Source organism: Chelonia mydas, chromosome 27, assembly GCF_015237465.2.
Source record: "Chelonia mydas isolate rCheMyd1 chromosome 27, rCheMyd1.pri.v2, whole genome shotgun sequence".
In the NCBI taxonomy this organism is placed as follows: domain Eukaryota; kingdom Metazoa; phylum Chordata; order Testudines; family Cheloniidae; genus Chelonia; species Chelonia mydas.
In genome coordinates, this window is record NC_057860.1 from 13,541,499 (window position 1) to 13,613,587 (window position 72,089).

The 72,089-nt window shown below is 40.3% G+C and overlaps 3 protein-coding genes across 3 annotated transcripts; all 3 read right to left on the reverse strand.

The window, feature by feature from the left end:
• Positions 1 to 4,807: 4,807 nt before the first annotated feature.
• Positions 4,808 to 16,321, reverse strand: LOC102931162 (keratin, type I cytoskeletal 10). Its single transcript, XM_037887227.2, is given in 7 exon segments — positions 4,808 to 5,029; positions 5,872 to 5,997; positions 6,101 to 6,262; positions 9,474 to 9,630; positions 10,217 to 10,299; positions 11,000 to 11,369; positions 16,287 to 16,321. Coding segments are annotated over 7 exon segments (1,155 nt in total).
• Positions 16,322 to 23,775: 7,454 nt separating this feature from the next.
• Positions 23,776 to 30,304, reverse strand: LOC102931919 (keratin, type I cytoskeletal 12). The gene is made up of 8 exons (XM_037886653.2): positions 29,733 to 30,304; positions 29,061 to 29,143; positions 28,623 to 28,779; positions 26,973 to 27,134; positions 26,748 to 26,873; positions 26,121 to 26,338; positions 25,203 to 25,294; positions 23,776 to 24,130 (listed from the first exon to the last, which is right to left on the reverse strand). The coding sequence occupies exons 1-8, from the start codon at positions 30,258 to 30,260 to the stop codon at positions 24,033 to 24,035; spliced, it is 1,464 nt and encodes a 487-aa protein (XP_037742581.1). The 5' UTR covers positions 30,261 to 30,304; the 3' UTR covers positions 23,776 to 24,032.
• Positions 30,305 to 39,229: 8,925 nt separating this feature from the next.
• Positions 39,230 to 49,383, reverse strand: LOC102931389 (keratin, type I cytoskeletal 19). Its single transcript, XM_007062056.2, has 8 exons — positions 48,884 to 49,383; positions 46,047 to 46,129; positions 45,444 to 45,600; positions 43,892 to 44,053; positions 43,657 to 43,782; positions 43,295 to 43,515; positions 41,882 to 41,925; positions 39,230 to 40,233 (listed from the first exon to the last, which is right to left on the reverse strand). The coding sequence occupies exons 1-8, from the start codon at positions 49,316 to 49,318 to the stop codon at positions 40,136 to 40,138; spliced, it is 1,326 nt and encodes a 441-aa protein (XP_007062118.1). The 5' UTR covers positions 49,319 to 49,383; the 3' UTR covers positions 39,230 to 40,135.
• Positions 49,384 to 72,089: the final 22,706 nt, after the last annotated feature.

Consider the following 72,089-nt stretch of genomic DNA (forward strand, 5'->3'; position numbering starts at 1 on the left):
ATGCTTACTCGCAGTAGATCGCATTGACCTAGCATGGGTATAAATAGCAATATTGCTGTGGTAGCATGGGTAGCGGCAACTTGAGGCACAACTCCTTCCAAAGCTGGAACCACCACTAAAGTCTAGCCCACTAGATGTTCTAAGAGGTCCACCACTACCACTCGTACTGATTGAGGAAAGGCATGAGAATAGAGACAGATATGGCATTAAAACAGAAGTGGGACCTGCCCCAGTATATCAGACGGTGTATCAGCCAGGCAGATTTTTAGCCTGTATATGTGTAATTAACAGAGGTTTTCATTCCCGAATTTTGTCTCCTCGTAGCAAAATGTAGTTTGACAAGTTAATGTCTATTATCTACAATTGGGCAATTTTTTTCTAATGTTTTTGCTAACTTTATTAAGTACACTTTCATAGAAATATGTTCTTAAGATATTTGTTATGCCAAGGATTGTTATGGCAGTAGGTAGAGTGGAGAAAAACTTATTTCACTATTCTTTTAATCTTTTATTTTGATGAGCAATCTTTTTCCCCTTTTAACTTTAGCTCTGCTACATTCTCTTCATCTTTCACACCTCATAATTTCAAAAGGAAACAGAACAAAACTTAGAATGACATATCTGAACAGCACTGCTACCTGGATTATTAGTTTTGCATTTTTTATTTTTAGCAAAGAAAGGAACATCAGATCCGTTGTCATTGTTTGACTCAAAGACATAATTTAGCCAATGCACAGATTTCTTCTTAAGTTATTTTTAAACAAATTTGGTACTAAAACCTGAGCTGTGCATTTGCTCCACAGAAGCCTGCCAGTGAAAGTCCTGGCATGGGGGGGCGGGGGGGGCGGAATTCACTAAAGCAAAAAGTTCTTTCTAATTTGGGATTTATAAGAGGCTGAGATATTGCCTGGTAAATTCATTTTATAATCTGAGCTCACTGGAATTCTTTAGCAAATATTGATTGTAAAAGAGGATTTCACTGGTTGTTGCAATAAATCATCTAGTTTATTTTGTGTTGCAGCTATCAATGCATTTAATAATAATAATAATTAATAAAATATGTATATAGTGATTTTGTGTAAGGGGCTGCTTCCTGACTTTGAACTTGTCTCAGGAAGGATTACTAGCATTGTAAGAAAAAATTGGTGCATAAAACAAATACCACAACTTTTGTCTACTTAACAGTTTTTCAAAGAGATTTACAATACCTGGTACAGTTTTTCATTTTTTCTACCACAAGCACAATAAACATTTTCCCAGCTAAAATTGTATGTTGGTTATGAAAATGAAACTTAAGATCACAGTGGAAGTTCAGTTTGGGAGAAATTCTCAAAGTAATATGGAACAGATGATCAAGTGTCCTCTTTTTAAAAAGAGTAAGTCATTGCAAATTGAAATGTGCTATTATAACCAGTGCATGAGTACAGTTACAGCAGGATTCCTGTTACTTGCACCTGGTATAGAAATGTCAGCACCCACACTATCCCTTATGGGGTTTGTGGTCGGACATATTTCTGGATGCAGCCCACAGGTTGGGGCTGCATACTATACAGTTCCTCTTTCAATAAAAATAGCAAAAGTGTTAGAAGTTAGGCCTCCAGATAGTGTCACTGAAATAATAGCAGCAGAAGATAAATTAGCAGCATTTCGTCTTCCATAATTCCAGTGCATTAAACTTAACTATGTGGGTATAAATTCTGCCCTTGACATAGACAGGAGGGTTACATTGTTAATCAAACCCAGTTACCAAATTGTTTGAGCTTTGCCCAACACTAGAATCAGACAGTACTTAATTCACATAAAAATAATCGGGGCAATGTATATAATTAGCAAAATTAAGAAAGTTTATTGACATACACCAGAACATAGATATATTTTTTTTGTTTTGTTTTGCATAATAGAACACTTCTGATTAAAGTGAAAAGAAAAAGCAGAGACCTTTCACTAGACTCTCCCTTTTTAAGGAAAGAAAATATTTCCATAACCACTCGGGATGATGCATTTACTCATTTGCATTCATTCTGGTCACTTTGTATTAGTATCTGTAAAAGGACCATATCTTGATGTTGTTTATCTTATTGGCTTCTCTTCAACTGCCTGGACATTAGATGATGTGATTCTACCATGCTGATCTAACTCTTCAATGATTGTTTTAATCACTCTGATTTTTGTAAGTTCTAAACATGAAATAGAAAATGTGAATGTCAAAACTTAAATATAAGATAAAAAGTAATGCTCAATTCACTGTCATTTTTTTTGCAAAGGATATGTTTCAGAGATACTATAGTACATCAATCAAACATTGATTGTAGGCAGACAGTGGCGTAAATTAATCTAAGATACTACAAGGACTTCTTCATTTCTTTCTTAACTCAGATGGAGGATGAAATTCCTCATTACCATTTTGGGATAAGAACTTGACTAAAATACTCCATTATATTTAAAGAAAGTCAATTAGATTAATAACAAACAACTAACACATACTGAGAGCATATTTTTTACTCATAAATAATAGCCAAAAACCCCAACATTCTTCTTCTACACCTGAATTGCCAAGATCTCTACAGCCTAATAACAAAAATCATAGGACAACAAACACAGAAACTGATTTCCTTTGCTGATATCGCCTGACTTAGAATCAGAGCTTGCAGATCCAGAACGTCTAGATCCCAACTCTGCACCAGAGCCAGAACCAGTAGATTCTGAAACTGTAGCAGATCCTGTACCTCTCAATTCCAAACCTGTGCCAGATCCTAGATTTCTAGATCCTGAATCCCCAGATATAGAACTTCTAAATCCAGGACCTCCATATCCGGAATCACTGTAATAAGTAATATTTTATTTTAATTATTATTTAACTATATTTTCAGCTCTCTCATTATACGCGGTGTGGAACAAAAGTAGAGAATGAGATTTTGTGCTTCGCCTCTAAAATTTGCAACGCAGAACTTGCAGCACAGGGAGATGAGGGATTAAGGTGGCTTTAAACCAGGGGTTCCCAAACTTTTTACTAAGGAAACCCACCAACTGCATTTTGTCTTTACTTTTGTGCCCTAGCCAGGGACCAAATTCGTGGGGTGGAGGGTGGGGAGGCAAAATCATAGGCCAGCATCCCCCTCTTCTCGTCCCACTGAGGGGGAACTGATCACCCACAGCAGTACCCTCTGCCCTGGCACTGCAGCCCTAATCCTGGCCTGGTGTGGAGGGGAGACCCCAAGAAAATGGGGTTGGAGAACAAGACTGTGCTGTGTTCACTCTGCAGCAGTAGGTCCTGTCCCACAGGATTGGGCCTGCCTCCCCGCTCTAGGCAGTCCATCCTGGTGCATGGTGTCACAGCCCCATCAGGTTTGGCTCAGCCACCCCTCCGTCATGATGGAGGGGTAGCCAGGCCAAACCTGGGTGGCGCAACCACCCCTTAGATTGGAATGCCTGGAGTGGGAAGCCCGGCCCTGCGGGACAGGAGCTATCGCTGCAGGGTGAGTGAATGGCAGGTTTATTCTCCAACCCCTCTGCACGAGGCCTGCGACCCATGGAGAACCTTCTGGCAACCCACTGGTGGGTTGGGGTCCACCATTTCGGAAACATCACTTTAAGCAACCTTCATATCCTCCTAGTCCTGAGCTGGACTAGGCTCTGCGACCAGAGCCCTATGGGCTGCAGTGCCACCTGGAATCTCCACATTGTTGCATGTTCCAGCCTTGGGCTTGACATGCTTTTCCTGCCTCCATCCCCCTCCCTGGCATGCCCATATTCCTTTGCTTGCAAGAGAATCTCTGGACAACAACTTTAGGGCTGTCTTTCACAGTTCCAACACTGGGGGAATTTTCTACCAGCTGGAACTGAGGCTTGTAGAGTCCCTTTACACTGGTCCTGCCCTTTTATCTCATTTAAAGAGGCTGGAGTATGAGTGACGATTTCATCTGCAGTCCCTGCCCAAGGAGCATGCATTTCAAACGAAACAATCCATTTCAGACACATTGTATATCAGATTATATGAAAGTCTGATATCAGAGTAGTACTGATGACCAGTTTCAATGAAAGGTTTTGTGGAAAAAGGTTTGTTTTAAGAATGGATTTGAATGAAGAAATGGTGACTCTTTTACACAAAGGAGGGAGATATTTACCATATAGTAATATTAAAATTTCAAGGAATACAGAGAGATTTCAAAAGGGAATCAGAATTTTGTGAGTCTATCAATATTTTAAAGGGTTGTAGAAAACATAAATGTTTAACATAAGAGTTTTTTCTTAGTAATTTTAATGCAATATCAAATTAGATCCCGCTAAACCGCACTAACGTGAAGTGGCAGTGGTCAGAGTACAGTGATACATGTAGAACCTAGACTAGACAGTGGATAATACATCCAGAGCTGGGTGAAATTTTTATGACACATAGTTTACTTGCTGAAACTGCTGTTTCTGGCTTGACCGAAACTATTTGTGAAATTGAGTCGAATTCGCTGAATCGTTTTGGACAAAAAAAAATTTCAAAAGTTGATGCATTTTGGTGTTTTGCTTAGAAATGTAGCTAGATATATTTAAAAAACAAAACCAAAAAGAGGTTAAAAGCACCTAAAACCAAAATGAAACGCTCCTCCTCCCCCCCCAAATTTTTGTTCTGGATCGAATAAAACATTTTGTTTGATCTGAAACAGAATTTTTTTTGTTTTTCGTTTTGGCAAGGAAAACTAAAAAAATTCCCTTTCTAGTCGACCCCAAAAGATGTAAAAAAAATTTTCACTTTCCTAAAAAATCAGTTATTTGTTCAGCTGTAAATACTTTGTTTCCTTCAGTACTCTTCCCTTTTCTTAACTTCCCTCTCCATCTAACAGGCGGTGGTAAACCTCAATCTCATTTTCCAGATGAATCTTGATGTCCAGGAGTAATTCATACTCTGAATTCTGGCATTCCATATCATCCCTTATCTGTTGCACTTGTGTCTCCATGCTGCTAATCACCACTTGTATTTCTGAAAGTTGTGCACAATAACGACCTTCTGTCTCTGTCAAGGTGGCTTCAAGAGATTGTTTCTGACATAGAATAAGAATGCACAATACTAATATGAGAGGGTGGAAGAAAAACCTTAATAACAATGAGATATGAGCACATGAAATTTAGGAGCCTAAGCCCCATCTTCAAAAGCAATGTAGGCACTTAGGAGCCAAAGTCCCATTAACATTTTACCTTAGATCTTTGGTTTAATAACATGGAATATAAAGATAAAGAAAGCAGGTTTTATTATTTAGTATAACAAACCACTCAACAGTTAGTAATGTACAATTTTAACTCTTTAAAATGGTCACATATTAGTTTTCTTTGTTGATATACTATTTGTGCTTCTAATAGCATTACAGAAAAATGGAGCCAAAAGGTGAAGAAAGCCGCTTTCATTTTTAGTATAACAAACTACATGACCATTAACAGAACATGATTTTATCCTTTGATTGCTATAGAATATTTGTTTCCTTTGTTAGTAGACCCTTATTGTGTCAGTTTGTGTCAATGTGCATGTATATCATTCCATTTTATTTTGAAGCACTGCAGTTCTTTTGCAATGCTACCCCATGTTTCATTTTTTTTATGCTTTAGTGCAGAAGTTGTTTGAAAGACAAAGTAAAAGGAGAAATTTATAATGTATCATATATCTCTTGCATGTAAAGTGCGACACCCTGACTTCATCAAAGCCAATGGCAAAGCTCCCATTCACTTCTATGAGGGCAGGATTTCACCCAAATGCTATTTTAGGGGTGCAGATTTCAAAAACGCATATAAGATTTAGGAGCTTAAGCCCCATCTTCAAAAGCAATGTAGGCACTTAGGAGCCAAAGTCCCATTAAAAATTTGACCTTAGATCTTTAGAAATTACTCATACCAGAACAAGTTGGGATTTCAGCTCTATCTCCAAGGCTTGAAGAGTGCGTTTCAGTTCAGTAATCTGCCTTTTGTTGGTACTGGTCTCCTCAGCACTAAAGTTGATCTGTACATTGAATTCTTTACTCTGAGGTATTGCAATAACAAAAAAAAAGTTATTTAGTGAAGCAAAATGTCCAAGTTTCATGGAATTGAGTCTGCTTTCAGAACACTTGTTAGCATTTAGTTACCTTTTCACTGAACCAGGCTTCAGCGTCTTTCCGATTTTGCTCAGTGAGGGCCTCATACTCTGCTCTCATTTTATTCAGAAGAGTAGTGACACCAATTCCTGGAGTAGCATTAATTTCTACATTAGCATCACCAGAGATTGTGCTTTGCAAACTTTTCATTTCCTAAATGAAGAGAAAAGAAGACTTGTGGCTTGATCCTGCAAGGAACTAAGTTCTCTAGCCTTCATGCTCAGTGTTCAGAGTACCTTAAGGAAATGTCTATGCTGCAGTGTAAGCCCAGGGTTCAAATTCAGGCTCAAACTGCATCTCACTTCCCTACAAATCATGCTAACCCAGGGTCCGAGGACCCCACAGATGTGGAGGGTCTGAACCTGAATCAGTCTGGGACTTAGGTTCAAGCCCTATTGCTTTGTAGTGTAGATGCAGCCCCACTAGACTTCTGGGAGTCAAGCAAAAGTATTCCACAATCCCATGAGCCGACTTGCTTTGTCCTTTGAACAGTCAAGTTTGGTGGACAGGACAGTTTTCCCATGCTTGCACCATAAACAAAGAGCTAGCATGGCCACATTTTGAGAGGGCAGTAGGAAGTCTGAGATGTGGATGGTTGGACTTGGCCCTGTATAATACAGTGTAGGCGCTTGAGCACCACGTTGGGACCCAGGGTTCCACAATTCCTAACCTGGAGTTACAAATGTGTGTAGACATACCCTAAGTGGCTTGTTCGTGGTCTGCCTAGTTCTATTGCTTTTTATGCCATGTGTAAGCAGAGTCAGGATGAGCTCCACCCTGACATCTGGTGGTGAGGTGTGGCAAGTTTTGGAAAAGAACTTCAGAGGCTGATCTCATTTGCATAGGCACACCCACCCCGCCTAGAATGAGGCCATAGCTGCCCAAATGGTCACTTTGGCTGCTGTGGGATCCCCAGTGTCTCTGTTATTGGGGCAGGAAGAATAAATTGTTATTACCCTGATTATGGGAATCAAGGACAGTGGAACTGTACTTGGCCTTTTGTTATGATGGAGGGACTCACCATCAACTAAGTAGCATTCGCTAGGCAAGGGACATGGGTTCCAAAACTCTGTGAATTGAGAGAGAGGCTGGAGACAGGTATTAGTACCTGGTGGTGTGGGCCCCTTTGTGAGGGCCTGAAACATCAATTGCACCTCTGTCTCTCTCCACTGTGGAACATCAGAGCTAATTTTGGGTCTATTAGGAGTCTAGCTACAGGTGCTGAGCTGAATTCACTTTGACCTTATGGTGCACCAGCACTGAGGCTCCCACTACTACAAGCTGAAATCACTAAAGAGCTAAAATCACTGAGCGCTGTGTCAAGTAGTGGGGAGCCTAAAGATCTGGAGCGGAGCAGAGCAGTTCGTGGACCGGCTGGTGGAGCAGTTCATGGGATGGTGGGAGCTGCTTGTGGGACGCGGAGCGGAGCAGTTCGTGGGACGGTTGGTGGAGCGGAGCGGCTCAGAGTGAAGTGCGCGCGCGCACACACACACATACGAAAAACACTCTGCAGATGAACTCTGGGGCTGGACTTTTGGGTTGTTGGACTTTGGGTGATTTCTGGATTGCTGGACTCAAGAGACGTTTGGGTTGTGGGACTCAAGAACCCGAGGGAAAGGACATGGCCCAATTTGCTGGGATGGGTCTTTGCTCATGGTTTGGTTGATGAACCCTAGTTGTGGTGTTTTCCCAATTTAATGCTGATGTCGTTTACCTCATGTTATTAAAGATTCTCTGTTACACCGAGACTCTGTGCTTGCGAGAGGGGCAGTATTGCCTCTTTGAGGCACCCAGGGGTGTGTGTAAGATTTTCCCAGGTCACTGGGTGGGGGCTCGAGCCAGTTTTGCATTTGCTTTGATGAGAGGGAACCCCTGTGTACTGAACCTGGCCCTTGCTGCTATCAACTCGGCCTGGCAGAAGGGTTACACATGTATACTTGTTTCAAGTACATGGGGATAAGATTTGCCTACTAACAAAGTATTCCATCTAACAGTAAGTAATAACAAAGTGTAAAAACCATTTTAAAAAGACTAGCTGCATAGCCCTTTATAAAAATACCTGTCAATTTATGATTAACATCCAGATTTAAAAGATTAAGCACTTAAATTTAAAAATCCAGTATTATGCTTTTAAATTTTGTTTTAAAGTACTGAGTTAATTATAATACACACGAGGAATTTTTTCCCCAAAGTCTCAGGATGTAAACTCAGAATTTTGTTTTCAATATATAGTTTAATTAATAAATCTGTTTGGAAAGATGAATCAGAGCCATTAAATGTATGTGAGCACTCTGTTTTGGCCAAGAATTCTCTAAATCATATAGTATTAAAATTTAAAATAGTTTAAAACTAAGATTGAGTGTCATTAAAATTTTGCCACATGAATTAATATGTGAAGGAATTTGCTTCCACATCTCTTTATTTATCAAGTGTATTGCTCTGTACATCCATAGAGGGGCAAAAAAGTACAACTTTATTTCATGTTCTTTTACCTAAAGAAATCATAAGGCAATCCTCTTGATTTGTAAAGATATATGAAAATGAATCCTTTTCTTTCAAATGTAAATCTTTGCAAAATTGCAACAAATCCCTCCCTTATTGCCAGTTATGAATTCTAACAAATGTCTGACTAGTATAAATGCTATAACTCACTAAATAATTGGCTAGATTGTGTCTTTGCCAGAAGTCATGAATGAGGATCAGTGTTGTTGTTGTACTGCACCATGAGAAGACCAGGGACCATATTGTGGCACCAGAGACTCAGTAAGGTTCCTGGTTTCCTGCTTATTCTGTGGGGAAGTAATCTGTGCCAGCCCCCTACCTGGTGCAGATTACTTCCTCCTCCATGCAGGCTCAGCTGTGCTGAGTGTGGAGCCAAATCTCTCTCCACTCCCGACTCTTGCCAGCCCACTTCCCACTAGCCATGTACTTGGAATGGGGAGTAGTGACACTGCAGAGACTGCTCTTTTCAGCACTGCTACCTGCAATATTGATACACTGCACAGAAGAGCAGGGGGGCACCAGACACAATCTTTCTCCTCTGCATGGTGTGCATAGTGAGTGAGAATCTTGCTCAATATCAAATTATCAAAATTTACAATTTATTTTGTCCTTAAATTTTTCTGAAAAGCAGTCTCTTTTATAATGTATACCCCCAAAGAATAAAAATATTATCTAATCCTTCAAAACAATACTTTACAAAGATAGTATGCAATGAATTATTAATAAACAAACATCTTGGGCCTGATTCTCAGCTGCTTAAAACAGCGTACCTTCATTGACTTCAGTGGAGCTACACCCGTTTATAATAACTGAGAAATTTGGTCCCTTGACTTCAGGAAGCTAGTTATAGATCCTACTTTACCTCCTCATGGTTCTTCTTGAGGTAAGCCTGCTCTTCATTCAGGTTTTCACTCTGCATCTCCAGGTCACTCTTGGCAAGAGTTATTTCATCCATGACTTTACGTAGACCATTGATGTCGGCTTCAACACTTTGGTGGAGGTATATCTCATTCTCATATCTAAAAAAAATTGTTAAAAAAAGTAGGGTCAAATTGTAATACCATAGCCATTGCTGCATGGTATCTTATTCCACAAACAGTACATTTAAATCAGTGGGCGTACTCACTGAATAAGGTACTTCTCAGTGTGAATAAGGTTGGCAGAATCTGGCCCTTAAATCTAGAAATCAATTTAGATCATTTGAGTAAAAATTATTTGTTTTCATCTCTTTTGCTAATTTGTAAGTTCTGGAAAATGCATGCAATCAAAATTTCCATTGACTGAAAGATTGGGTTGATGGCCATTGGACATTAGTTTTACAATCTAAATCCCTCTACAATTCTATTATTTTTATAAACCACCAAATGTGTGCTAAAATCTGAGTTATACATTGTATTACACAAAGAGTAATTGTAAAATATTTTCACAATATGAATTTTTTACAGAGATGTTAATCAGTGCTGGAATCTGTAAAAAGATTTAAGAATTATGCTTGGAACATAATGCAAAAGAGAGAATATTGAAAGATTCTAGTACAGTGGTCTAATAGTATTAACTTTTGCATGATTTTGGCAATACATGTCTAATATAATTAATTCAACTTACTTCGGTCTGAAGTCAGCAGCAGCCAGCCTGGCATTGTCAATTTGCAGAATGATCCTGGCATTGTCAACAGTTGCAGCAATGATCTAAAAAACAGCATGAGGTACTGAAAAATAAGTTATTTCTTGGACTCTTGTAAGTTTGACAGGTTTACTTGTGTCTCATGGATTGGATGAACTTAATCAAAGTCAATGGAGAAAAAATTTAAGTAGTTAAAAAACCAATATCTGATACTTACATGAATAACTAAAATGATAAAATATTTGCTTATCTTGGTTAGTTCAATATTTTAGAAATATTTGATCATTTGTCCACATTCTCCTTTTTGTTACTCCATTCATGCTTATTCTCATTTTTCTTTTTCCATATCCCTTTCCAATAGTTAACCTAACACCAGGTGTGCATCAACTTCATACCCCCTCTAAAATAAAGCCACATTAGGACAATGTTTGACACAATGATCTCTTTCTTGTAGTTTCCTTTAATTCTGGCAGTCTTTATAGCTCTCTACTTTTGGAGATTTGTGAATATCTCCTGGGTTATGTCAGTGAACTTCCGCTGATTTTCTTAAACTTGATCTTCATTATGAACCTATTGAGTACATTCAGGTCCCTGGAGCCCAATCCTGCTGCAAATGAAATTGTCAACTTATTTATAATGTAGGCTTGATATTTGACATTAATATTAGCCAGAGACATAGTTAACAATTTACTTTTCAGAATAAGACAATAATTAAATGCATTATTTAATCCCAATAACAAATTGTTTAAAAATATAACTTCTTACCTGATTTACAAGGTTTTCAATAATAGCACAGTATTTACTGTAGTTGTGAGGTGTTCCATCAGTATGTGGTCCAAATTTCTCTTACCAGTCCTTGATTTTGTGTTCAAGCTCTGTATTTGCCTCTTCCAGAGCATTTACTTTGCCCAGGTAGGAGGCCAAACGGTCATTAAGGTTCTGCAAGGTTTCCTTTTCGCTACCTGAGAGAAGTCCACCATCTCCGCCTGTAGCACCAACAGCACCATAACCGAAGTTATAGAAGGACCCACCTGCTCCACTTCCAATGCCACACCATCCAGAACCAGCACCCCAGCCTCCCCCAGACCCATACTTTCCCACTCCAGAACCTCCACCCAAGCAACACGCTCCACCACTAGGTATTGTTATAGATGCACCGCCACTCCAGCACCCTGTCTTGCTGAGCCAGACATGCCAGTCTGCTCCAGCACAGACCCAGGGTCTGAACCAGGTGCCCCAAAGCTGCAGACTTAACTGAAAGTAACTTAAGAAGAGTTCCTGTCTTTAACACTCAGATACCCAACTCCCATTGGGGTCCAAACCCCAAATAAATCCGTTTTACCGGTAAACTCATAAATTGTTCGCCCTCTATAACACTGATAGAGAGATATGCACAGCTGTTCTCCCCCCCCCCCCAAGTAAAAAGTGATTTTATTAAATTCAGAAAGTAGGATTTAAATGGTTCCAAGTAGTAACAGACAGAACAAAGTGAATTACCAAGTAAAATAAAATAAAACATGCAAGTCTAAGTCTAGTACAGTAATAAAACTGAATACAGATAAAATCTCACCCTCAGAGATGTTTCAATAAGTTTCTTTCACAGACTGGACTCCTTCCTAGTCTGGGCACAATCCTTTCCCCTGGTACAGCCCTTGTTCCAGCTCAGGTGGTAGCTAGGGGATTCCTCATGATTGCCACCCCCTTTGTTCTGCTCCACCCACTTATATATCTTTTGTATAAAGCAGGAATCCTTTGTCCCTCTGGGATCCCACCCATTCTTCTCAATGGAAAAGTACCATGTTAAAGATGAATTCCAGTTCAGGTGACATGATCACATGTCACTGTAAGACTTCATTACCCACTTGCAAGCCCACAGGTATACAGGAAGACTTACAAGTAAAACAGAGCCATATACAGGTAATTGTCCTTGGTAATGGGAGCCATTAAGATTCCAAACCACCCTTAATGGTCCACACTTTGCATAACTACAATAGGACCTCAGAGTTATATTTCATATTTCTAGTTTCAGATATAAGAGTGATACATTTATACAAATAGGATGACCACACTCAGTAGATTATAAGCTTTGTAATGATACTTTACAAGAGACCTTTTGCATGAAGCATATTCCAGTTACATTATATTCACACTCATTAGCGTATTTTTGTAAAATCATATAGAGTACAACTTCACACTCTCTGTAATGAGTTACATGTGTTTGCAATTTTTGAAGTTCCTTTTGCCTGAAGGCTGTGCAAATACTTCTGGGTTGATTTCATCTTATTTTGTTTCTTCAATCAGGATAGTGCTGAATAACTATGGGCTAAATTGTCACTTTACAATTTTCCCTGAGCAAGGGGATGCATGTAGTTGTGTTTCCCCAGAAGCAGCCTGGCAAGCCAGTTTTGACTCAGAGCTTTCTGGTCTCTTCACTGCAGTGGGTAGGTAATATACTATACTGGGTTTATGCCTGGCTCAGCATATATAATCTGGCACATCACACAGAGGGTCGGAGCCAAGGCTCTGTCTAGTCCCTGCCCCATCCTGCTCACCTGCAAAATGTGGAGGTGTGGGGAGGAAATAGTGGTTCTTTTTCGAGTGGCTCTGCATGTTCCCACTTATGGGTATTGTGCCACCTAGTGGTCCTTAAGAGCAGAACCTTTTCCAGCCAGTGTCTGTTAGAGTGCTTATGCGTCCTCTTCTGCCCCTCCGCTCAGCATCTCTGAACGTTCTGAGTGTAAGGCTATATAAAGGGGTGCAGAGCCCTCCACCACCTCAGTTCCTTCCAATTGCATGCCAAAGATGGAAGGGAACTGCTCTGGTCCATTTGGATCTGGGTATTTTTCCTCTGTTCTTAGTGTTCTGTTAATTGTTTAGTATTGTGACCCTGGTCGCTGGAGGGGCCTCACTGAGATTGCTCAATCAGGGCAAACTGCAAAGAATGGGCGAGACGATCCTCCAAACTGATGGTTTATTCTAATAATTAGCAAAAAGAAAAGGAGGACTTGTGGCACCTTAGAGACTAACCAATTTATTTGAGCATAAGCTTTCGTGAGCTACAGCTCACTTCATCGGATGCTGTAGCTCACGAAAGCTTATGCTCAAATAAATTGGTTAGTACCTCTAAGGTGCCATAAGTCCTCCTTTTCTTTTTGCGAATACAGACTAACACAGCTGTTACTCTGAAACCCATCAAATAATTAGGTTAATCAAGCCAGCAACAAAACAGCTTCTGCAATACCTTACTGGTTATCAAGAAGCGAAAATACAGCTCCCCTAAAGCAGTCCACCTGTGGTCTCCCACCCAGACAGCCCAGTCAAATATGGTGATGATTATTTCAGGTCTTATCCATATATAAAGTTCCACCAAGAGATTGGACACATTACCCACCAGGTCAATGAATATTTCAGATTTTACCCAAATGCACGCCTATAGCCAATTCTTATGAACTAATCTAAGATTTATTAAAAAAGAAAAGAGAGTACTGTGGTTAAAGATCATTACACATACATATATGGATAAAGTTCTTAGGTCAGTTTCATAGCAGAGATGGTGAGCTGCTAATTTGTAAAAAGTTTGTCCAGAATCAGTTCCATAGGTTATAGTCCAATAGGCAGTCCATGTGCAGCGTTTGTTTAAATTCTTCCATGAGAAACAGCAGAGTAATACAGAATTGAGCTGGAGGCCTCAGTCTTGTGACTTAAACTTCCCCTGACAAAGTTCAAGCGATTTGAGATGAACAGGATCAGGTCCCAAAGTTCTTTTATAGTTGAAGCGCGTCTGATAAACCTCTTGTCACAGCAAGCATTCCTTGATGAAGAATGTATATTGTTGCTTTGAAGTCAATTCCTATTTCCTATGTATACACAGGCAGTTAGTTGCATTGATTAGCATATGGCAATTAACCATTCAAATGTTCCCAGTAGGTAGTTTACTACAAACTTTACAGAGAAATAAAGACGATATTATTATAACACATGTTTCATCAAGAGTTCCTGTACCTGCTGTTGGTACCAGGGGGCTGCTACCCCTGAATGGATCTTGAATGGCTCCCAGTGGAGCAGATTACTGTCATACCAGTGAAAAAGGTCCACAGTAATTAGCTTGCATACACTGCAGTTTATTCAAGAAGGAATTACACAAGTGGTAAAGGGTTACATTAAGCACATAACTCCTGTGTTAGACATTAAAGAACTATACAGTAAGAGCTTGAAGGGTAAACCCCTTTAAAATCCCTCCTGGCCAGAGGAAAAATCCTCTCACCTGTAAAGGGTTAAGAAGCTAAAGGTAACCTCGCTGGCACCTGACCAAAATGACCAATGAGGAGACAAGATACTTTCAAAAGCTGGGAGGAGGGAGAAAAACAAAGGGTCTGGGTCTGTCTGTGTGATGTTTTTGCCGGAGACAGAACAGGAATGGAGTCTTAGAACTTAGTAAGTAATCTAGCTAAGTATGTGTTAGATTATGATTTCTTGAAATGGCTGAGAAAATAGCTGTGCTGAATAGAATGAATATTCCTGTCTGTGTGTCTTTTTTGTAACTTAAGGTTTTGCCTAGAGGGATTCTCTATGTTTTGAATCTAATTACCCTGTAAGGTATTCCCCATCCTGATTTTACAGAGGTGATTCTTTTTTTTACTTCTATTAAAAGTCTTCTTGTAAGGAAACTGAATGCTTTTTCATTGTTCTAAGATCCAAGGGTTTGTGTCTGTGGTCACCTATGCAAATTGGTGAGGATTTTTACCAAACCTTCCCCAGGAAGTGGGGTGCAAGGGATGGGAGGATTTTGGGGGGAAAGACGTGTCCAAACTCCATTTTTTCAGGAACCCAGATAAAGTTTGGTGGTGGCAGTGGAAATCCAAGGGCAAAGGGTAAAATAATTTGTACCTTGGGGAAGTTTTAACCTAAGCTGGTAAAAGTAAGCTTAGGAGGTTTTCATGCAGGTCCCCACATCTGTACCCTAGAGTTCAGAGTGGGGAAGGAACCTTGACAGAGCTATACATTCCTCTTAGTGAGCCTCTCTTTCACAAACATACACAAACAGACCCTGTGCTAGCCTCACACAGTTCCTGCTTGGCAAACGGAGAAGGTAGTTAATTCTATGGACAACGACTTCTCTCCAGGTCTGGTCTCCTCAGCCCTCTGGTCTGTCTCAGATTCCCTCAAGGCAAGGCTTTGGCTGCCTGGAAACCCCTCTGGTCACAGTCCTACTCGAGCCCACAGAGCAGAGTTTTGGCTACTCTGTCTAGCGCGCCGTGAAGCGTCAATTAAGGAATTCCCCCAACCGTAACTTAATTTGCTTGATTTTTATACTCTTTTTCCTCAGAGGAGTCACATGTCCTAAAAGCATGCCCAGTGGGCGTGTGGCTACTAATTTTTACTAATTAAAAATTTCTTAATTAATACTTTAGGAGGAGACTGCAGAGTGGTGCCAACTGAACATTATCCCACATTCACTCCCTTTTCAGTCATTCACTTCAGCCCCCTGTGTGATGTCCTTCAGCAGGGTTGAGATGCCCCGGTCAGCCCATGCTCCATTCAGGATGTTCTGCATATGTTGTTTGCTTTCAAGTGGACATATTTGCTGATCCAAAGATCAGTATTGATCATACACACAGAATGGAGCCAGTCAATTTCACCTCTGCCATCTGCCTGATGCTAAGAGAAGGATTCTGCTCCCAGAATCCTCTTTCGCAGTTCAGTCACGTCAAGCCATGTTCTCACCATTCATTCAGTATGGCCACACCAATTCAGCACCATCCCAACACTTGCGATGGTACAGTCTCATTGCACTAGAGTTGGGGCAATGTCTTTTGCTTGTCTTAAGCAAGCCCCTGAAATTTGCAGGGCTGCTATCTGCAATTCTGTATACACATTTACTATCACATTATGCTTTCTATTTGGCTTTAAGGGGTGATGCTAGATTTGGTACAGTGGTGCTTCAGTCTCTGTTCTGTTCAGTTTCCTCCAAGTTATTTTCAGCACTGCTTATTAAACAATCCGTAAGTGGGAATATGCAAAGCAACTCAAAGAAGAAATGAAGGTTACTTACTTGTAACCGGAATTCTTCAATATAGCACCCGCCATCCCCTCTTTCTCAGAGTCCTTTTATTCTGTGTCTGTGGGTTGGTGGTGGAAGGAACTGAGATGGTGGAGGGCTCTATGCCCCTTATACAGCCTTGCCCTCAGAATGTTCTGAGACACTGGGCAGAGAGGGAGGAAGGGGTAAATGAGTGCTCTGACAAACTGCTTGGAGAAGGTTTGGCTGTTAGGCATCAGTAGGTGGCACAATACCCATAAGTTTATATATGCAGAGCCACCTCGAAGAACTGTTTACAAGTAAGTAACCTTCATTTCTGTGGAGTCTGCTTCTTCTGCTGCACTGTGACCTTTGCAGTAGAAATATATTAATAAAGCCCTAGTTGTGACATTAGTTGGACAATAATACACTCATCCTGACGCTATATATTTTTATAACCTCTTAGAGGCCACTTTCACATGAATAAAAACATGAAAAGAGGCCATTTATGGAAAAAGAACATTACTGAACCACAACTGCTTTGTGTCCTGTTTTCTGTTATTGATAATATTTTACTTTAAATAATGTCTCTCCACATAGTTCAACTTTTTCTGCTACTTTTGTTAGAGACCACATTTCAGCAAAGCAGATAAGCACATGCTTAACTTTAAACATGAGTAGTTCCAATAACTTGGCTGTAAAGTTGTTTATGAACTCCCAGATTATTAACTAGAACCGACTAGGAATTTAAGTTAGATTGCTTGCTTACATAAGTAAGGTGAGTAGGATTTAGCTTAAATGGGTAAAAGGAAGTACTACTTTAAAGGTATATATATATATATCACAGCCATAAGATTTAATAGCTTAGTAAAATTAAAAACAAATAAGACATATAGCATCTGCACTTACACTAGATTAAGATAAAAATTTTAATGGCTATTCTTTTCTTCAGAGCATCATATGATCCTATGTTGTGGTCTTAAAGAAAATATCCTGCAATGTTGTTGAAGTGGGGGCGGAGGAGAGGGAGAGGGCTTACATCTTTCTTGGGAGCATATGCCATAGCAGAAAAGGATACCGGAGTAGGTAGACCATTGGTCTATTTTGGTATTGCAATTTCTAGGTTCACATAAGGGTAAAAGTGAATTAACCTCATTTTTCTTAGGTCCTGATGTCTATCCCCTGGACTTCATTTTTTTTATTTGAAAAATCATTAAAAAGAAATTCATCTCAACTGTGTCTGGCCCTAGCTAAATAAAAAATAAATTTGTACAGAACTTTACATTTACTGTGCATTTGCTAATGATCTTTGCAAGAAAATGTGAAGTTATTTTAACCAGTTACCCCAATCAAAAGCTACTGACTTGCTAAATCTCCTGTTTTGTTGAAATCATTTTCTGTATGTTGCAACACATACTCATTCCTAAACCTTGAAACACAAAACAGGTTTTTGGGCCATAAAAGCAAGCTTTGTTAAATGATTAGTCTTTCACATCAGCTATTCTTACCCTGTTAAGGAGTGAATACTTCTGTGATTTTGCTCTTCTCCAGCCAATGAAGGTTTGGCTAGTTCTTCACCATGCTTGACTAATAAAGGTTCACAAGGGTAAGTTGTGATGCTGTTAGTCAAATCTGTCTTTTAAATGATCCTAGAACAATGATTAACCAATTACAAATTATCATCCCCTGTGACATGTCTCAGAGTCTTTTTCCTAGTGACTCAGCAACGCGGAAATGGTAAGTCCCATTCCATCTCTTTTGTGCCATTCCTAAGGTGCAAAAGGAATGACATCTGGTCCGAACTCCCCTGATGGGGATACCCCAATTTTACATCATCTTCCCCATAGTTCCTGCAGGGGGTATATTCAGATTGGAGAAGGACAGTCGCCTTACTGCCTAGCACACTGGCTCTGCACAGCTGGTTGACAGTACATTAGGACCAGCTTTTCTAAGGTATTTAGGTGCCCAAAGATGCAGCTAGATGCCTGGTGAGATTTGTCAAAAGGACCTAAGGAGGTTAAGCACCTATGGGACATTGAAATCAATAGAATTAGGTACCTAACCTGAGTAGGTGCTTTTGAAAAATCTCACTGGGCACCAAAATATATTTGAAAATCTGGCCGTTACAGACTGTTGCCAGGGAGGTGCAAGTTGGAGCAGTTCCCGGTGGAAAATCAACTTAGCAGAAAATCTGGACTGATATCTCTGACATCTTGGTCAATGTATTCCTAAATACAGAGAAATGTTTTTAAAAAGACTAGTGTTTATTTCTGAGTTTGAGACTATGATGGGTTCGGTCACAGAGACCCCCTTGGAACTGTTACCTGATGTTCTAGAATTACCTCTGAGCCCATTTTCCGTGCCAGCTTGGGACTCCAGAACCCTGCCTTGTTGAGCCAGACACACTAGCCTTCTGCAACACAGACCCAGGTCTGGTCCATGCCCCCAAAGCTGCAGACTTTAACCAAAAACTTCTCAGCAGGTTTCCTATCACCAGCACCCAGACACCCAGCTCCCAGTGGGATCCAAACCCCAAATAAATCCGTTTTACTCTGTATAAATCTTATACAGGGTAAACTTATAAATTGTCCGCCCTCTCTAACACTGATAGAGAGATATGCACAGCTGTTTGCTCCCCTAGGTATTAATCACTTACTCTGGGTTTAATAATAAACAAAAGTGATTTTATTAAGAATAAAAAGTAGGATTTAAGTGGTTTCAAGTAATAGACACAACAAAGTAAGTTACCAAGCAAAATAAGACAAAACACGCAAGTCTAAGCCTAATACATTAAGAAACTGTTTACAGGTAAATCTCACCCTCAGAGATGTTCCAATAAGCTTCTTTCACAGACTAGACTTCTTCCTAGTCTAGGCCCAATCCTTTCCCCTGCTACAGTCCTTGTTACTTCCAGCCGGCATCTTAGGTGAAAAGCAGGGGCTTTCTCATGACTGGGACGCCTTTTGTTCTGTTCTACCGCCTTTATATCTTTGGCAAAAGGCGGGACTCTTTTGTCTCTCTGGGTTCCCACCCCTCCTACTAAAGGGAAAAGCACCAGGTTTAAGATGGATTCCAGTTCAGGTGACATGATCACACGTCACTGTAAGACCTCATTCTTCATTACCCAGGAGCTGGCCGACATGTACATAGGCAGGCTTGCAGGTGAACAAACCCATTCACAGGTCATTGATTCTGAAGCACCCTTCATGGCTTCCACTTAGCATGTTTATATCAGTAAGACAAGTTTATATCTTATTCTCCTAACTCTAGACAGAAATTATACATGAAAACAAATGGGATGAACACACTCCGTAGATCATAAACTTTGTAATGATATCTTACAAGAGACCTTTTGCATGAAGCATATTCCAGTTACATCATATTTACACTCAAAGCATATTTTAAAAAAAAAACCATTATGGAATGCAATGTCACAGACATATCTTAAGAAATGCTCTTTTCCTTGCAACATTGCATAGCCTAGTACTGCAATTTGTACAAGACTTCATTTGCCATCTGTGCAAGTTTTCTCAGATGCCTCGCAGCACATTTGTGAAATACATCATAAACTTAATATAAAAAACCTACCCATTTTTAATTAAATAAATAAAATTAGTACTGAATGTATTTTAAGCTGAATGCTAAGTTATGTTCTAGTAAAAAAGGCTTAAGCGTGAAATTCACCCCTGTGCAGAGTGCCAGCACAAGGCATATTAAACACTGAAATCTCACTTGAGCTCTGTTTTGAAGGCTTATAGTACCTTGTGATGACCTTGTGCACAGGGTTGAATTTCACAGTAAATTAACATCAGCTCTGTTATATACTAAGAATCATGAAAAAACATTTCCCTGCAGTTGTCATGAAATATCTGTCAGCTCACTGAGAAGTCAGACACCAAGAAGTATATTCTAGTAAATGAACACTGTCAGTTTTAATTGCTTTATCAAGAAGAAAGGTAGCAAGGATAATAGTTCTGTGAAGGTACCCAATAGAACACATGTAAAATCATTGAAGTCATGGCCGATTCCTCTCCCCTTGCATGCAAGTTTAAGATTTTTGTTCATTTTAAGACCAGATTGTGAACCCTTATCTGGATAGACTTATGCTTTTCAGATAGCCTCATTGAAATCAATGGGACTATTTGAGAAGTAAGATTCTGTTCCCTGGCTCACAATCTGTCTCATACCTTTGTTTCAGGTTAGATACTTCCTAATAGGTTTCAGAGTAGCAGCCGTGTTAGTCTGTATTCGCAGAAAGAAAAGGAGAACTAGTGGCACCTTAGAGACTAACCAATTTATTTGAGCATAAGCTTTCGTGAGCTACAGCTCACTTCATCGGATGTATTCAGTGGAAAATACGAGGAGATTTATATACACACAGAACATGAAAAAATGAGTGTTATCATACACACTGTAAGGAGAGTGATCACTTAAGATGAGCTATTACTAGAAGGAGAGCCGGGGGGAGAAAACCTTTTGAAATGATAATCAAGGTGGGCCATTTCCAGCAGTTAACAGGAACGTCCGAGGAGCAGTGCGGGGTGGGGGAAATAAACATGGGGAAATAGTTTTACTTTGTGTAATGACACATCCACTCCCAGTCTTTATTCAAGCCTAAGTTAATTGTATCCAGTTTGCAAATTAATTCCAATTCAGCAGTCTCTCGTTGGAGTCTGTTTTTGTAGTCTTTTTGTTCTAATATTGCAACCTTTAGGTCTGAAATCGAGTGATCAGAGAGATTGAAGTGTTCTCCGACTGGTTTATGAATGTTATAATTCTTGACATCTGATTTGTGTCCATTTATTCTTTTACGTAGAGACTGTCCAGTTTGACCAATGTACATGTACATGGCAGAGGGGCATTGCTGGCACATGATGCATATATCACATTGGTAAATGTGCAGGTGAACGAGCCTCTGATAGTGACAGAGCCAGAAGAGTACCCAGAAGTCACCTACTACAGGACAGGCCCAACAAAGATAATAACAGAACGCCTCTAGTCATCACCTTCAGCCCCCAACTAAAACCTCTCCAACGCATCATCAAGGATCTACAACCTATCCTGAAGGACAACCCATCACTCTCACAAATCTTGGGAGACAGGCCAGTCCTTGCCTACAGACAGCCCCCCAACCTGAAGCAAATACTCACCAGCAACCACACAACAGAACCACTAACCCAGGAACTTATCCTTGCAACAAAGCCCATTGCCAACTGTGTCCACATATCTATTCAGGGGACACCATCATAGGGCCTAATCACATCAGCCACACTATCAGAGGCTCGTTCACCTGCACATCTACCAATGTGATATATGCCATCATGTGCCCGCAATGCCCCTCTGCCAGGTAAATTGGTCAAGCTGGACAGTCTCTACGTAAAAGAATAAATGGACACAAATCAGATGTCAAGAATTATAACATTCATAAACCAGTCGGAGAACACTTCAATCTTTCTGGTTACTCGATTTCAGACCAAAAGTTTGCAATTCTTCAACAAAAAGATTTCAAAAACAGAATCCAACGAGAGACTGCTGAATTGGAATTAATTTGCAAACTGGATACAATTAACTTGGGCTTGAATAGAGACTGGGAGTGGATGTGTCATTACACAAAGTAAAACTATTTCCCCATGTTTATTTCCCCCACTCCCCCACTGCTCCTCGGACGTTCCTGTTAACTGCTGGAAATGGCCCACCTTGATTATCACTACAAAAGGTTTTCTCCCCCCGCTCTCCTGCTGGTAATAGCTCATCTTAAGTGATCACTCTCCTTACAGTGTGTATGATAACACCCATTTTTTCATGTTCTGTGTGTATATAAATCTCCTCACTGTATTTTCCACTGAATGCATCCAATGAAGTGAGCTGTAGCTCACGAAAGCTTATGCTCAAATAAATTGGTTAGTCTCTAAGGTGCCACTAGTACTCCTTTTCTTCATACTTTCTAATAGTTACTTAAGTGTTGTGGTTAAAAAGTCAAACATATTTGAAAAGTTTGTTTTGTGAACCCCCAACAGATGGCACCCCAGGATAAAATCTGGCTGATAATTGGTTATGATATTATACTTTGAAACATTGATAGAAAGACTGTCTGTCTAGCTACTCTCAAACACTCTTTTCATTTTCAGTAAGTGTACAAGCTTGGGCATTCTTGATTCTGCAGAAAGAATATTTATTTTAAATGTCTTTCTCCATTGTGGCAGTAACAATTTGGCTAATTTTGCTCTTCATGAGTCACTCATTTTCTGATTTCAGGGAGGGAGTGGGTTCTGCAAACATGAAACTCCATTGCTGGCAAATGGGGAATGCCATGTCATATACACTGGCTGTCCCCATCTCACGCCCCAGCGCTGGGGCAAGCTGTTTATGTCATGCTCAGCCTCCTTTAACACACCACACCATGACAAGTCACTGCTTTTAGAGAATGTTCCCTGTGATGGTATCTCGGTCACTATCATTTCATTCATTGCTAACTCGGGATCATACTTTTAGGCTGACACTATATGTAAATGCTCTATTATAGTTGCTTGTGTATTCATTAATGAAGGCACTTTTGCCACTGCTTCTCAGTTTTCTGTTGTGCTATGCAGGCTATTCAGTAAAGTTTACAGTTGTTCATGAAGTCTGACTGCTGTTATGGAGTCCCTTAGTGTAATGTGCCCTGTATTCTGGGGTATTGGAGCATCTGAGTGATATTAATAATAATTATAAAATAATAATTATTACTCATATCACCACAATAAATGTTCACGATGCTTTACAAAATACAGAATAAAACAGTTCCACTCCAGCAAACTTACAGTCTAAGTCATATGTGTTCTTCATTTGGAAGCATTATGTTGAAATAATTGTGACTGATTAATGGAATTTATTTTCCTAAATGTCCCTAGTGCCCCAGTAGTAAAATCATTAGTATGAGGCTTCCTTTATTACATTTATGTTAAGGTTTTAAAATAAAGTCTCATCTACAACATTGTGCTCTAGATTATATTGGGTGGTTCCAATTGGAAAAAAATTAGGCAACAAGAGAATGTACGTACATTTCATAACAAATGCATTTTGATACTCCGATTTGTTATAGAGTATGGGATTTAAATTGTGCACCATCAAATAGTGCTTTGATCACAAACTTAAACAGTGCTTGAATGTAATGTTCTTGTTTCAGGTACAAACACTCTTTCTTAAATGAGGATTAAAATTACAAATATACACACACAAATTGTATGCTAAAGCAAGGCGTATGTACAAAAAAAGTATATGTTCAGTAACTACAGTTCTAAAGTTATGATTGCACCTCTCAAAGAGCACTCATTTTAAAAGCTTGTTTATTCCCTTTTTATTGGTCAAAAACTGTGTATGGGGTTTAGAATAGCAGAGTAATTATATTTATTATTCACTTATCAAAATTACAGATAAGCCTACTGTATAATAATAAACTGAAAATTTAACATGTACACTAGAAATCTGTTTTGTTTTGTTTTTTCAGATATTTACTAATGACATAACAATAGCTGGTTTTGAATGGTGAATACATTTTGAAAGTAATAAAGACAAGTATAAATTGAAACAGAATGTTTATTGCATTACCAAACTTCAGAGATTCAGAAATGTATTTTAATTTTGTATAAAAGAATCCTGGTAAAATCAAAAGAAAAAGAAGGCAACATGGACTCATCACTTCAGACAAAAGAACAGAGATCCAAAGTTATGTCTCTTCATTGCGATGCTTGTCAAAGAAACAATCTAATGACTGGATCCTCTGCAGTTTCATGCTGTTGCTTACATCTTCTCTTCAACTTCCTTTACATGGGATGAGACAACTTTACCATCCACCACCTCCTCAATAATTGTTTTGATCTTTCTGGTTTTGGTTGGATCTAAACATTAATAAAAAAAGAGTTCGTTTATGTAGGATTAAGGTTATTAAAAAACCCCTCCAAATGCAGAATGGAATTTGGAATGCTGCCTAAGGAATGACAGGGATGTCAAAATAAGCTAAATGTCTTTTGAGCCGCTGTGCTTACAATGCTTCCGTATGCTTGGGAGACATGGACAACATATTGTCGCCACATTAAGAAACTTGATCAGTTACATGTGCTCTATCTTTGGCCTGTTTGCAGGGTCAAATGGTGTGACAGGATTCCCAATATCAAATTCCTTAATCATTGTTGGATGTCTGTCATTCAAAGCATGCTCGGTTCAGCTGCTTTGGACTAGGCATTTCGTTCATATCGCCAACTCGAGAAAAGCCAAAGCCATATTTTATAGTCAGCTAAAGCAAGGCACCCATTCTCATGGTGGCCAGTACAAACAATATAAGGACATACTGAAGTCAAACTTGAAATCATGTTGGCTTGACCCTAGCAACTAGGAAGCAACAGCCCATGCCAGAGCAAGATGGAGGCAGATTTGTCACGTCGCCATTCACCGCTTTGAAGCATTAACAGCAGATATGAAAAAGGTGGTCATCACAAAGCAAGGATATAACAGCCTACAATAGTTAAGAACAATCTTTTCTGTCACACATATAACTGTGTTTGTGAATCTCACATTGGTCTGACCTCGCATGTGTGTGTGTGTTTGCTGAATCTTTGTACATCAACATTGACATTAGACTTCATCAATTAAAGTTATAAAGCAGAATTATATACACAGATACTAGTTATGTCCTTAATCCTTTTAAAATTAAAGATTAAAGTTTCTTGCCATGATGAACTTTACAGTGTAGAGGAACAGAATGGCATTTACTAATTTAGTACAGCAATTGTTTTATAAAATCATTTTAACTGGGTATTTGCTCCCCCACACAAACATTAACGGCAATTTTACATCTACGGTTTACAGTACTTAGGAATATATACACACAAATCTAATAATCAGTTGAAGTTCAATGCTCAGGGTCAATGGACACTTGCAAAAATAAATGTTATCCCAGGAGACTCTACTCACCATTAGAAGAATCCAGTGATTGTGTTTGTGATTTGGAACCTGTCAAGGATGAACTTTCAAATGAACCTCCTTGTCCCCCAGCAAATTCACTTCTGTAAAGAAATCACAGATATACAATGCCACACAATAGTTGTCAGGATCAGGAGTATAGAGCAGCAAGTTTCTTGTTGATAATTTTTTAATCCTGGATGAGTCAGGAATAAGTTCTCTCTGATTTCTTCTTCTTTTTTAAAATACTGAAATCATCAGCATCATGGGTGAGAACTTTACTTTACTTTAAAAAAAATCATTATATTATCCTGCTTCGATCAGTCAGTACGATTGCAACCCTGCCAGGTCAGTTCTTACCAGGCCACCAAACGTATTCATTGAAAAGGACAATTTATTTAACCTCAAAAACATATATGACTACATCTACTTCAACATTTTCTTAAGTCATTGGTCTGGTAAATTTGCGGGAACTCCATGAAAAACAAAATTTCTGGCATGAAATAGCCCAAAATAAAATAATAATTTTTGAATGAAATTTTGTGTAAACAGTCTCATTACTTTTACACAGGTTTAATTCTGTCATATCTTAGTTAAGCCCTGAAATTCCATGTATCTCTAATTCAGGCTAACACACACTAACTCTAGTTCAGACATAAAGTGTCACATTCAAGGAGTGACTTAAATATAGGATAGAATTGCTGATTCTCCTTAAGTGGTTTCTATATATAAAAAGAGCTATAACTTTAATCATTACAGGATCTTTTACAACCAACGAATGTACTGTTGAAATCTGTGTGTGTCATAGGCCTTACTTTCTATTGGTTTGAGGACCACCAGTCTGCACCATGTCTACTTCCTTGGAATTCACATTGAATTCACCATGGGAATGAGTAAAAAGGGAGTTTTCAATTTCAGTTCTGTACTTACCCAAATTCCCCATCTAGCAGGCGACGGTAGGTCTCGATCTCCATTTCCAGCCGGGTCTTGATGTCCAGGAGTTGTTGATACTCTGCATTCTGGCGCTCCATATCAGCCCTGACCTGGAAAAGCTGGGACTCCAGATTCCCAATCTGAAGCTGCATTTGTGAGAGTTGAGCACAGTAACTTGCTTCTGTTTCTGCCAATGTGTCTTCAAGGGATTTTTTCTGCATAAAAAGATATGTTATTGATTAAATGTAGTCTGTGAATGGGGAGAAGAAAACAATGTAATAATTGGGAAGAAAAGTAGGCTAAAATGATGGAGAGAAGTGGTATTCTTTCTCTTTGGGTATAGTGAAACATTTACAAATTTTCCTCTTAGAATGAAATATTAATTTGTAGAATTCCTACTTTGGCTTCTTATTAAATATGTAATCCTGTTTTTTGCTGTACCCAGTCATAACAATGTATTTGTTTTATAATGCATTACTTGCAATTCAGGTATTCCAGATATTACTGGAGTTTATGGACTAAAAAGAATACAGAGTTCCCTGGGATAATTAAATGTTAATCTTAAACAGCAGTATATCTGAAATCGGAAAAGCTACTCTGAGTAGCAGCTGTCTCTCAGCATACCATGGCAAGTTGAGACTGTACTTCAATTTCCAAGCCCTGAAGAATGCGTCTTAGATCTGTGATTTCACTTTTTCCTGATTGAAGCTGTTCAGTGTTGGTGGATATTTCCCTTTTCAGTTCCAGGCTCTGAAATGTCAAGGAAAAATAGAATGTAATTCAGCTACTACAAATGTTTTTCCTATATTTAACTGTGTTTGGCTGAATTTGTTATCTCTAAGATTTTACTTTTTCATTGAACCATGCTTCAGCCTCTTTACGGTTCTGTTCAGCAATGACTTCATACTGTCCTCTCATATCATTCAGAAGCTTGGTCAGATCAATTCCTGGAGCAGCATCCATTTCAACACTGACTTGGCCAGTGGCATTACCTTGGAAACCTTGAAGTTCCTAGAAGGATAAAAGGAAGTAAAGGTGTTTCAGTATAATAATGAACAAAATGATCAGCTCTAAATTATGTATAAAGAAAAGTGTGTGATTCAAGATCCCTTTAAGTCAATATTAAACCTTCCTAGTCTAATCTAATCTAATCTACCACTACCTGTACCTGCATCCGATGAAGTGAGCTGTAGCTCACGAAAGCTTATGCTCAAATAAATTGGTTAGTCTCTAAGGTGCACAAGTACTCCTTTTCTTTTTGCGAATACAGACTAACACGGCTGTTACTCTGAAACCTTCCTGTACTGTAAAATTTACCCCGTTTTTAATATGAATTTCTTTTCACTGTATCACAGCAACCTCAGCAATTCATATCTACAATCTTGCCATTTCAATTTTTACACCTTTTTGGACATTTCTAAATTACAGAGAAGTCATCTCTTCCCCACATAGTGCCCTAGGCTATTAGTAAAGCTGAAGGGAAAGATAGGGTACTAGTTTAATTGACTTCACAGATTCCTCTGGTTCATTTTGGTATTAGCTTTCAACTTGAGAGAAAACTTATCCTTGGTGGGAAAAATATTTTTTCATACATTATTTTATATTTGATACAGTTTTGCCATGTCTGTTGAAAATACATGTAACCATCCATTGTATCAAAATAATACATCTGGCTGATTTTCATGGTACTTCGAAAAAGAATATGAAAAGATCTTGCAAACCAGTTTCATTTCATTCATCGCTGAATCGACTGACAAAAAACTAAGAAGAGCTGTTATGATGAAGTGATAGCAAGAGTTAAAAATGTGTTGCATACTAGTGGAAGCAAATATGCTTACAGTTCAGTGTCCTGTACATTTCCAGAATGAACCCAGAAACTCAGGAGCAGCTGAAAAGAAAACATGTTGCTGCCTACCCAAAGGCTAAAGGTAAATAACTGAACTTTGCAAAACCAAAACTAAAGAGAATGTAACATGCTGGTGCATTTTAAAGGGCTTTTGTACCTGATGTTTTTTAAAGCCCAGAAAAGTAGTCAAAAGGTGCAATCTGAAGCTTTTTCTATTCTTACATGGCAGATCTAAGCCTATTTAATCCTTTTTCAATAAAGTAGTTAGCTGTATCTTTGCCACACCCATCTTGGCCTATCCGTTGTATTTACATAGAGAGGCCTTACACAAAGCATATATTCTTGGGGAAATTGCTTATTAAATTACTGGAAGTGAATCTGAGAAAACCAGTAATACTAGAACCATTAGCGCTCACAGTTTGTCTCTTGGTCTGCCTCTTTCTGTGTCTCTCTCCCCCAGTTCCTTTATTGAACTGAAGACAAAAAAACAAAAACAAAAAACCCAACAACAGAAAGAGCTCTTTCTCAGGATAAAAAAATCAGAGAAAAGACTGACATTGCACATCTCATCTCCTTTTTTCTAGTACGTTTTGAGTTTTACTATTAATCAATTTATGAGAAAACTGCAATACTGAAGCAAAAAATCTGTTTACCTCCTCATGGTTCTTCTTGAGGTAAGCCAGCTCCTCATTCAGGCTTTCTATCTGCATCTCTAGATCAGCTCTGGTCAAAGTCAGCTCATCCAGAACTCTACGCAGACCATTGATATCAGCCTCCACACTCTGGTGAAGAGCTGCTTCATTCTCATATCTTTAAAAAAATCATAAACCAGGTTTTTGTACCATAAATGGGATCAGTGTAACCCATACAAATAAAAATACCATAACCGTTTTTTACTAAATGATTACATCTTTTACTACCACTTCAAAACCAATATATTATGATTATGATTGTTATTAAATTATACAATAATGTTCCATTTAAATTTTCTAAGAGAAATATCTGAAAATTGCTGAATCGATTTGGAATTTTTAAATAAAATATTTATAATGGGTTTCAAAACACATTTCATGATACTACTCTCTGCTTACTTCAGTCTGAAGTCATCAGCAGCCAGTCTGGCATTATCAATCTGCAAAACGATCCTGGCATTATCAATAGTGGCATTAATTATCTGGAAAGACAAGCAGGATGCCCAGAGAGTGATTCTATAACCTGATAGACTTACTGTTCAATGTATTTAGTAATATAATAATGCAAGGGACATTCATTAGACTGTTGTACAAGTATATCTAAAATATTTAGGACCAGATTCTCGGCTAATGTAAATAAGCAACACCAATTTATGCCAGTGACTATCTGGCTCATGGGCTCTAAAGTAGCTTTTCAGAAATTGAATTTGGGGTGCAAAAAGTAGGAAGGGTATTAACATGAAAACTTTTTTTTAACTATCAAGAAGAAAAGTAATAATCTGAGTTAGTATTAGTTAATTTTATCTCTACCTTCTCTTTAATTCAAATGAGGCCAGGTTAGTTCACATCATCAAAAAGGATTTAGCCACACAATTTCAATAAATTTGCTTTATCTGTACTACAACAAAAATGTTCTTAGTGTCAGCATAATATGATAGATGATCATTACAAATAATAATATCATAGAGAAAATTTGCTGTTAGTTTCTCAAAAGAATTATTGTAATTTTCACCTTGGAAAATATTAGGTGAATTTAGATTGTAAAAAGATGTAACAGGTGATTTTTTTTACCTTATTCCTAAGGTCTTCAATTATTGGGTAATATTTACTATAATCATGGCCAGCTCCAGGGCCACCAGCACCAGGACCATTTTTCTCATACCATTCACGGATTTTATGCTCCAGGTCAGTATTACTCTCCTCCAGAGAATGTACTTTGTTTAAGTAGGCAGCCAGACGGTCATTCAGGTTCTGCATAGTTTCCTTTTCCGTGCCAGAGAGAAGGCCACCATCACCACCACTGCCAGCACCAAAGCCACCTCCAAAACCAGCGCCTGAGCCACTACCAAAGCCACCTCCTAAACCTCCACCAAAGCTACCTCCAAAGCCACCACCCAAGCCTCCCCCAAAGCTACTACCAAAACCTCCACCAAAGCCAGAACTAGAGCTAAGCAGAGAAGCAACACCAAAGCCTCCACCAGATCCCCCACCAAAGCCTCCTCCACCACTGGAACTAGATATTCTTACAGATCCCCCACTAAGAGCACTCCGGGACGAAAATTGCCGAGATCCTCTCCCTGTACGCACAGAAAGAGCCATGATGTTCAAGGTGCCCTGATGTAGTGTAACAAGTAGATGAAACAGAGCAGCGTAGCTCAGAGAGCACTTTTAGCCTTTATATACAGAAAGGAATGGGTGTTTCAGTTGTACAGTCCACACCTCCTCAAGCAAAGCACTTCAATCCTTTTCTTTTTTTCCCAGCTTAACATCTCCTGACCGGACTAAATGATATGTGGAAATCCATATTGTCCATTCATGTGAAAATATATCACCCTCCAGATATTTGTTCTACTAATAGGAGATATGGGTGGAGTAGAGCTAAGCTTTCATTATAATGTTTCATCATGTGCAACTGAGCACAGAAAAGTCATCTTTCCTTTTAATCGCTCATACATATTTTTTTTCTCATTCTTATATTAAACTCCTTTATTATTTGTGGCTGTTCTTGTAGGAATACACCTGAGAGAACCAGTAGAAAAGTTCCTTTAATCTCATTATATTTCTCTTTCTGTCACTTGTCATGAAAGAAAAAGAAAGAAAAGAACATTATTTTCTATAGATCAGTAATGATTGAGCAGAAAGTAATACCAGCACTTAGACACCAATAATAAGTATGGATGGGGAAGAGAAATATTTGTGACATATCATACCATAATTTTATATTGGACTCTTTAAAGGTTTTTCCTTGTTTCTCTAAGTTGTTTGAAAATTATTCAAGACTGTACTGTGTTTGTACTTTGTCCCAATGAGAAAGGGATCTACAGCATACATGTTTTCTTGGGTATCTAACAGGCTTTGTATTTGAGTCTCCCTTGTACTACCATTCCAAAGTTATGTATTTATGAATAAAGAAGGAAATATTTTATTAGGTCCAAGAGTCACTTTTTAGGAGCACTAATTGTATTATTCACCTACATTAATACTGTCTTTCCTAATGAATTCGTAAATAGACTGTGCATAGACTGGTATATCCTTTTTGTTTTGTTTTTCTTTAAACCGTGTTTCCTTCACAATAAACAGACATCTTATGTAGTAAATCTCTGTAGTGATGGGAGGGAGAGTGGTTGAGTTGGTATACCTGAGCCTTTTTAATATGCAATAACTCCTCACTTAATCTTGTCCCAGTTAACGTTGTTACATTGCTGATCTATTAGGGAACAAGCCTGTTTAAAGTTGCATGATGCTCCCTCATAAGGTCATTTGGCAGCTGCCTGCTTTGTCCATTGCTTGCAGGATTCTCTGGAAGAGCAGCTCCTCCTTGTGGGGATTAGAACTGGGTGGGGGGGACGGCAAACCCTGCCCCCATCAGCTCCCCTAAATTCCCTATAAGGTATGTGGCTGGACAGCTGCCCAGCAGCAGTTCAGCTGTCCCTCCGCCAACTGCTGTGCTGCCCCTGCCCTCTCTGCCTTGGAGCTGCTCCCAGGAGCTTCCTGCTCGCTGGGGGAGGTGGGGAAAGGGGTGCCACAAAGTGGAGGAGGGGAACAGGGCTGGGAACAGAAAGGAGGGAGCTTGCTGGAAGCTGTTGCTTCCTGTCTGAACTGGCTGATCTGCTTAAAACGGCAACATACGAGAAGTGGTGTCAGTGTACTTAAAGGAGTAATGCATGTCTCTCTTTCTCACTGATGCGCACACCCCACAGCACTTTGGAAAGTCAGCACCTGTGCAGTCGTGCATGTGCTGTCAGGAGGAGGGAGTGATGCGCTCCAGCTGGATAGCGTGGGCTCATCATCGTGTTCAGTTTTTGCAGTTTTTGCAGCCACTGCCCTGCATCTGTTGTGTTTCCTCACTCCTGCCTCAGTCCATGCTGCCTTGTAGAGTGTGAGGCTACATTAGCAACAGCATATTAACCCTTGAGGGGTCAGCCGAATGCTAGTTCCATCATTTAGCAGCAGGGCATTCCCTGGGAAATATTCCACCCTCCTACTCCACCACCTCAACCAAGCTTTACAATCATTCATTGCTGTGTACAATATTAAGCTGTTTGTTTAAAATTGTTTAAAACTTATACTGTATATGTATATAATGTCTTTTGTCTGGCAAAAAAAATTTCCCTGGAACCTAACTCCTTCCCTTCCCCCCCCCCCCCACATTAATTCTTATGGGGAAATTGGATTCGCTTAACATGGTTTTGCGTAGTCGCATTTTTCAGGAACATAACTACAACGTTAAGTGAGGAGTTACTGTATCTGTAATTGGAAATATAATACATTACTATATCAATTTTATGTTTTAAAAGGAATATAGTTCTTGAAAATTTCTGTCATGCATGTGTTTTTAAATCTGGAATAAAAAATTGCAGCCTTCTCCAACCAGCATTTAAAATTAGGAAAAAAGGATATATAAAAAAAATCATACAGAAAGTTCAATAAGAGGTATTACAGTTGACATACACAAAGACTTTCTATTGTCAAACTGAAATCACCTTTGTTTCTTTTATATAATTTGTTAATATCTCAAAGTCAGGGCTCTAATCTCTGGGGTGGCTGATGGTTGTCTTCTGTTATGACTAGAGCTTGGTGAAAATTTTAGGCAGAAACTTTCTGACAGAAAATGCAGATTCAGTGACACCAAAACATTTTGTGAATTAATGTTAATTTTGCCTAATTGTTTCCATTAAAAATTTTCAAAAAATCAAAACAATTCACTGAAAATTTCATCAAATTTACTTTTTTGTTTGACCTGAAAATAATAATAATTTAATATTGTTTATTTTATTAAATATATTTTTTTAATTGCCGCTGAACTAAAATCCATTATTTTCCCAGCTCTACTTATGACAGTGGACTTAAAAGGGGAGGGGACACCCTAGGAACTGCTGTTTGGGGGGCCTTGGGGACTTTCAAACTTCATTAGTAATGACATTATCAGCCCATTTGTCATGGGGGCAGTTATTAGGTAGCACTGTCTCTTTCTTAGCCACTCCTGTTCCCTGTGAGATTGCCTGCAGAAATCACAAAGCCTAGTGGGTTATCTGAAAAATACCTCTTTTCCTGCTACGCAGCTCATAAGGTTCACAGAGAACCTTAAGTAAAATTGTATCATAATATAAATGCACAGAGTGGTAGATTGCACATTCATTTTTAATGTTGGCAATTTTTGATGTCTGGGTGTTTAACCATGCAATCCTAATGTGCTTTTAATATAGTTTTTGTGTGAAGTACTAGCACTGTAGCATTTTAGAAGATGATTTACAATCTCCTATCAAGAAAAAAGAAAAGGAGTACTTGTGGCACCTTAGAGTCTAACAAATTTATTTGAGCATAAGCTTTCATGAGCTACAGCTAGTAGTGTACATAAGTAGTGTACATAAGCTACAGCTCGCGAAAGCTTATGCTCAAATAAATTTGGTAGTCTCTAAGGTGCCACAAGTCCTCCTTTTCTTTTTGCGGATACAGACTAACACGGCTGCTACTCTGAATCCCCTATCAGTACATATTTTTTCTCTTTCTGCCATTTTCAAAAACTGTATCACCTTTGGTATGAATTGTACCAATGTTCATGAGACTCAGAAAATGCCAATTTTCTATATAGGTTCTCATAATTGCACTCATTATCATGCTATTTATTCCTTATTAAACTGTGGAACATGAAATAGATTGGAGTGCCCTCCAGTCAGTGTGTTTTGTAGATGTGGGAGGGCAGGAAGCACAGTCTGGAAACACCTTATGCTACACCTACAGAACTATATTGTGATATGCAACTAGCAGGATACTTTACACAAACACTAATTTGAATAATTGGAGGTACATACAATGTGAGACAGACAAAGTGATTGCATCTGTAATAATCCTCAAGGAAAAAGGGAGAGGGCAGACAATATTCTACATTTATTGGCCATAAAATCTCATTTTTAGGTGTAGATGTGTGTAAATCTTTAAAAATAGTTATTGGGACTGAAAGCTCTTAGTACAATATTTTTTTCTGACTTGTATCTAAAGATCATATATATGTTCTTGTTACAGGTTTAAACATGGGAATACTTGAAGTCAACACACTTTCCTTTTAAAGTTATTTCAGTAAACAGAAAACTTACTTTTCTTTGTAATGATTTAATTATATAGTTAGATATGTCATCTCAAGTTTATCACTTTTTAATTTATCCACACCCTGGAGCATGGGTATACATTTGACAGAAATATGATATGAGCTGTATTGTTCCCAGAGAACAAAGGAAAAGGTAGGTTCCATTAAAAGCATTTTTTGTTTAGAATAGAATCAGTCTGATGGTGTCTCATTCATGGTTGTGAAAGATAAAAAGTATTTTCTTTGACAGCTGTGTGTATGCCGTTCATAATAGAATGGGCAGGTGACTTTTCGAAAGGAAAATTTTTGTGTTTGTTTTGTCAAGAGGACAATATGTACTTACTAAACTGGTACTCTGTGGAAAGATAGTACGCATTTACTGCTGGAAAAAGGTATTAGTAAAACATTTAATAACTTTTACCCCAGTGATTCAGGTACTCACCTAGGATGTTAGTGACCCCCAGTTCAAGTCCCCTCTTGACATGATGGTAAAAGGAATTTGAACAGTAATCTGCTATCTCTCAGGAGAGTGCTGTAACCATTGGTATATAGGATATTCCGATGGGGGAAATCCTTCAGGCTCTCCCATGGAAGCTGTGGCACTGTGGATAATACAAATAATTAAAAAGCCATTCAAGCAGGGGGACTGGCTAGTGGGTCTCTCACATCCTGGGTGAGTATTCTAATCACCAGGCTATAGAGTCATTCTCATGCTTATGCTCTCTCATGGATGTAGTTGGGCCAATGACCTGGCCAACTCAAATAGGAAAGACATGTATATTAGTAGTAGTGTACTTTGCCACTAGATACTCAGAGACAGTTGCCTATTCTAATATAGAGGCTGAAACAGTGGGTAGGGCTCTGTTCACTGTGTTCAGGTGATTAGGTTTTCCAGAGGAGAGCTCAGATTGTGAGTCAAATTTCATGTCACAGTTATGTGGTGAATTATAGCAGATATGTGGCGTAAAACGTGTGGGGAGACAAACGATTTAGTTGAAAGGGTCAATGGGACTCTAAAATTTATGCTGAGAATGTATGCAACCAAGAGGTCAAATGACAGGCATGTAATGTTACCCTATAAATTATTCGCTCGTTTTTATTTGCAAAGATAAAAATGAGAGCCAACATAATCCAGAAACTAGCTGGTACAACCTGGGGTGCATCATTGTTGCAAACATCTGCAGTAGCACTTGTATATTCAGTAGCTGAATACTGTGCACTGGTATGGAGCAGAAGTAGCCACATGCCCCTTGTGGATACCCAGCTGAATACAGTGATGCGTTGCATCACGGTAACCCTTAAGTCGACTCCAACACCATGGATACCTGTTTTGTCTAACATCGCTCCTCTGCCGATAAGCCAAACTGCTGCGACATTCCACAAAGCTAAGCAAATCCAGGAAAACAGATGTCTTCCTATCCACCAAGACCTTGACAGCGCCCCCACACTGCAATGTCTTAAACCCGGAAGCCTTTCTGTGCACATTCATTTAGCCTCATGCAATCAGGCTACGATCAGGAGGAGGCTTGGAAGGCAGATTGGGCTAAACAAGGCTTAAAAAATAAGCACCTTGTGCCAGATCCCGTGCAGAAGGTTCTTGGGTTTGACCTTCCACCGTCATCTTGGTCAACTTTGAACTGAATCCAAACCAACCATGGTAGATGTGGACATCTAATGCACAAATGGAAAATCAAGGACTCCCCGATTTGGTGCCTCACAACAGGCCATTGAACATATCAGTACCTACTGCCCAATTTATAAATATGAAGGAGGCATTACTGCAATAAATTCTGCTACTCCTGTCGTAGCCATTTGGCTTGATCAACTTCAGGTGAAATTATAATTGCTGCTCTACACCAGCCATGCGGAAGAAGAAGAGAAATTATTCACTTACAGGGATGTACCTCAAGGGTCCACAGAGTATACCCCATGCGATGGGCCATTGGACCTCATCAGGAACTCCTGGGACGATGGCACTGAGGCAGAAGGGGAACCACTGGCTGAATATGTACAGAAATTTAGGAAAGATTTATAAACTATGATGGAAATTGTTTAGCAAAACCTCACTAAAAGCCATCTGCATGGAAACTCTGGTATGACCGCAATGCCTGTGAGCAATCGCTTGATACAGGGGGACTTGGTGCTGGTGTACTCCTGTAAAAAGGCACAAAATGCAGAATTCATGTGTAACCCTTCTGCCAGGTTGAGTCGGCAACAGCAAGGGCTTGGTTCAATGTTTAGGGGTTTCTCTTAACAACAGAAAACAGAACTGGCCTGAGCCCCCCCATAGTAATCTGGGAAAATGAAACACTACCCGTGAGTGCCTCTAAGAGGCAATGCTTCCCCTCTCTCAAGCACCAAGTGTGTGTAAAACAAAATCAAACTTTTATTAAAAGGGAAAAGAGGACAGAACATTAATTTGGGAAAACACTACAACCATAATCAAAAGCACATGACCATAGGCAAACACCCACCCCCCACAGTAGGTTGGGCAGTGTCCTTTGCCTCAGTTATTCATCTTGCAGCATGAAAGGCCAACAAACGAGTGTCCCTTAACACACCACTCCCCTTTCCCGCCATGGCACCACACTCACTTCTTGGTTAGTGAAGACCCAGAGTTCAGAGGTCTGTTCGTGCGCAGGGGGAGGGGCCTTGGACAATGCCTCTGCTGCTGCTGTCCCTCTGCTGCCACTGGCTGCCTCTTTCTGCTGTGACATCATATTGTGAGGTTCCACCACTAACCCAGCTCTCAGTGATTTCAGCAGATAGTGGGGAATCTCACTGCCAGTGCAGTTTCTGGGTTGCCTTTCTCTGTCCCTACACGAAGTCTAAGGCTTAGACTTGCTCAGCAATCAGGGCAGCTCTAGGAATCACCAGCTGGAAACAAGGGCTCTTAATTGAGTCTAATCAGCTCTGTCATTAAATGCTACAGAAGGATAGGCCAAATGGTATCTAGGACTCTCTAGGCAACAGCCACACCACCACTAGGAACAACTGTTCCCACTCAGTCTCATCTTCACTGGGATTTGGCATCCCTACCCCTACTTAGCAAGCGAGGTTCAGTTTAGGGTGACCCCCTCAATCAGGGCATGTTAAGCATAGTTCTGCTGCCCTTTATTTGTACAATAAGGATAACAACATTTCATTACTCCTGCATTCAAATACTAGAGTGATTTGTAACCCTGCTGCTGCTGCCTGACTCTGACTTCCTGGTATCCCGACTTTGCCCCTCATCTTGCCCCTGATCTGCCCCATGACCTGTCTCAGACTCTGATAACCTGAGTCTGCCTGCTTCCTGACACATGGCTTCGTCTGCCCTCTGGCTTGTCATGGACTCTGATCTCCTGTCAACTTGCCTCTCGGTCTGCCCTTGGGCCTATCGCACATTCTGGTCCACAGGTATCCAGATCTGGCCTGCCTCCTGGCTCCCAATTGCTGCTTTGACCACTAGGTCAGACCGCCTATGTCCTGGTCAATGACACTAAGCACTCTAGACCTAACAAAGGGCTATTGGTAAATCCCATTAAACATCAAAGCACTGACAAAATCCACCTTCATTACTGATTTAGGACTTTTTGAGTTTAAAGTGTTACCTTTTGGGTTAATTAATGCAGGAGCCATCTTTCAGAGGCTTGATAGTCAAGTGTTAGGTTACAAGACTTTGCATAAGTTTATATGGATGACATTGCAATATTTAGCAATTCTTTGTCAGATTATAAAAATATCTTGGGAATTGTGCTGACAAAATTCAGAGATGTACATCCCACTGTGAAAGTGTCAAAATGCAAAATAGGAGCAATCAAAGACCCTTATTTAGGACACTGGGAAGGAGGTGGCCAAGTTTCCCCAGATCCTTTGAAAGCAGAATCCATAGTTAACTGGCCTATAGCCAAGACTAAAAAACAAGACCAATCTTTCATAGGCTTGGCTAACTACTACTGCTGATTTGAAAATGGTTTCAGTGACGTGTCTGCTTATCACAGAGTTGTGCAAAAAGACAAGACTCAACAAAGTAATATAGATGGCAGCCTGTCAGAAAGATTTCAGTGAGGTAAAGAAAATCCTGTCCTGACCAGTCCAGATTTTGACAGAATGTTTGAACTGTCTATGCATCTATTTGTTTACATGTACATTTGAGTATTGTTGAGTATGATTGAGGGATGAACATAAGTAGCATAAATTTGATGCAGGGAAGGTTAATTAGAGGTGAAAAGAGATGTTCTTTTAAACTTGGCTTAACATATTTTGACTAGAGTATGGTGAATTGTTGGAACTACAAGGACCACATTAATCTTCACACTCAACAAAAGCAGGCACTGATGTGCTGTATAGTATAACACCAGATACACAGATACCATATGTTACATGTAAAGTTTATTGCCAGAAGTACAAAGGAAACAATTTTGATAGTTTAAGAAAGATTCAATAACATTAAACTACATGGCGCACGCATCATGCTAAGTCTTTTGTACTTGTATGATCACTACAGTTTTATTAAGCTTTTTCATAAATATATAGCTACATAGTAATTGCATGTTGCTGAAAATTTGTTGTTAATTACTCTTAGAAGATCCATAGTAATTGCTATAATCATATGTACCATGGTTAAGATAAACTGAAATAATAATGGATTTATAACAGCACGGCATTCACACAATATTCTCGCACTGAATGGCCCTCATTTTGTAATCAACTTGCCAGTCACCATGTAAGTAAGGAGCTTTTAAAGGATATTTGTGCCTTGTAACTTAGTGATGCAAAGCAATTTTTGATTAATGGACAAAAAATGAGGATATAGCATGTTGTTTCTCAGTAGATAACATTGGCAGTTTTCTTTCAGCTTGATCCAAATACCATTGCAGTAAATAGCCTCCCACTGTACTTATGTGGCTGTGTCTAAACTGCAGAATTTTGTTGCCAAAAAGCAGCTTTTGGTGACGAAACAGAGGAGATGTACGCACTGCAATGCCACTTTTTTCAGCAAAACTCTTCAGTTTCGACAACAAAAGGAAACCACTTCAACGAGAGGCATAAAGCTTTTTGTGGCAAACTTAAAGCGACAAAGCGTCAGTGCAGCTGCTGCCATTTGTTATATTGCCTTACTGGCCTCTCCCAGTATCCCACAATGCCTGCTGTGACCACTCTACTCACCGTTTTGAACTCAGCTGCCCTGCAGGCATGCACCCTCTCCCCTTTCAAAGCTCCGGGAAGTTCTGACAGCACCACAAATACAGAGGCAGGCAGGCAGAGGCATGTGTGTGTGTGTGTCTGTGTGAGAGAGAGACTGCTGTGCTATGCAGCGCCAGGGTGGGGGCGGATGTCAGGGATGTCCCTCTCCCCCTGCCTCAGGACTGGTTCCTTCTGGTGGCTGTCTGAATTTAGAAGTTGGGGGAGTTTTGTTCACTCTCCCCCAACGCACACACTCCCGCAACACACATTGTCTCTGTCTCCCCACACACACACACGCTCCCTGTCACACATACTCCCCCCTCCCCTCACACACTTTAGTTGAAAAGCAGCTGGCAGTCTAGTAGGATGTCCACGGGCCCACGGAACGATGGGATTGAGAAACCTGCAACATATGACACTGTATCTGCCCCATGAGGCATTGCAAACCCTTCCCAAAGCACCCTATGGCCAGTTGCACAGTGGATAGCTACCCACAGTGCACTGCTCTTTGTGTCGATGCAAGAGCTGCTAATGTGGATGCACTCTGCAGACACAAGGAGCATACTGTGGAAATGCAACAGCAGTTTAATCAAAGCACTTTAATTAAAGCAGCATAACTTTTGGCGACAAAACAGTCCAATCCAACTCCCATTGAAGTTTAATCAAGTAATTTTTGCTATTAACTCTAAAAAGTTGAGAGACATCTCCCTGCTGATGCTGCTTATATTGTCTCTTCAATCTCTTTGGTCTGGGAGGAGACAACTTTGCCATCAATCAGCTCCTCAACAACTGTCTTGATCTTCCTAATTTTATTTATTTCTGGAAATAAAATTGCACAGAGTGTTAATTAAAACATTTATATTAAAAGAGTAATACGTTTTTAATGTTTACTTCAGTAACTAGCTCTATACTTTTAGTTTTCCAGCCTGTTGAGCAAACATATTTGGAAGAAAAGGAGTACTTGTGGCACCTTAGAGACTAACCAGTTTATTTGAGCATAAGCTTTCCTGAAACCTGTCATATTTGGAAGCACTGCCTTAATCCCACATTGGCATAATCAAGTGGAACATCAGAAAATTTGAAACACATATGAAAAATAAAAGTTAAATTACTGATCATGTATAATTTTGCTCTTCAGTTTAACAGTGGGTTTGAGAATGAAAGTGCCATTTATTGTAAAATAGATATTGAGCTTCTTCTTAAGTGTAAATGATATGCTAATTTCAGTCTGAAGTCAAAATTCTGGGTTTTCAGGTGTCATATTAGTAGAGTGCCTGCTGGTCATAGCTGGGGCAAATGGAAGGATACACTTCCAAGTGTTCGGAAAAAATCCCTCATTATGGAAAAGAATAAACAAAATAGTACTGTCCAATTCATGTGTGGGCTGAGGCCAGTTCTAGGGTGGACGTGGGGGAATACCTATGTAAAAGGGAAGCATCAAGGACAATGCATGTCATCTTTTGAAGAATATACAGCTGAACACAAGGAGGCGCCAGTCCCGTAAGTGTGAATATGCAAAGGTGACACTAGTAGCTGTTTTGTGATAGTAAGTAAACTTTCTTTCTTGGTGTACAGAATATGGTTTCTCCAATTACTGAACATCCTGTACATCACCCTGAACTTTTTACAGACCATTGTTTTGAGTGAATCTTTTATTCCTCCTGAGCATTTTGGTGGTTGGGTTTTGTACAAACTGAATAGTTCTAAAAGGAGGACTTGTGGCACCTTAGAGACTAACCAATTTATTTGAGCATGAGCTTTCGTGAGCTACAGCTCACTTCATCGGATGCATACTGTGGAAATTGCAGAAGACATTATATACACAGACACCATGAAACAATACCTCCTCCCACCCCACTCTCCTGCTGGTAATAGCTTATCTAAAGTGATCATCAAAAAGGGCCATTTCCAGCACAAATCCAGGTTTTCTCACCCTCCGCCCCCCCCACAGACAAACTCACTCTCTTGCTGGTAATAGCCCATCCAAAGTGACCACTCTCTTCACAATGTGTATGATAATCAAGGTGGGCCATTTCCTGCAGAAATCCAGGTTCTCTCACCCCCTCACCCCCCTCCAAAAACCACACACACAAACTCACTCTCCTGCTGGTAATAGCCTATCCAAAGTGACCACTCTCCTTACAACCTGCATGAAAATCAAAGTGGGCCATTTCCAGCACAAATCCAGGTTTTCATGCACATTGTAGGGGGAGTGGTCACTTCGGATGAGCTATTACCAGCAGGAGAGTGAGTTTGTGTGTGTATGGGGGTGGGGGAGTGAGAAAACCTGGATTTAGTCAGACAATTGAATTGGCAATTTTGCCATAAGATTTCACTGATTTAATATTTGCATCTGAAAGACTTATAGCACCTCAATTTGTTTTATATCAGCTTAATTAATTTTAATGCAGCCAAATTAGTAGCAACCAAATATAAAAATGTGAAAACAAAAATTTAAGTGACATACCTCTCTCAGACTCTTCAATAGTAGATATCTCTGACTGTAAAGGTCTGTTAAATATATGAATAAAACATACTTTGTAAATAAAGGTGCTTATTAAATTTAAGAAATGTTGAGATCACTGATCTTTGTACATTTAATTTGTTCACTTAAACCCCAATACAGCAAGGTACTTAAACATGTGCTAAACATTGTTTTTCTTGTTAAATTCCTTGGATTAATCTCACTCAGTTCTACAAACAGTTATCTCTGGGGGGAATGGAACAAAGCCTAAGTAAATGAACTTTGTGTCAGGTACTATGAGGAGGCTTGGTGGATACTGAACCAACCAACTTCTTTAGCAGCCTCTAGAATGTCCTCTCTGCAGCTGAATGTGGTGACTGACTGTCAGCAGGAAAAAGAGAGCAGAGCTCCTTGAAAAGTCCCTACCACATTTGGGTTATATGGAATGGGAAAGGAGGACAGACTTACCTGAGAGTAGCCAACGAGTCAACAGGAAGTAGCAAGACCAGTTGGGGGCACTGACCCACCATGTGCACCAGGGGGAAGGGGAGGGTATTTTTAACCTGTACATTCCAGAACACACACTCTCTCTGTCTTTCAGTCACTGATCAGCAATAGTTTCTGCAAGGAGGTGTGACAATGCAGTAATGCCTGCAGCCTGCTTTACTAAAGAGTGCCACATTGTTTTCAGACCCACTGGCCAAGTCCCAGATTGTCCACATCTTCTCTCCCCATGCTGCTTTGCAGAGATATCCATGGTGCAAAGGATAATGAAGAGCGCCCTTGTGCTACCAATCAGGTTGCCCCAGAAGCTGAACAGTTCAGTGCCATAGTTTAGAAAAGACATTACCATATGCAACAAGGGTACTTGTAATTGGTCATTTCACTGTTACTTTTTGTGGGGGAAGCATTTGTACTCATTTTTTAAAATACAAATATTTTTCTATTTTAGAGCATAATTACCTTCTCACTTTGCTTGTTTGTCTTTGACTTTCATTCTCTTTAGTTTCAGCCAGACTGGACACCACCAGTAGAGTAACCAGTGTTGGCAGGAACAAATTTTAATATGCAGAAGTATCCTTTATCCATTCATTTTATTGAATGCAAGTGTAATTCAACATCTGTCCTCTTTTTACCCCTAGGCAGCCTTTATAAAGAGTATTTAGAATAATTGCTGACTTTGGGGGGGAGGGATAGTTCAGTGGTTTGAGCATTGGCCTGTTAAACCCAGGGTTTTGAGTTCAATCCTTGAGGGGGCCATTTAGGGATCTGGGGCAAAAATTGGGGATTGGTCCTGCTTTGAGCAGGGGGTTGGACTAGATGACCTCCTGAGGTCCCTTCAAACCCTGATATTCTATGATTCTATGATAGAAAACTGAACTAAACAGCAGACTTCACTGATACTCAGTTCCTTACCTACTATCCTCTCCCTCCAGTAGGCGTCGGTAAGTGGCAATCTCCATTTCCAACCGTATCTTTATGTTCAGCAGAGAACTGTACTCAGAACTCTGGCTCTCCATGTCAGCTCGAAGCTGCATCAGCTGTGCCTCTACATTGCCAATTGCAGCCTGTATTTGGGCAAGTCGTGAACCATAAAGTGCTTCAGTCTCAGCCAGTGTGTCTTCTAACGCCTTTTTCTACAGAAGGTGAAATAATAGAGGACTTACTTATTTGTGTTTTTAAATTATGTTTACATTGAAAGGCCTTGTAGTTCCTTGTTTATCCAAACAACTATCTGTTAAAGATATTCCCTATGTTAAATTTTAGATATGCTTTACTGTAATAAGCTGGGACTGCAGCTCTATCTCCAGGCCCTGGAAAGTGCGTCTCAGATCTGTGATCTCAGTTTTTTTGGTTTGCAGTTGTTCAATGTTAATAGCGACTTCCTGGTTCACTTCTTCTGTCTGAAATACAAAGAATGGAAAAGAAGGTGTAAAGTCAGTGAAGTTCAATTTTAAATCTTGACTGAACTCTTTGTGAGGTGCTGCTGCTATATGATCAGTGAGACTTTACCTGTTTATCAAAGTGGTCTTTGGCCTCTTGACGATTCTTTTCTGCCATGCTATCATATTGCTGTCTCATGTTTTCCATAATCTTGGCAAGATCAGTGCTCGGAGCAGCATCCACCTCTACATTAACTGTGCCCCCCAGCTGTTTACGCAGTTCACCAACTTCCTACAAACAATAATGATTATAGATAATTCTATATTTATGAACATTAGTTAAGCTTTTAAATAGGAAGAGAAACGTGCAGTCATCTTAAGACAGAAAGACAGAAACAAATTCAAAATGCATAGAAATAGAGCTATAAAAAGTAATTCCTAGGCCTGAGTTAGCACCTTTCTTCAGAGACTCTCAGTCACTTTACAAATATTAATTAAAGCCTTACAACCCACCCCCTCTGATGTACTGTTTTCCCCATTTTATGGCAAGGAAAACTGAGATACTGAGGTGAAATGTTTCAGAGTAGCAGCTGTGTTAGTCTGTATTCGCAAAAAGAAAAGGAGTACTTGTGGCACCGTAGAGACTAACAAATTTATTTAAGCGTAAGCTTTTGTGAGCTACAGCTCACTTCATTGGCTGCATGCAGTGGAAAATACAGTGGGGAGATTTATATACATAGAGAACATGAAACAATGGGTGTTACCATATACACTGTAATAAGAGTGATCACTTAAGGTGAGCTATTACCAGCAGGAGAGTGGGGGGGGGCGGGGAGCTTTTGTAGTGATAATCAAGGTGGGCCATTTCCAGCAGTTGCCAAGAACGTCTGAGGAACAGTGCGGGGTGGCGTGGGGGGAATAAACATGGGGAAATAGTTTTACTTTGTGTAATGACACATCCACTCCCAGTCTCTATTGATGCCTAAATTAATTGTATCCAGTTTGCAAATTAATTCCAATTCAGCAGTCTCTCGTTGGAGTCTGTTTTTGAAGTTTTTTTGTTGAAGAATTGCAACTTTTAGGTCTGTAATCGAGTGACCAGAGAGATTGAAGTGTTCTGATTTCCCCAAGGTCATAGTGAGCAGTGTCAGAACTGTGACTAGAGTGCAGGAGTCTTGGCTCTCAGTTATCTGGTTTTGCATTTAGTGGTGGCCCATAGAACCAAAGGATATTCTTTAAACTACAGGAAGACCATCACACCTTAATTTTCAGAGCCTCTAAAATGTCATATTTTTCTACACAGTTAGAAAGAAAGTAGGTATGAAAAAGTTAATACTATGACTTATGATTGCTAAGAGGAATCATTTTGTGTTACGGATTTTAACAAAGGAAGCCTAACCTATGACACAATTCAGGCTTTCTGTTAGCAACTAATAGAGTAGCAGGTTAATTCCAGATTTCAGTTATGTGACCCTACTTCTTGAAAAGAACGGGAGAACCAAGATTGGTTAACATTCTTAGTTTTATCTTTTCACTTTATGTCTCCAATTATAAAGTTTATGTTTTTTCAGATTAACCATGGAATTTTCAGTATTCTTAACAAGATTTGCATGTGTCAAATGTTTTCTGTGTGTCATTGAGAAAATGTGTGAATTCTGAATGAGTTTCTCTGCTGCTCTCACCTCTTCATGGTTTTTCTTAAGGAAAGTCAGCTCTTCATTCAGACCTTCAATCTGTAGCTCTAAGTCTGCCTTTGACAAGGTCAAGTCATCAAGGACTCTGAGTAGTCCAGCAAGATCATTTTCCACATTCTGTTTGATTGCTAGCTCATTCTCATACCTAGAAAATAAATGTTCATTCCAGCATCATTAATATATAATTACTAATGTGCAATTAATATGTAATTAATTACTGATATGCTTTACCATGATAAGCTAGGACTGTAGTTCTGTCTCAGAGAATCACAAACTATTACTGTCTCACTCTGCAAATTGCCTTTTTACTGACTCTTTAGGGACAAACAGTTTAATTCTCAATTTTAACTCCAATAACTTTATTACCAAGACAAGATATACAAGTGTATATGTAGGGTTTCTCTATGGGAATAGGGCAGGTGGGATTGATGTAATGTATCCATTTTGTATTACTATTCAATTTCAGTGATCTGAAGGCGTTCAGTTCTCTCCTAAAAACACACATTTGCCAGAAGATCCCACTGGCTTTTAAAGAGATCACTTGACTGACATTTGGGGAGAACATCACATTAATTCATCATAGAAACTTACTTCATTCTAAAGTCATCAGAAGCCAGCTTGGCATTGTCGATCTGCAGGATGAGCCGGGCATTTTCCAGATGTGCAGCACCAATCTGGAAAAGAAGATGATAGATTGTAAAGTAATCTAGAGTCAGCAAATCAAACCAATATTTACAAGTTATAAAAATAACTTTGGATGACGTTTTAAAATATGGAATCTGTGCCAGCAATCAGATTGTTCTGTTTTCAGAAAATCTTGATATATAGGCAGATACATTCCTCTCTAATTTATAGTGTTAAGGGAAGGCAAATCTAAGGTTACCTGTACTCTCCAGAGACTACACTATATGCTGTCAGCATAGTCCCTTAGGGACAAAGCAAATGAAGATTAAATAAAACATTGAAGCACAGATTAAGTTATGGAAAAAGAGATGTCCTATACATTGAACTTCTAGTTGTTTGTGATTTGTGTCCCAATCTTAACTTAAAGATTGATTTGTGTTATTACAGACTATAACCCTGTCTCTACAAAGAATGGTAAGTGATATTGTTGACATTTTGCCATTGTTTCAAGCTTCTCATTTCCAGAACCGGAGGAAGAAGGAAAGAAAACTACAGACTTTGAAAGACAAGGGAAGAGATATGAGACATAAAATAGAAGGAAAAATGTAAATAATGTTAGTGCATGTACCCACACATGCATTATGTTTCAGTTTGTGTGTGTGTGCACGCACATGCATGCATATTTCCCTGCTTCTGATGGATTTCATTCCCATCTCTAGATACGACTAAAGTGTTCCTGCCATGGTTTATTTTTATTCTAGATCTTAGCTATGTCTGAAGACCAATTAATTTTTTTTGCCTTTGGAATGCACCAGATTGCACCACAGAGTGGGTGTTTTTTGTAAAAATTCCTGGAGCAGAATATGCTTGGACTCTGTCACAAAGAATTTAGGGTAATTTGTAAAATATATTTTATAGGCTGGCCAAAAGGTATGGTCCAGACCACTTGATGCTGTAAACAAGAAAAAATCTCAAGTCCATAGAAAAATTAAAACACAAACTGGGCAATGTTGAAGAGAGGCCTATCAAAATCTCAAGGCTCACATCTCCAGCAGGAAAAAAAAAAATGAAATGGGCTGGGGAGCCCATTTTTATTAAAATTAAGAAGAGTGTTTAACAGGGGAGGCCACTTTTTGAAGAAGCTTTTGAAAAAGCTTCAGGAACATCAAAAACCATGATGTAAATGTTACATTAAGTATGGTGTCATATATGTGAACTGATTCTTTCCACAGTTTCCTCCCTCATCATGTCATAATCTTAGGAGCCACGCATTTTGTCAGTCATGATATTTTGACAAGGGAGATTTTTTTGCAGGTATAAAGATGGATGCTCATGAATAATGCCCATAGGTCAGATATTGGAAAGACACGGGTTTCCTGTAAATGAAAGCTGCACCTAGTTTGCTCAGCATAGTAGTCAGAAAGTGACTTCCCTCTAGATCTACAATGAACTGGATTTTAAAATAAAGTTTAAAACCTTAATCCACATTGCTGAATATCTTGCTGTTAGAGACCTTCTCTTTGGAATGTAATATTTGTGACACTGGCAACACGGGGGCCGATATGTAAAATGATGAGACATTTTCCTTTACTGCTACTTGAACAGTTGAAAAAAGATTAAGTATTAATGTTTTTGTGTAAATAGTCAACAGAATGTTTAAATAAATAATAAAAAATGACAACTGAAATTACTTGGGGAAATTAGTTAATTATGAAACTGCAAAGAGAACTTTGGATTTTTAGATTTCCTCAATAAACAGCACCTCCCAGGTAACAATCTGTTTATTTACTGTTGTCCAGGTGTAAGAGATTAGATTAAACACACACACACAAAAGAAGAAAAACAAAGTCTAAAAGTCTGATGTGAAGCCCACAAATACACAGCAATCCACAGAGATAACCAAAATGCTGTCTTTAATACTCACTATTATACATAGATAAATAAAATTAATGGATGCTGAGAGACCTTTTTAATAAACAATTTAAGATGAGCTAAGAAAGGAATTTTACCATTTACTCTAAATTTCCTGCCTTTTGTAGGTATAAATCTGATCTTTAATGTCACTTTATCTTGGGTTTTTTTTATTCCATGATATTAAGAAATATGTTACTTGTCATTGAGTGTTTGGTGATCCATTCATACGTTGATTATGACTAACTGTAACAGCACTTTCAAAGCCTTTAAAGCCTTCTATGAACTTAGAACTTCTGAAATAATTTACATTAATATGAAGGTAAGTGTCTAAACTTAGAGTGTGTGACCTTCTACAACATTGAGGAAAGAATTAAAGTTTTATATTCTCACACTCCAGTTGTGAGTGTGGTTAATTGGACAGGGCAATATAACGAGAGGCAGGAAACATTAGTTCTGTCCTCACCCCTGCTCTTGATCTGGTGTATTACCTTGGGCAAGTGACTTCACTTCTTTGTGCCTCAGCTTCCTCAGCTGTAAAATAGGGATAATTATATCTTCTCTGCAAAGCCCCACTTTGAAATCTACAGTTGAAAAACCCTATATTATGTAATTATAGAAGAATTAATTCAGCCTTTATGATAGATTTTGAACTGTTAGGTTACACATATCCATAGACATTTTTATAGCAGTATAAAATGTGATGTGATAAACTGACTTTGCACAATTTAACCTGCATCTTGCCAAAGTTAAATGGTTAATGTACCTACAGTGAGGCCACAGTGAATTGAAAAAAAAATATTCACAGCTAGCTGACTCTCTTCATTCTCTAATAATTGGAGTACAGAAGCATATAAAGTTACAAAATAATGGATACTTTTATGATTTCTTACCTTGTTTTGGAGGTCTTCAATGGTTTTAAAATATTGACTGTGGTCATGCGTTGTAGTTGAGGATCTATTCCCATAGTACTCCCTGATCTGCTTTTCAAGCTGGGAGTTGGCTTTTTCTAGAAAATGCACTTTCTCCAGATAGGAAGCCAAACGGTCATTCAGATTTTGCATGGTCAGTTTCTCATTTCCAGCAAGCAGGATGTCACTACTGCTGGTGTTGAGTTGAAATCCACTGCCAAAGCCACTACCAAAGCCTCCTCCATAGTTAGTGCTGGTGGAAATGCGGGTGCCATAGCCACCAGCTCCCCCATAGACACTCGGTGCCTGATACTTTCGGATAGCTGTTTTCCGGTAGGTTGAACCACTTAGACTGGGTCCAGTAGGCTGGAAAGTGGAGCTTGTACCAGTAAGGTAGCTTCGGCTGGAGAGTGACATTGGTGGTGTTTTTGTTTTTAAAAAATAGCTAAAGCACCACAAGATTGAGAGCAGCTAGAGTGGAGAGCACTGTATGCTTCTTGATCTTTTATACTTTATCTGAAAAAGAGGCATGACAGTTGTAAACTCCACCTCTGCTGACACACAGTTTAATTGGGGTCGGCACCACCAACTCTCAGCATCTTGCTCAGAGTAATGTAACAGAACTTTAATTTGTTCATGTGTGCGCCAGGAAAAGTCCCCAGGTAGTGGGGGCATCTTTGTGATTTTTTTAGAGAAAAGGTAAAACACTATTGAAAAATGTATTGCATTTTATCTGAGGCCACAGTCTCGATATCCCTTTTGAAAAAAACAAAGGAAATATTTTACTCCCTATTTGTAGATTATGGTATAAAAAAAGCAGAGGTGTGTGTAGGTAACCAGGGGCATAAAACTTGGTTAGAGTCAATAATATATTTCTACTGACAAGACAATAGTCACTGCCCGAGAGACTATTTAGAATAATAGTAGTATGTTTGTATAATCTAATTAGGCAGATGATTAGAAAGATTACTTTTGTATTTACCATGGTCATTTATTTTATGGTAAATGGAAAACAGCATTAACATTTAAAACAGACATTAAGCATTTGTGACATTAGCAAAGGTAAGGTATGTTACATATAAATATAATATGGGTTTTAAACAAGAAATCCTTACTATAATTTAAAATGAACAGACTTTCAATACACTTGAAAATAAAAAGAATATTACTTTGTCATATGATGTAAGTAAATGCAACTTAAACAACAGGACAAGAGCATTTGAAATCTCATTGCTCACCTTCATTTCCATAGCAGCAACTGCATCAATGGAGCTATACCAGGGATTAAGTTTAGCCAAGTTAATTTATCGTAGACATACTTACCTGCCCAGTGTAGCTGGTCTCGAGCACTTTTTGCACTCTCGTGTGGCTGAAGTTAAAGTGAAACAAACAAGCTTTCATTATATATTCTTTTCTTGTTTTATATGCTCAACAGATAAAAGTATATGTATTAATTTGAGCTGTATTTTGGCAACTACAAATAGGTTGTACTCTGTGTATTAATGATTAACATTAACTGATTATGTTGGCATGTTAGTAAAAAACCATTCTACTTTTCCAGTACACTATTTTTTTTTTAATTTTTAATAGAGGAAACAATTTTGCTTAAAAAACACAACATTTCTTTCCTCCAACCCACCCATGCACACGTACACACACACTGTGTCCACTTGGCTATTTTCTAAAGAAATTTGAAGATTTTAGACTGTTCCCTGTCATCTGACAGAAGGGTTTAGTTTCCAAATGTTGGTGATACTACAGTTCTCCTCTACACAGAATTGTTATATCTCAAAGAAACAATTAACCCTTAAAGAAAGATAATATATCTTTGTATCATTCAGGACCAATAAAAAGGTAGGTTAGAGTTCGCAGATTACTTAGGTATCTGGCATCATATGCACACTTTTACTTTCTTTGTTATAGATATATGATAAAAACAAAAGGGTTGTGTGCCAGTGACAAATATTTTCTAATTTGAAAAATGTATTTTTACTTGCACAGTTCCATTTTTGTTTATTTGAACTAGAAGACCTACTAATGCTGTTGCTGTTGATAAAGGAAGGAGGGGAAGAAAGGAATGTGGCTAGTAGGTTCAGGATTATTCGGATCCACTGACAACCTCATTTAGGGCAAGTATGGAGACAGTAGCAATGCTGTAATAGAAGCTGTGTAGAAATTGCTGCTGTGGTCATGGCTTAGGAGGGAAGAAAGATTCTTTTGCCCCAGTCCTGATGGAGTTCCCCTTTGTAAGGCCTGTTTTCTCTGGTGCTGTGCTAGGAACAGGGATGAAATGCTGGCTCATTGAAGTTAATGGCAAAACTCTCATGAACTTCAGTGAGGCCAGGATTTCACACCAGGATTTCTGCTTAAGTGTCCCACTTACACTCATAGGTGAGTGATTCCGCAATGAGGTTATAGGGTCTGTGACAGGGTCGGGCCAGATGGCTATAGGAGAGTAATAGAAGGCAGATATATTAGCCCCAGGCTAAGTAGGACCCTTTTCCCTGGGTAAGGTAACAGGGAAGGTTCCAGAAAAATCAGGAAGCTTCTGGACACAATTAAGGCAGGCTGATTAGAACACCTGCAGCCAATCAAGAAGCTGCTAGAATCAATTAAGGAAGGCTAATCAGGGCACCTGGCTTTTAAAAAGGAGCTCACTTCAGTTTGTGGTGTGCGTGTGAGGAGCTGGGAGCAAGAGGCACTAGGAGCTGAGAGTGAGAACGCGGACTGTTGGAGGACTGAGGTGTACAAGCATTATCAGACATCAGGAGGAAGGTCCTGTGGTGAGGATAAAGAAGGTGTTGGGAGGACGCCATGGGGAAGTAGCCCAGGGAGTTGTAGCTGTCGCACAGCTGTTCCAGGAGGCACTCTAGACAGCTGCATTCCACAGGGCCCTGGGCTGGAACCCGGAGTAGAGGGCGGGCCCGGGTTCCCCCCCAGATCCTCCCAACTCCTGGTCAGACACAGAAGGAGTCAACCTGGACTCTGGGTTCAGAAAAACGGCCAATCTGAGGGCTGCCGTGAAGCTCCAAGGCGAGCAAATCCGCCAATAAGCGCAAGACCCACCAAGGTAGAGCAGGAACTTTATCACAGGTCTGTTTTCTGCTTTCTCTGCAATGTGTACACAGAACTATCAGGTTTCTATAGCAGGAGGCTGACTGTCTTTTACATCCCATGATTAACCAATTACCAAAATCAGTGGGGCTCAATGATCTTACTAGGTAAACTATTCTGTAAGCTGAACATTGGGCACAGGTGTTTATGTGCCAAATACAGGGAGATAAAGCTAGGGAAGAAATGGGTTATTGAATGAATTTTTCAGAACATGAATGGCATAGGTGTTCACAGAACAGACAATAGCTCTAGAACCTCAGGGCATTGCAGTTAATTTACATTATTAAGTAGAACAGCAGAACAGTCAAAAAAGCGCACAGGGCTTTCATAGTTTAAAGTAGCTATACCAGATGCTGGTGTTCAAAGTTTGGGTCAGAGAAATTGTTGGAGCTTGTTATTCAAAAGCAGTCTCCTTGTTTTCCTTTGGTTCCCTGGTGTGGGGGAAAATGGGTATGGCAGCTTCTTGGAGTTTGTAGAAAGGTTTAGGAAATTGAGATAATCATGCAATAAATTGTGGTGGAATTAATTTTGCAATAATTACATGGTCATGCATTAATCGTGACTAACAGTTCAGGATGACAAGGGTTAACACCACACCTTTGTGCAGTTGTGCATATATCAAGAAAGTGTCATGTGAAAAATTAGCTAATACCTAGAGAATGCTATATAGGTTTTAGTGAGTTACAAGGACATTATTCTATCAATTGGTTCTGGTGACAACATAAACCACAAGAGTGAAGCCTAAGATGGATGAAGTCATCATTAATTTGTTTGAGGAAGGGAAGAGAAACTTTTCTTCTGTCAAATGGCAAATTTAGCATCAAAAAAGAAAAAAGCAAAGGAATCACCATTTTCTGTCTTTTTAAATTAACTTTGATAAACTAGTTGGAAAGTAAAACAATAACTACAACCAAAGACTTATTTGCTGCAGACCACAACAAGAAGTGTGAAGTGTTCTGCCTCAGACGGGGGTCCAGTCAGGGTTACCTGTCAGATGTCTTTCTTATCCTTTGGGCACTGGGACTGCTGTAGGCCTTCCCCTTGGTCCCTGTGATACTGACAGTCCTGAGGAACCTGAGGCAAGATCTAGGATTGATTATTATGACCGTCCCTGCATAGGCAAAGCAGTTCTGGTGTTTGGATTTGGTGACTCTCTCACTGCAATCCCCGATCACTTTGCCTGTTCTGTCTGACATAGTCTCACAGAACCATGGTCAGATCATACACCCAGACCCAATATTATTACATCTGGCAGCCAGGATGCTGGCTGGATGACATCCACTGAAAGAAGAAGTTCAGATGAAGTTTGGAACATTCTACTCCAAAGCAGGAAAGCCTCAACCAGACTTATAAACCTAAGTGGAAGAGGTTTTCTATTTGTCTGTCTCAGCAGCATCTCTCTCCTTTGACATGACCCATTTCACCAATATTGGACCATGTGCTAGCCCAGAAACAATTGGGACTTTCTTATCAGTTCTATAAGGGGCCATTTAGCAGCAATATCTGCACATTGCTCTGCTATCCAGGGCCATACTGTATTTTCTCACCCTCTTTATTCATGTTTTCCCCCAGTTCGGGAGCTCCCTCCCCCTTGGGACCTCAACATTGTAATAACTGGGTTGATGGGTCCCTAATTTGAGCACTTAGGTGGCATAGGGAGCAGGTTTCTGTCAGTGAAGACTGCCTTTTTATAGCTATTACATAAGCTGGAAGGGTAGGGGAGATTCAGGTCTTCAAGGGAGGTCCCTCTTCTACAGTGCTTCATAAGGACAGGGTTACTGTTAGGCTTTATCTTAAGTTTCTGGCCAGAGTTGTTTCAGAGTTTCATATGAACCAGTTCATTCATCTCCCAGTTTTCTTCCCCAAACCTCAATCAGCCTTGGCAGAAGCTAAATTTCAGACACTTGATACAGTAAGGGAATTATTATACCACCAACAGGAAAAAAATCATTCAGGAACACATCTACCCCCAGTTTGTGGCCTTTGTTGAAAGGGTTGAGGGTCAGGCCATATCTTCACAGACAATTTCAGAATGGGTCTCCTCATTTTTAAGAACATGTTATAAATTAGCCAGGTAAGATCCACCTAGCCGTATTAGGGTTCATTCCTCTAGAGCTCAGGCACCCTTTGCTGCTGCCTGTTTGAAGAATATCGCTCTTTATGAAACTGTAAGTTAGCTATGTGAAGCTCAGTCCACACCGTTACAGGACACTTCTGTTTTGCAGAGATTCTCAGATCAGATACCTGCTTTGGTAGGACTACCTTGCAATCATTGTTTAAGTAGGTCTCCTACTGTCCACCTCCAAGCAAACAGATAACTGGTTGTTAGTCACAAAGAATGGAATCCATGTGGACAATCACTAGAAGAGGAAAGAACAGTTACTTACAGTACAGTAACTGTGGTTTTTTGAGATGTGTTGTCCACATGGATTCCACAACCTGCCCTTCTTCCCTTCTACTACAGAGACCTACTCCTCTGGGATTCTGTATTGTGTGACAGATTCAGAACAGAAGAATATAAGGGAGTGCTGGAAGGCAGGTATATCAGCCTGGATAGCCAAACAAAGGCTACTGTAGGCCAATTAAGACACCTGACGCCAATTAACCAGTTAAGGCCGTTAGGCTAATGGAGACAGCTGAAACCAATCAAGGTCCCACTTATACTGTTTAAAAGCTCTCCTTCCAGTGCCCTCCAGGGGGCTGAGGTGAAAGGAGCTGGAGGAGAGGAAGCATTGCTGAATCCTGAGGTGAGGGTGAAGCTAGGAAAAGGGGACCATGGGGGAAGTGGCCCGGGGAATCAAAGCGGTGTCAGTGGTGAAGGGAAAGCCACCAATAGCTGCTACGATTAGGGTCCCTGGGCTGGAACCTGGAGTAGAGGGCGGTCCTGAGTCCCCACCCCACCCATACTCTTCCCTGGAGAAGGAAAGCAGGACTTGGTCCAGGCAGGATGCCAAACTGTGCTTACTGGGCTCAATGGAGCAACAGAGACTGTGGGGTATTCCCCCTTCCCATTTCCCATACTGGTCGGTGATGAAAGTAAGCCACGAAAGCTTGTGCTCCAATATGTCTATTAGTCTATAAGGTGCCACAGGACTCTTTGCTGCTTTTACAGATCCAGACTAACACAGCTACCCCTACTCAATAGGCTGTGACTCTTGCCTCTACACTGAGAAAGGTAGGTCACACTGGGGCCTTATCAAGTTTCTGAGGCCACTGAAACTTCCCAGAAGTGCAGTATGCAGTAATTACTCAGAGAAGCCGGCAAGATGTAAGCCTCAGTGGGCTCACCCCAGGCGAACTCCCAGGCAAACTCCTGCTGTTTGCTGCTCTGCTGTCCCCCGCTGCTCAGCTGGTTCCCCGCCGCTCAGCTGACACAAGGAAGAAAGGAAAGCAGCAGAATACGGACCCTGGACTTCAGAAAAGCAGACTTTGACTCCCTCCGGGAACTGATGGGCAGGATCCCCTGGGAGAATAACATGAGGGGGAAAGGAGTCCAGGAGAGCTGGCTGTATTTTAAAGAATCCTTATTGTGGTTACAGGGACAAACCATCCCGATGTGTAGAAAGAATAGTAAATATGGCAGGCGACCAGCTTGGCTTAACTGTGAAATCCTTGCTGATCTTCAACACAAAAAAGAGGCTTACAAGAAGTGGAAGATTGGACAAATGACCAGGGATGAGTATATAAATATTGCTCGGGCATGTAGGAATGAAATCAGGAAAGCTAAATCACACTTGGAGTTGCAGCTAGCGAGGGATGTTAAGAGTAACAAGAAGGGTTTCTTCAGGTATGTTGGCAACAAGAAGAAAGCCAAGGAAAGTGTGGGCCCCTTACTGAATGAGGGAGGCAAGCTAGTGACAGAGGATGTGGAAAAAGCTAATGTACTCAATGCTTTTTTTGTCTCTGTCTTCACGAACAAGGTCAGCTCCCAGACTGCTGCACTGGGCAGCACAGCATGGGGAGGAGGTGGCCAGCCCTCTGTAAAGGAAGAAGTGGTTCGGGACTATTTAGAAAAGCTTGACGTGCACAAGTCCATGGGGCCAGATGTGTTGCATCCGAGAGTGCTAAAGGAATTGGCGGATGTGATTGCAGAGCCATTGGCCATTATCTTTGAAAACTCATGGCGATCTGGGGAAGTCCCGGACGATTGGAAAAAGGCTAATGTAGTGCCAATCTTTAAAAAAGGGAAGAAGGAGGATCCTGGGAACTACAGGCCGGTCAGCCTCACCTCAGTCCCCGGAAAAATCATGGAGCATGTCCTCAAGGAATCAATTCTGAAGCACTTAGACGAGAGGAAAGTGACCAGGAACAGTCAGCATGGATTCACCAAGGGCAAGTCATGCCTGACTAATCTAATTGCCTTCTATGATGAGATAACTGGTTCTGTGGTTGAAGGGAAAGCAGTGGACGCGTTATTCCTCGACTTTAGCAAAGCTTTTGACACGGTCTCCCACAGTATTCTTGTCAGCAAGTTAAAGAAGTATGGGCTGGATGGATGCACTACAAGGTGGGTAGAAAGTTGGCTAGATTGTCGGGCCCAACGGGTAGTGATCAATGGCTCCATGTCTAGTTGGCAGCTGGTATCTAGCGGAGTGCCCCAAGGGTCGGTCCTGGGGCCGGTTTTGTTCAATATCTTCATTAATGATCTGGAGGATGATGTGGATTGCACCCTCAGCAAGTTTGCGGATGACACTAAACTGGGAGGAGTGGTAGATACGCTGGAGGGTAGGGATAGGATACAGAAGGACCTAGACAAATTGGAGGATTGGGCCAAAAGAAATCTGATGAGGTTCAACAAGGACAAGTGCAGAGTCCTGCACTTAGGACGGAAGAATCCAATGCACCGCTACAGACTAGGGACCGAATGGGTAGGCAGCAGTTCTGCAGAGAAGGACCTAGGGGTTACAGTGGACGAGAAGCTGGATATGAGTCAACAGTGTGCCCTTGTTGCCAAGAAGGCCAATGGCATTTTGGGGTGTATAAGTAGGGGTATTGCCAGAAGATCGAGGGACGTGATCGTTCCCCTCTATTCGACATTGGTGAGGCCTCATCTGGAGTACTGTGTCCAGTTTTGGGCCCCACACTACAAGAAGGATGTGGAGAAATTGGAAAGAGTCCAGCGAAGGGCAACAAAAATGATTAGGGGTCTGGAACACATGACTTATGAGGAGAGGCTGAGGGAACTGGGATTGTTTAGTCTACGGAAGAGAAGAATGAGGGGGGATTTGATAGCTGCTTTTAACTACCTGAAAGGTGGATCCAAAGAGGATGGATCTAGACTATTCTCAGTGATAGCAGATGACAAGACAAGGAGTAATGGTCTCAAGTTGCAGTGGGGGAAATTTAGGTTGTATATTAGGAAAAACTTTTTCACCAGGAGGGTGGTGAAACACTGGAATGCGTTACCTAGGGAGGTGGTGGAATCCCCTTCCTTGGAAGTTTTTAAGGTCAGGCTTGACCAAGCCGTGGCTGGGATGATTTAGTTGGGATTGGTCCTGCTCTGGGCAGGGGGTTGGACTAGATGACCTCCAGAGGTCCCTTCCAACTCTGATATTCTATGATTCTATGACCCACCAATACAGGCTCGGGACTTTATCACAATTGGTGAATGAAATGAGGGATGGATGCACCTGCTCCACTCTTTATTCCCCTGGGTGGGGAGGAGGTGACCTGGGGACGTCTAAAGCCCAAGTAGTAATAAGTCAATTTCATAGTAGAGGACAGATATTAGATGGTGAACAAGAGGGAGGAAGTGTGGCCAGAGTGCCCTGTGCTCTAGCTATGTTTAGCTGGCAGACTGTCCTTAATGGACTGTTGTGCTCTGGCAGTTCTTAGGTTACTCTAACCTGCACCTGGGGCCAGGCAGAGAATCAGGAAGTAATAGGTAGCTCTCTGATGGCTTCTTTCCAGTTTCGTGCAATACAGATTGGCCCTAAATGTAAACATTTTAAGTAAATTTTGAGAATCTGCACTTCCCTCATACTTTTTGATCATTATATAAAGTGCAATTTTCAAAGTATGAAAGTTTTCCAAACCAATACGAACAACCTTTAAAATATTATCTCATGTTAACTTTTTATACAAGGATGCCCTGCCCTCGTCAATGTGAATTGTCTTTGGACTTCAGCCCTCTGTGTGTGTGACTGGTATCTGTAAATGACTGAAGAATATTTATGAGTTGAAGTCAAGGTACACTAACCAAATCTCTTAGGCAGTAACTATGGAAACCTGCAATAGGTCTTTATCTGTTTATTAAAAACATCTGAGAGGAGTGGAGAAGCTACTATAATAGAGTTCATACTTACGAGACCTTATTTTGAGTGCAGCAGGTGTTTGAGTCATAATAACTTAACTTGGCTAATTATTCCACTACCTGATTGTCTGGCAGTGGCTTGTAATATCCAGATTAAAGGTATCTTTCTTGCTCTTTAATTTTATTTTTTTTGTAATTACTCATTTGTCAAACACTGCATTTTCCCTCTCTATTCAACATTGAGCAAAAGCCAGCATTCAAGTTTGTAACTTCTGTGTTAAACTAAAAACATCACTGATGATGTCAGCATATTAAGATCAGCTTTCATAGGCCAAATTCTCCGCCTGGAAATCCATAAACATCCATAAACATCCTCTATCCAGATCAATCTACGGCTAGGTGTTCCCTGTATTCAAAGAGCAAATACCATGCATAGACTATAAAACTAGGTAGCAGTGTGGTGAATCTGCAAATTATAGGACTATGATCCTGTGTAGAGAAGCAAGAATAAGACTGTAAAAAAGATCTTAAAAATGAAGGCTGGTTCTTAGGTTTGCTTGGTTAGTGAAACAGAATGCATCAAGTGTTCCTGCATATTTATAGCAGTAACTAACTTTGCAAGTTACACAGGCCCAGATCCACAAACGGACTTAGGCACTTAGAAAATCACTGGAACGGTACTGTGATCCACAGTGCCAAGGCTCCCTGTACAATGAATAGGGAGAGATTGGTATCTCAGAATGTTATCCACAAAAGCCTGCACACTAAGCAGGGAGTCACCAAAGCTAGCCAATTGGAGATGCTGAGGGAAGAGATGTGCCCTAAACATTTACCTGTGTTATGGGAGACCCAGGATTAATTTCCCCCTCTGCCTGAGAGAAGAACAGATTTGAAGAGAGGTCTCCCACACCTCTCAGGAGAGAGCCCTAACCACTGGGCTATAAGATATTCTGATGTGGGTCTTTCAGAGTCTCTCCTCATGCAGTTGTTCCACTAACAGAGTACAGCATCCACCATCTGGACACAATGATTCATTGAAGTGCCAGAGCACTGCTCCTTTCATGGATAACAGAGTTGTTAGGGTTGTGACAGTCAATGTGTCTGATAGGGGTTTTAGGAAGAACACAATCAGACCTACCCCAGTGAGAAATTTTCCTGTCCTGTTCAGAGCAAAATTTTCTGTCTCTATGTGCTCTCCCTACCAAGGAGGAAATGAACACCAAGGGTAAACAGTGAGGTGGCAAAATTTGCAGATGATACAAAATTACTAAAGATAGTTAAGACCCAGGCAGACTGCAAAGAGCTACAAAAGGATCTCTCAAACTGGGTGACTGGGCAACAAAATGGCAGATGAAATTTAATGTTATAAATGCAAAGTAATACACGTCGGAAAGCATAATCCCAACTATACATATAAAATGAAGGGGTCTAAATTAGCTGTTACTACTCAAGAAAGAGATCTTGGAGTCATTGTGGATACTTCTCTGAAAACATCCACTCAACGTGCAGTGGCAGTCAAAAACACGAACAGAAAGCTGGGAAAAATTAAGAAAGGGATAGATAATAGGACAGAAAATATCATGTTGTCTCTATATAAATCCATGGTATGCCCACATCTTGAATACTGTGTGCAGATGTGGTCGCCCCATCTCAGAAAAGATATATTGGAATCGGAAAAGGTTCAGAAAAGGGCAACAAAAATGATTAGGGTTATGGAACGGCTTGCATATGAGGAGAGATTAATAAGACTGGGACTTTTCAGCTTGGAAAAGAGATGGCTAAGGGAAGATGTGATTGAAGTCTATAAAATCATGACTGGTGTAGAGAAAGTAGATAAGGAAGTGTTGTTTACTACTTCTCATAACACAAGAACTAGGGGTCACCAAATGAAATTAATATGCAGCAGGTTTAAAACAAATAAAAGGAAATATTTCTTCACACAACGCACAGTCAACCTGTGGAACTCCTTGCCAGAGGATGTTGTGAAGGCCAAGACCATAACAGGGTTCAAAAAAGAACTAGATAAATTCATGGAGGATAGGTCCATCAATGGCTATTAGCCAGGATGGGCAGGAATGGTGTCCCAAGCCTCTGTTTGCCAGAAGCTGGGAGTGAGTGACAGGGGATGGATCACGTGATGATTACCTGTTCTGTTCTTTCCTTCTGGGGCACCTGGCACTGGCCACTGTCGGAAGACAGGATACTGGGCTAGATGGACCTTTGGTCTGACCCAGTAGGGCCATTCTTATGTTTGTATCGCAAAAGTTGGATTAGCAGAGTAGCTCCTACATCCAGAAATACCTTTACTCATTGAGAATTTATTTGGTGGTCTAATGATTGACCTCTTTGCATCTGGAAAGAGTAAAAAAAAAAAAAAAAAAACAAGTGACCTGCAGCCCTTCTGTGTTTTGGGACCTGGGATGTGAGATTGTGAATGGCCTTTTGCCAAGCTGGGCAAAGTCTCTAGTATATGTCTTTCCATCTTTTCCACTTCTCCTCAGGACAGTGCAAAAGATGGGAAGGAGAGAGTGGCAGAGATACTTTTCATCTTTGCGGGCTGAAGAGGGTATGGCTCTGAGGATTAACCTAGTGTAGGATCTTTGGATGTCTCTGTCTCACAGAAGAAGTCTGCTACTGCAAGATCAATCCTCCATCTCAGACCAGACAGGTTTAAAATGAATAGCTGGATGAAATGATTATTGCTTTAATAGACACTTCCCACCGCTCCTCCCCCAAAAATAAGTCAACAAACACTTGTTCTAATAGCTGGTGCAAAGTCCAGAGTTTAAGTACCATGTTAAACAAGTGAAACACAGAACTGAGTTCCTTCAGGAGGGTTTTATTTGAGTGGGAGTGTCCAACCAAAAAAGTCAAGTCTCTGTAGTATAATGTTCTCAGTGTGTTCAAGAAAGATAACTTTTCTACAGATCCCAACATAAAATCTTTCTTAGGGCATCAACTCTTATTCCAGTCCTGCAAGGTCATAGAGCACAACATAGTAACCTTATTTTGCTTCTTACATTACAACTCAGGTTGAACTCCTGCAGCAGGTTTTATTAGTGGGAGTGTTGAAAGCAAGATACTAGAAGTAATTCTTCCATTCTACTCAACATTAATGAGGCCTCAACTAGAGTACTGTGTCTAGTTCTGGGCACCAAGCTTTGAGAAAATCCAGAGGAGAGCAACTAAAATGATTAAAAGTCTAGAAAACACGATCCCTGAGGAAAGGCTGAAAAAATTGGGTTTGTTCAGTTTAGAGAACAGAAGACTGAATGGGATATGATGACAGTCTTCAAGTACATAAAAGGTTGTTATAAAGAAGAGTTCAGCAGTATATGCTGGCTAGCATATATTTATATATGTCAATAATATGTATTATCCGTACCGTATGCATATTAGCAGGCATGAAGCACAAATAGCATTAAGCACATTGTAGCAGTTATATAGCCTAAATTGGCCTATACCTTTACTATCATCCTGTTCACTTACGCTAAATATTCCACAGCACCTTGCATTAGCAGAAATAAGCTTTGATTTCAGTAGATAGGAAAGCTGTCAGGATCAGGACATATGAATATTTTACCACAGCAAGAGGCTATTATCACAAGCCAATACTGGAATATCGCAAAAGAAGATGACAGGATATATGATTGTTCTACCCTCATACAAACCTGGAAGTTGCCTTCACAGACCAGTACCTGGAATGGTCATATCCGAAACAAAGATAAGGAAAGTAACAGAACAATAAGTTAAGGAACTGTGACAAACTGATGGTTTGAATTTTAGTGACCTGTAAAGAGATGTGTAACTTGTAAAATCATCCTATAAATACTATCAGCTGCAATGGATACGTTTGGGAGCACACCTTCTGCATACGGTGAACGTAATAAAACTGGACAAGACAGTTTCCTGGAAGCTGGTATTGTAGAGAACCTTTTCCCTGTACTATATTGTTATTGGCTTATAGCACTAAACCGGACATTGGTTAATTGGTCTCTTAAGTATAGTTAATAACCAAAATGTGGTCAAACAATTGATTATGCAAATTTTCAATAATGGTGATAAATTGTTCCCCTTATCCACTGAGGACAGGATAAGAAGTAATGGGCTTAAGTAGCTGTGTGAGCTATTTTCCTGATGACCCACAAAAGGTGGTGAAGTGGATTGGCCAAACTATTTATCCAAGATGTTATTGATTTGGCAGCACTGACTGGGCCTTTGCAAAACCAGTTTACAGAGCTCCCTGTGATACAACATTGGAACTAAATTTCTCTAGTCAGAAACTCAGCAGATGTTGATTGTCTCAGAGAGAGAAATTAATTAATGTTAGTTGCAGAAGCCTGGAAAGTTCTTATACCATTTTCATGTTTGCATTGCTGTGAATGAAGTTTCTCTTAGATGGTGATGATAAAAGCAAAGTATCATAATCATCTATTGATTGAAAATTACTTAAGATTGTGTATTTCCCTATTCCACATTTTGTTGAAGATCTTTCATCAGCACAACAGGCTTTAAACTAAATGGTGTGATTAACCCCAACCCTCCCCAAGATTGTTGCTGTTTTCTTTCTAAAAGCCAACCTCAGCCAATTTTACCACTAAATGACAAATTCTGAAAAGATACTGTAGCTTCTTTTTGGCCAGAGTGGTTAGCCAATATGTGGGACCTTGCCATGTTGTTTCCATTAGGAGGAGAAACTGATTATATGAGTCTGGAATTTTTTTGGTTGCAATTTTATTTATTTGCAGAGAATGTTCATAAAGTCCTGTTTTCATGATCACAGTTATAATCAACAGGAGATAGTTTCCTTGTTCACAATTTCCCAGTCTGCCTTTCCAGCGAGTCCTGTGCCCTAAAGAACTCTTTCTCTGCTTCCTTTCAATACCGTGTTCTCCACTGCTTCTCTTGCTTTGAAACGAGAGTAGTTCAAAGCACACTAGGGAACTGTTAGTGCCCAGCAGCAGGGTCCACACAGACACTTAGTTCACAGCAGTCTACTACAGGGTAGATTTACACCTCAGCTTGCTTCAAACTAAATGTTCATGTAAACAAGCACTCACACTCACACACACAGCTGCAACCAATCAGTCTTCCAGCCCCTGCATTTACAGTCTGACCCCAGGGAAACCCTTGGCCCACATGGCTTAGCTTCTGCTCAGGCCTTGCTGTGTTTCCAAGGCCTTGGGCTTTGGCTTCTATTGTTTCATCTCTTACTACATGTGATGGGGTTTACAGACCCCACGTAGAGACTAAGGGTACGTCTACACTACCCACCAGATCAGCGGGTAGTGATCGATCTATTGGGGATCGATTTATTGCGTCTAGTGTAGATGCAATAAAACCAATCCCTGATCGTTCTGCCGTTGACTCCTGTATTCCACTGTGGCGAGAGGCAGAAGCGGAGTTGATGGGGGAGCGGCGGCAGTCGACACCTCGTGTCCTCACAGCGCGGGAAGTCAACCTAAGATACGTCGACTTCAGCTACGCTATTCTCGTAGCTGAAGTTGTGTATCTTAGGTCGTTTCTCCCCCCCCCCCCCCCAGCCCCCATTGTAGACCAGGGCTAAGGAAGTGAAAGAGCAGCACTAGACCAAGAAGGCCCTGCCCATCAGCAGCTGCAGAGCATGCTCCAGTTGGAGGATCTACTCAAAGTCAAAAGGGGATTCTGACAGTCTAGCAATGAGGAGAGTGAAGGAAAGCCTGCCTGAAGGGAGAAAGCCAGTTTGCCGCTTCTGGGGACAGTGATTCACAGGAGGGGGTCTCTCACTGTTGGTAACAGCCCAGGTCGGAGGGTAGGCCTTGACCCTTCCCCTGTCACTTCCTGCTGAACTTTGGGAAGAGAACTGGGGAATACTTATTTGACCAACTGAGCTGCTGAAATTGATTAGGAATTCCCTGCTAAGGTGGAGGTGGGGGCTGTCACTATGCCCCAAACTGAAAAGAGAGTGGGGAGGTAGGGAGCAGCCCAGGGAAGGCTGATCAGGTGCACGAGGAAGAGGTTTCTGTGCCTCTCTCCCTTGGGCGCTGGGCTGGGACCCAGTAGAGAGGAAGAGCCTGGGTCCCCCTACTTTCTTCCCTCCTGCCCTTCCTGTCAGGGGAGTGATGGACCCACAGCTTGACTGCTAGCCAGGGGTGAAAGTAAGGGGGTATGGGCCGGTATGGTGTACCGGTAAAAGTACCAATACTTAAAGCGCTGCCCCAGCAACCCTTTAAAGTCAGCAGTACCAATACTGGCCCGCACTGCTGACTTTAAAGGGCTGCCAGGGCAGCGCTTTAAGAACTCTGCTTAAAGTGCTGCCGCGGCAGAGCTTTAACGTCGCTGCCCCTTTTGCACCCCCAGTTGGCGGCCCTGCCAGGCCCCTATCAGCAGGGCCGCCAATGGGGGGGCGCAAAAGGGGCAGCGATGTTAAAGCATGGCAGCGCTTTAATATCACTGCCCCTTTTGCACCCCCAAGCCGCTGACAGTGGGGGGGGGGCCAAAAGAAGTAGCTGCCCTGGGGCCATGATTTAAAGGGCCTGGGGCTCCGGCCACTGCTACCGTGGCAGCGCCAGCCGGAGCCCTGGGCCCTTTAAATCACCATTGGAGCCCCAGGTGGCGCGGCTAGGGAGCACAGGTGGACTGGCCGGGGGAGGGGGGGGGCAGGGAGGTGGGCACAGCAGCCCTGTTCCGGTAAGATCTACATTTTACTTTCACCCCTGCTGCTAGCCCACTGACCATCAGGGAAGCCTATCCCAGGACTTTGAGGGGGTGGAAAGACTGTCAAGCCATGGCCGGCCTGCAGGCCTCTGAATGGACTCTGCTACAAACTGGTGGAAGGGCTACCTACCCATGGTCTGTGCAGTAGGCCTGCTGGCCCCCAAGTGGAACCCACTACACTATACAAAGGGGCATTTAATTGCTCCTTCCATTTAGCCTGAATGAAGGGGACTTAGTACACCCATCAGCTTGAACCAGGTTGTGACTGACGGCAGTCATTAACACCTTACAGCCTAACAGTACTTTAAGATGATATGAAAAAACTGGAGAATTATATTTAAGTAATATTGATACTTTTTATCCTTATTTTGGTTCTGGCAGGGATGATTTGATTGGGGATTGGTCCTGCTTTGAGCAGGGGGTTGGACTAGATGACCTCCTGAGGTCCCTTCCAACCCTGATATTCCATGATTCTATGAAATTATAAAAATAGGGGAGCCTGATTCTCACAACTGTAGAAATTAGCAGTTACTCCCCTGATGAAAGATCTGAAGGCTGCCCACTGTCAGCTGGAGATCACTGGAGTGTAGGAAAGTTCTGGTTATGCCCCTTTTCTTCTGCTACAGTCCCGATATCAGCAGCCATGATGGGGTGCTATACCAGTGGTGAAATCCTGACTCCACTGAAATCAGTTGGAGTTTTGTCATAGATTTCTATCAGGCTAGGGTTTGCACCACCAAAGGACACCGCCCCCCCCCTTAACTGGGGGATCCTTCCATGGCCAGATATGTTGGCTTTAGATTAGTAGCTAGCAGCTCAAAGTAGCGTCACAGCAGCTGAGGCTTAGGGCCATAAAAACAGCAGTCCTACCTCCTGCAATTAAAACATGCACTCTCCTTTATTAATTGCCTTTCTCTTCCTATCTCTGCCCACTTCATTTCTTTCTCTTTACTACTCCTCTTTTCTTTCCCACTATTCTCTTCTTTCTCCCCTGACCATTTCTCTCTCATCCTGGTGCATTTGTAGTAAGTTATTTCTGAGTCTAAAGGCAAATGGAAACGTTAATAATAGTGTTTATTAGGAGAAATTTAACTGCAGAAGCAGGCGAACTACAGTTCAACCACCAAAAGGGATTGAGGATAAATCAACCAATCAATGAAAATTCAAGTTAGATGTATTACTTCATTAGAATAACTCATTGGGTGATTGGTGATCCTGAAGGTGGAACATTGTTTCCTAGCAACTTCTGAAAGGTTACAATTAAACCTTTTGTGGGTGTTAATATGCTACATGTCTTCCATCTCTTTCTCTCCCACCCACTGGCTGTTACCTTCCTTCCCTCCCAGTAAGTTTCATTCCTGAATATTCTGTTAAAACAGGCTACAGATTCATATACAACAACTACTTTCAGGGAAAGGAGCTGCACGGGCTGAGTGGTTTGTGTCTAGTGAAATAAGGTGTTCACAGAAACATTCAGAGATTATTTAATTTCCTGAAGAAGTTTCACCTGTGTGACTGAAGTTAAATATATTTTAGGAGGCAATGAGGATGACTCATGCAGGAGTGTGCTAATATGTGCATGCCATTAGTATTACTCATCTATTTACTAACCGACCCGCTGAAGTTCAAGAAAGGGGCCACACCTCTCCACAGTCCTGTATGCTTGCAAATCTGTGTGTGTAAAGTAGGCTTTTCTTTTATTGTAAAGAGAGAAAACAAAAACTGGCTGACTTCCGGAATTGATAATGGGGTATAGAACCTTTCATCTCAGCCGTTGATAGTTGCCCAGCTTGATAGTGTACAAAAGTCATGGCTCTCTGCTGCCTGTAGTGGCCTGTGTGAAATGAGTTGCTGATCTCAGTCCAGTTCTTAGGTTGGACTTTTGTATACTGCAGAACTGCACTGATGCAGTCTTGAATAGACTCCCTATGTAAATATGCATTCAGGGGAGAAGGGGTTCCTTGTTCAATATTGCAACATATCTCTTGGCAGTTCCCCTTCCACTTTTCAAAATCTCAGTGTGGGAGAAGGTTTTTTTCTCTCTAAATATATGCTAAGGTGGTTCTTGCACAATGAGAAATGGTGCAGGACAAAGCTTTAGGGGAAATAAGAGGCTATTTATAGTGTAGTTAAGACCAAATCACAAATATGGATAGGGAACCCTTTGAGCAGAAACAGCAAACATGGTGACTATTTGTTTTTCCTCTGAATTGGGAATCCAGCACTATGTGTTTCATATCGATTAATATGTCAAATATGGAGTGTAGCTGACATGCAACAAGAAAATGGCTATTTTATTGTGCTATGTTTTATCCTTCTTTATCTGCTCTTTGCTGTAACACTATATCTGACATACCATGGTGCCGAGTCACCTGAAACCCTAAAAAATTATTCTTACAATAATAATGACACTTCATACACTGATGTGGCATGGAGTGAGGCAGTTGAGATATGTAACAATACCAGCTCTGTAGCAGTTTCCTATACATTTTATAGCAAGCTAGGATGTAATACAAAGATAATGATCAGTTCTAATCTTCACCAAGTTATATAATTTTCATCTGCTTTAAATTAAATATTTTTACTGTGAGAAGAGAACTTTGGACACTTCTCCACCCTGTAAGCAAATTATTTCCCACATCCTACATTACTCCAAATACTGCATCCTCAAAATGCCCCTGTCTCTAGCTAATGGTCAGAATGATTACTACTCATGCCAGGTGTGACCAAGAAGTACAGTATACGGAAGTAAATTAAGAACAAAGCAAGTCCCCTGCTCTGTGACAACTGCAGGAAGCAATAATCGATGTAGTTTATAGGAGCAGCTCTTCTTCTGAACATATAGACTAGATGTAGATAAAAGTCCAAATCAGTTGCATAAAATTGCTTGTTTGTAAAAGTAAGCAGAAGTTAGAGACAAAGATCTGTATAAATTGAACGTTTAAGTTAAAAGAACTGTGAGAGGTCTTCAGAGCCCCTGGTAAAGTCATGGGATGGCATAATAATGAGCTGAAAGTTTCTAGAAATGGGAGGAAATATTTGTGGTTGAAATCACCAAATGCAGTGCTGCAAGTGAAAGTCTGCACCACAGACAGAAGAGGCTGCCTCTTCTACCTTTGCTGCTCTTTTGAGACAGGATCGGACTTCAGTGACAACAATAACAGCTTAGGCCATCTTAATTAACCTTTTCTCTTTGTCTTCCAAAAAAGGACGGTAAATACCATTTTTAATACCATCTAAAAGAATGTCAAGCAGTGGTTTTTCTCTGTAAAAGACTATGAAGCTAAAGGGAAAGGACCCTTGGAATGAAGGAGGTTCACAAACATTTTAATTAGTTTTTTGTTGTTTCTTTTAACATCTATTGGTTTCTGCATGCCACATAAGGTGTGGGTATCAAAACGCTTTGGGGACTTGTCCAAATCACTCTAACCCACTATATATTTTTTTTCATTCATTCATTCATCCATTCATCACTAGAGGCCTCCACATGCCTTCTTAAATCAGCCACTTGTAGTGTAATTAGGACGTTATTTTACAGGAAGAAACCCATGCTGGGACTTGAGCATGGCTAACAAAGCAGCTGCTTCCAGTTGAAGCAAATGTACTTTGTCACAGTAGTCTTTTATATATCTCCTATTTTTTACCCCCTAAAACATCTGTTCACACTATCCAGTAGACAAAAGGATTAAGGACTCTTGCATCTAAATGTTTAAAGTGCTGTGAGGATTTACCTTCATAATCTCAAACATTACATAAAAAGTGTTGAGTTAAAGTACAAATATATTGCAATGATTTTATAAGCAGCAGGAACAGCTATTATGTAGTCTGCAATTGCTTACGTATCACTGTGCACATTAGAAGATGAATTTCTGAGAAAGTGAATGTTTACCATTGGATTAGTCATTTCTTACTCTTTGTGATAAGTGCCATCATAGCCTTTAACTCCCAGATAGCAAAACCTCTACAGATCAAAAGAAGAGACCTTGTTAATACCTTATTTAAAGGCACCTCCAACAGAGCAGCAGACTCACCCCAGTATTGCACTGTGCAGCTTGTGGGACTAAAGATCATGCATCTCTGAGATTGTTCTAAATATTTCTGCTTACTGTGAAATGGAGAAATAAGGTCTGGACACTGACTATATAGACATTAGCTACAACTAATCATCGTGGATAGTTCTCTGAAGACGTCCACGCAGCATGCAGCGACAGTCAAAAAAGTGAATAGGATGTTAGGAATCATTAAAAAAAGGATAGAGAATAAGATGGAGAATATCTTATTGCCCTTATACAAATCCATGGTACGCCCACATCTTGAATACTGTGTACAGTTGTGGTCTCATCTCAAAAAAAGATATACTGGCATTAGAAAAGGTTAAGAGAAGGGCAACTAAAATGATTAGGGGTTTGGAATGGGTCTCGTATGAGGAGAGATTAAAGAGACTAGCTCTTTTCATCTTGGAAAAGAGGAGACTAAGGGGGGATATGATAGTGGTATATAAAATCATGAGTGGTGTGGAGAAAGTGAATAAAGAAAAGTTATTTACTTGTTCCCATAATATAAGAACTAGGGGCCACCAAATGAAATTAATGGGCAGCAGGTTTAAAACAAATAGCACAGTCAACCTGTGGAACTCCTTGCCTGAGGAGGTTGTGAAGGCTAGGTCTATAACAGGGTTTAAAAGAGAACCTCCATGAATTTATCTAGTTAAGTCCATTAATGGCTATTAGCCAGGAAGGGTAAGGAATAGTGTTCCTAGCCTCTGTTTGTCAGAGGGTGGAGATGGATGGCAGGAGAGAGATCACTTGATCATTACCTGTTAGGTTCATTCCCTCTGGGGCACCTGGCATTGGCCACTGTCAGCAGACAGGATACTGGGTGGATGGACCTTTGGTCTGACCCCGTATGGCCATTCTTATGTTCTTAACCATTGGGCAAATGTGGGTGACATTCCTCCCCCTCAAATAAAATGTCATTGTGTCTTAAAGCTTTCTTGTGCTACCCCCAAAAACTTTTATTTTAAAACCTTCTGGAAGTCTGTGATGTTCTTCTCTTAGGCCATGCAGACTTCCAGAAACTAGTTACTCACTTCAGTAACATTTTCAGAGATGGAGTGAGAAATATTTTGTTTCTAGACACTGGTCAGTTTATGGTCCAGATGCTCTCTGAACCCCCAGCCCCACACCCTTTGTGCCACTCAAGCAGTGCAAAAGGGAATCCTCAGTAGATGTAGCTCCACTATAGCTGACATCTGCACCTCCTTCCCTTCCTACCTATGGGGCCATGTAAGGGGCAAAGAGGAGGTATATGAGTAGTATAGCCAGAGTGTGCTGTGCTCTGGCTATAATCACCTGGTGGACAATCCTTTGAGCAGGTGGAGTTGAGAGCAACCTTCATGCTTCTCAAAATTTCACCAGGGCTGGTGCAACATTGGCCTGAGAAGATGGCTTCTCTGCTACAAGCAATGGGGACATCAAGATGAAATTTCACTGATTAAAATTGCTCCCTTTCCTCCAGAAATGTGGTCAGAAGGGCTTTCTTTCTGTTGCTCCCATCAAGCAGGAAACAGATTTGAGGCCCACTCTATCTTCAATAGCATTGAAGAATATTTATCTCCTATATAACCTATCAAGAAAGAAGTACCATTACTGTGTCTCTTTTGCCGAAAGCTTTAGCTTGCTTCCTAATGTTCTCCCATCCAAATAGAAAACTTTCATAGGAAAACTAGATAGTTCTGTAAACTGAATTTTATTTGCATCTCTTGCTCCCTAGTCATAGCTCAGAGCATTCCAGTCCAGGTCAGGGACCTCTTCTGATTCTTGTCTAATCTAATCTGGTAAGTCTAATATCATGAGAATGGTAAAAAGCTAAATGAAAACAAATATTTACAAAATGGTGCATTGATCATACAAGTCATCCATGAACATAAATGAAATGTATCCTATGTGATGTGGCATTTACCTAATATACTGTATCTTCATAGAAAATTCAGATAAATTACCCACAAATTCCAGACAATTGTTGGAACTGCTTTTACTTTAATTGTTTTTACTGCTTATATGCCTTTGATCTTATGATGCACATTCAAAGTATTTTAAGAGGCTTTTTTCATTATGTATAAAAGAGCATATACCTGTCTTAACATGGCATGCCTTATTACTTTGTCAGCCATACACTGGGTTTTCCATTAAAAGGACCTTGAACCTCAATTATAAAACACTGGCATCTGATGTGGCATTTTACAAACAACTAGTTGAGATCAGCAGCCATGAGAGAGAAGCATAGCTTGTGTATGTAGATCATGTCAATTTAGCAATAAACTTTTTTAAAAATTGCTAAATTTTACACTGAGGAAAAAAATGTGAGGAAGCAGTGAAAAACAAGTCAGATCCTAAATTATTTAGGATACCACTAAACCAAGTTTACAAATGAAGCCAATAATTTAAACGATTCTGCTGTATAATTCAGAAAGTACAGGTTCTTAGCTGTGCTGGGGTGTATAGGCCTCCCATTTTTGTTCCTCTCCTTGTTTTCCTGTTGATAGATCCTTCCCTTTTCCAAATGATTCATTCACAGGAATGGGCATCTCCCAACAAACCTTCAGGGACTTTTGTAGATTGAGGGTGTGGACATCACTGAGTTTCAGTGTTCCAATTCTATTATAATAATGGTTCCTATTTCCTAATGTTATAAAGGTCTCATGTCTCTATTAACTGAATTTGGGCTATCCTGGGTGGGAGGAAGTCTGAGCTAATCATGAAGAATTTTATTTACAGGAAGTTCTGGTCTATCTTGAATCTTCAGTTTCAAAGTCGAAGTGATTCTATTTTCCTGTTTGCTCTTCTCTGCCTCCAGCAGCTAAAGTCAGTAGTGATTTCCATTTTCCAGGTGGCTCTTGAGGTACAGCATCATCCAGTGCATTGAAGTTCCTTGTGCATTCTAATCCTTATCTTTGCCAATTTGCCTTCCATATTACAGAAGGACTTGATAGGAAGATTTTCAAAAGCCTCTCGGGGATTTAAGAGGAATTAAGTTTGAGGGATGCTAGCTTTTGAAAATCCCCCATTATGTTCTGCAGGTGGTTGAAATTGCCATTCTCCATCTCAGATAGATTACACTATCAGA

What these genes read in the sequence shown, in the direction of transcription:
- LOC102931389 (XM_007062056.2), bottom strand. Translation starts at nt 49,318, where the DNA reads ATGTCACTCTCCAGCCGAAGCTACCTTACTGGTACAAGCTCCACTTTC. An exon ending in TCTGATGACTTTAGAATGAA is followed by an intron (nt 45,601 to 46,046) that starts GTAAGTTTCTAT and finishes TTTATTTTCTAG; the next exon opens with GTATGAGAATGAGCTAGCAA. An exon ending in AAGACCACTTTGATAAACAG is followed by an intron (nt 43,783 to 43,891) that starts GTAAAGTCTCAC and finishes TTTGTATTTCAG; the next exon opens with ACAGAAGAAGTGAACCAGGA.
- LOC102931919 (XM_037886653.2), bottom strand. Translation starts at nt 30,260, where the DNA reads ATGGCTCTTTCTGTGCGTACAGGGAGAGGATCTCGGCAATTTTCGTCC. An exon ending in TCAAGAAGAACCATGAGGAG is followed by an intron (nt 27,135 to 28,622) that starts GTAAACAGATTT and finishes TTATCCTTCTAG; the next exon opens with GAACTTCAAGGTTTCCAAGG. An exon ending in AAGCATGGTTCAATGAAAAA is followed by an intron (nt 26,874 to 26,972) that starts GTAAAATCTTAG and finishes TTGACATTTCAG; the next exon opens with AGCCTGGAACTGAAAAGGGA.